This window comes from Podarcis tiliguerta (assembly GCF_965153285.1).
Source record: "Podarcis tiliguerta genome assembly, chromosome: 2".
NCBI lineage: Eukaryota > Metazoa > Chordata > Lepidosauria > Squamata > Lacertidae > Podarcis > Podarcis tiliguerta.
In genome coordinates this window covers 107,484,557-107,555,942 of record NC_139535.1, presented here as the reverse complement: position 1 = coordinate 107,555,942, position 71,386 = coordinate 107,484,557, and the positions used below count along the sequence as shown (strand labels likewise).

Below are 71,386 nucleotides of genomic sequence, written 5' to 3'. Positions count from 1 at the left end.
CTATAGTAAAATATGCAGGGATGTAATGATATGTAAAATGAACCATGGAAAGACAAGAAGGGAAGTCATTGGATATTTTAAAGTTTGTAAAATGTTTGTTTGAAATAGGAAAGCAGAAAAGATAATGAGAAATATTACAAAAAAGAATTTTTCTTCTCCCTGTGCTTGTTTTCTATGTGCCAGGTATTCAGCAGTGGCACATGAGTGGGTGTAACAGCAGCAGGGCCCTCCTGGAGGCGGTGTCCCCATCATGAATCATGGCAACATGGCCACAAGGCTGGGGCTGTGGTTGCGGCCCTGCAGGATGCTCACAGCCCAGCAGAGCCGCCACCAAGCCTAATGCTGCCTCAACTTTGTGCCTCAACACCTTACCTTGCCTCAGTCCATTCCCCCAGGCACTTTTCTCCATCCCCTGGCTCAAGTTTGAGAAGTACAGTGGTACCTCTGGTTGCGAACGGGATCCGTTCCGGAGGCCCATTTGCAACATGAAAAGCCCACAACCTGAAGCGCTGTATCTGCACAGGTGCACGGTGCGATTTGGCGCTTGTGCACATGCGCGAGCGGCGAAACCCGGAAGTAACCCTTTCCGGTACTTCCGGGGGGTTGCGGGACGCAACCTGAAAAAACGTATCATGAAGCAAACGTAATGACTGTACTGGGAGCCAGTGGCATAGCAAGATTAGGTGGTACCAGCTGCAGAAAATTTCTTGTCAGCCCCCCATTGAAATCTAGTTGGACTTCCAAGAGACTGCGATCTGCTCATAGTATAAAAAGACTGGCTGTGATTTATCCATTGTCATTGCCCAGAGTTGTGTTGAGCTTTTTTAGGGGAGGGTTGGCCAAAGTTGTTGAGCTTTTTATGGGGTTTCTGAGTTGAGGTCCTGAGTTGAGGGAGATTCTGCTATGGGCTACTTTTAAAATGATCTATGGGCTACTTTTAAAATGAGGCTGCATTTTAAATTGCATTTTAACCTGTATTTTAAATTGGTTCCACCCCCCCATTATGTTTTTACTGTAATTTTACTGGTGTTAGCCGCCCTGAGCCCGGCTCTGGCCAGGGTATAAATAAAATTATTATTATTATTATTATTATTATTATTATTATTATTATTATTATTACGGTCCAGAGACCCAACAAATCGTTACAAAGCAATACACAATTCATACAGCCTACCTCCAGGTTAAACAAGCATTTTGTTCAGAATATAGGGATCATTGGTGTCAGGGGTTCAGGAGCAGAGGCACAGGAGAGGGAGGAAATAGAGAGCGAGGGGGAGGAGTCCGAAGGAAATGTCAGCGATGACAGCAGTCCGAGGTCTCTGAGTCTTTCCAGTGAATCGGAAGATTCACAGAAAGAGGCCCCCATGGTCAGGGCAAGGGGGGTGCCGAGGGGGACACCCCAGGAAGAAGGGGCCAGGGGGGACTCAGAGAGCAGCAGTTGGAAATCCGGACCAGCGTCCACACCAGAGTGCAGTAGAGGGGAGGAGTCCCAGGCATCGGGATCAGGCAGCGCGCTGCCAGCGGGAGGACATGAGGCAGGAGTGGCCACGCCTCCATCGGAGAGCGAGGAAACGGTCGAGAGGAAGGTGGAAGGCTGCGCGCGCCAAGTTCAAATGTACAGGAGGGTGCAGCAGTTGGCAGCCCGGATAGGGAGCCAGGTCCTAAAGCCCGCCGAAGAGAGAGGGAGGAGTCAGGGGGGTCCACGTCTGCGTCGGAGGAATCCAGGAAGGAAGGGACCCCGGGGGGTAGCAGGACCCAGAGGAGAAAGGAGAGACGGAAGAGGTGGAGTAAGGCTAGAGTCTTAAACTGGTGTACAGGGGGCGGGGATTCAGACAGAGCTTCGCCGGTCTAGACCCTAGACGTAGAGCTGGGGCGCTGAGGCTTGGAAATGGAAACTATACTTCAATAAAGACTTTGATACATTACTACCGGCTAGCGTTGGTCCTCTGTGAGCTGGGACCAGGAGCCAGCTCTGACAGTAAGCTCCGTCTCAAGAAGTCTTGGCACCAAGAACCTCGCAACGTGAGTCGACGCAGCGAGGGCAGAGGAGTGGTGCTTCGAGAGCTCACACAAATCAGGCAAGATGACTGCAGAACAGCAACTGACAGAACTGCGAAATGCAGTGACTCAACTCAACGCAGAGGTACTGGCCTCTAAGAAAAGGGAAGAGGAAATGGATGCCGCCTGCAGAGATCTCCGAGCCAGGTTGGAAGTGCTTTCCTCACTGGGGCAAACGGGACCCAAGTCAGAGGGCATTGGACTGGGGAGAAGGGGAGGCAGTCTGGTATCTCATTTCGACGGGAGTTTACAGCAGTACCCCAACTTCAGAGCAGACCTGCTGTTTGCGCTGGATCTGCTAGAAAAAGACTTTAGAGATGAGAGAGAGAAAGTGGGGTTTATCTTGTCCCATTTGCATGGGGAGGCCAAAACGTGGCTGAGGAATTTATGGAGAGATAATGATCCGGCGCTCCAAGATGCGAAGGCTTTCATTAAAGCGATGGATTCGTGTTTTTTTATCAAAGATAGACATCGATATTGCCAGAAGAGACATACACGGGCTGAAACAAGGCAGAGCCAGTGTGAGGCAGTACCATGCACGCTTTTTTGGCTTAGTCCATGCGCTGGGATGGGAGAAAGATTCTGCTCCAGTGAGAGACCTCTTTTGGGAAGGCTTGAATGCAGATGTGAAAGCTGAGATTGCAAGGGGGGAGAGACCAAAGAACACTCAGCAAGTGGTCCAGAGGGCGCTGGAAATTGGAGTGCGTCTGGAAGAACGTCCTTGGTACAGAGAAGAAGGACGTTGGGGACGGGCGCCAGCCAGAGCACCTCCCCTCTCTCCCAAAGAACCGATGGAGATTGGAGGTGCTAGGGCTCAGTCAGCTACCAGAGCCCTAACACCGGGAGCAGTCAAAACGAAGCCTCCTAGAGGGAACAGGAAGTGCTACATCTGCGACAGTGCTCAGCACATGGCGAAAGAGTGTCCCCAGAGGCTCCATAAGCACACTGCAGCCTCTGCAACAGTCACAGACGCAAGTCAACAGAGAGCACCACAGCAGGGAAACGACGGAGTCTGGCTGGAGGAAGAGGCACTGGGGTCCAGCCAGACAAGTCAATGAAGCAATCCCCAGCAATTTTGCAGCCCACAGACCCCCTCCCACCCAAACCAGTGGTGCAGCTTACAGCGTCGCTCCAACTGCCCAATGGACTCACTATGGAAGTCCCAATTACCATTGACTCTGGTAGTAACGCCGACTTTATAGGACTGGATTTCATTCAACAGCACAACGTAGCACTACTGCCCGCCACGCTGCCTCTGCAGGTTGTCACGGTGGATGGCAGGGAATTGCTGGGGGGGCAAGTGGTGCACCAAACGCCTCCCATGGTGATGCAAATTGGGAATCACCAAGAAGTCATCAGCTTCAATGTCACCCACCTGTCGGACACGCCGGTAGTATTGGGCATGAGTTGGCTGCACAGGCACAGCCCAGCATTGGCGTGGTACCAGCGTCAACTGACCTTCGGCTCCTCCTACTGTGCGGAACATTGCATTCTGCCTAACCCGGAAGGGGAAGAGGATGACCCGCAGCTACAATTAGGCACGCTGCAAGCAGTGCCTCGCAAGTACGCAGCGTTTTTGGAGGTTTTCTGCGAGAAAGAAGCAGACAAGCTGCCTCCCCACAGGCCCTATGACTGCAAGATTGACTTCCTGCCAGGGGCGACGCTGCCAACCGGGAAACTGTACTCCATGTCTGAAGACGAGCTGCAGGAACTCAGGGAGTTCATAGACCTCAACTTGAAGCGCGGTTTCATCCGGGAGTCGAAGGCAGTGGGGGGCAGTCCTGTATTCTTTGTGAAGAAGAAGGACACGCCCCAAAAAAGACTTGTAGTGGATTTCAGGATCTTAAATTCCAAGACCAAGCCCACGGCCTTTCCCATGCCCAAAATAGACGACCTGCTCGCAACGGTGAGGAAAGGACGCATTTTCACAAAGTTGGATCTGCGAGGGGCGTACAACCTGATTCGCATACGGGAGGGCGACGAGTGGAAGACTGCCATGTTCACGCCCCTGGGCACCTATGAATACAGAGTTATGCCCTTTGGATTACAAAATGGCTCTCACTGTTTTCAAGCCTTCATGCATCACGTACTGGCGGGTCTCCTCTACAAGAAATGCGTCTGCTTCTTGGACGACATCCTGATATTCTCAGAATCAGAGGAAACCCACGAGGGAGACGTCAAGGAAGTTCTGCAGAGACTGCAGGAGCATAGGCTGTACGCCAAGCTGGAGAAGTGCCAGTTCGACAGGAAGGAGGTAGATTTCCTGGGCTACAGGTTGTCGGACAAGGGGCTCGCCATGGACAGCGCCAAGGTTCGCGCAGTGTTGGACTGGAAGAGCCCGCGCAACCGGAAGGAGGTCCAGCGGTTTGTGGGTTTCGCCAACTTTTACCGCAAGTTCATCAAGGGGTTCGCGATGCAGACAGCGGCCATTACCGACACGCTCAGCTCCAAGAAGAAGAAGTTCATCTGGACGGAGCAAGCGGAGCAGTCCTTTCAGAACCTCAAGCGTCTCTTCTCGTCCGAAGAGCAGCTACTGCATGTGAATCCCAGCAGACCGATGAGAGTTGAAACGGACGCCTCAGACAGAGCCGTGGGCGCCGTACTGTTGCAGCAGGACCCGCATGGGGACTGGAGACCGTGTGTCTTCTACTCCAGGAAGCTCAGCAAGTCAGAGCAGAACTACACCATCTGGGACAGGGAGTTGCTGGCCATTCATGCAGCATTCAAGGCGTGGCGGCACTTCCTCATCGGAGCCAAACACACAGTGCAGGTCCGCACGGACCATAAGAACCTGGAGTACTGGCGTACGGCAAGGTTCCTGAACCAGAGGCACATACGATGGGCGGAGTTCTTTGCGGATTTCGACTGCAGGATAGAGTACATCCCCGGCGACAACAACATAATGGCGGATGCACTGTCCAGAAAGCCGCAATACCTCGAAGAGGCGGCACCAGCAGCGGCCAAGCACATTTTCGCACCGAAAGCGTGGGCGTGCGCTTCAGCAACCGTGGACCTAGATGCGGTCCGTCGAGCGCTGCAGGAGGACCCCTTCGCACGAGCCAAGATGGAGGAGGTGCACAGGGGCACGGCGAAGGACGACGAGTTCCAGATACGCGACGGATTGCTCATCCGCAGAGGGGCCCTCTACGTACCGGGAGACGATCTCCGCGCGAAAGTACTGCAGCAGTTGCACGACGCACCCACCGCGGGGCACTTTGGCAAAGAGAAGACGGCAGAATTAGTAGCCAGAGATTTTTGGTGGCCCAGGATGCGGGGGGAAGTCGCGGATTACGTCGCGAGGTGTGACACCTGCCAAAGGGCCAAGTCAGTGCACAAACCTCCGGCGGGACTGCTCGAACTGCTGCAGACCCCGAGCGAACCGTGGGAGAGGGTGGCCCTGGACTTTGTCACGGATTTACCCAGCTCGAGAGGCAAAACGGCAGTGCTAGTGGTGGTGGACATGTTCACCAAAATGGCCCACTTCATTCCGTGCGCGAAGGTGGCCACGGCGGAACAGACCGCCAAACTGTTCATAGACCACGTCTTCAGGGTGCACGGTCTGCCACGGTCTATCTTGTCCGACAGGGGGCGACAGTTCATCTCGAACTTCTGGCAGAAGCTGATGGGTTTCCTGAACGTCAAGATCAACCTAGCGTCGGCGAGACACCCGCAGACCAACGGACAAGCGGAGCGCGTCAACGCCATCATGCAGCAGTACCTGAGATGCTATGCAAATCAGCAGCCGGCAACATGGGTGGACTACCTGCCGCTCGCTGAGTTCGCCTACAACAACACGAAGCACGTGTCCACGGGGGTGACACCGTTCTTCGCCAACAACGGGAGGCATCCCAGAACCTTCCCGGGTTTAGAGAGACTGGGGGAGGGGGAGCCACAGGCAGCGGAAGTCTTAGCGTCAGAATTGCAGGAAGTTCACGAACAACTTCGGAGGCAGTTAGAACTAGCAAAGCACGCATACAAACTGCAGGCTGACAAGCACAGAAGGGTTGGGGAGGACATACAGGTGGGAGACTGGGTTTGGTTAGCAGCCCAGGCAGTGCCGACCAGATCATTAGCGAAGAAGAAACTCGGACATAGGCAGCTAGGACCTTACCAAGTTGAGGCACAGATCAATCCAGTGGCCTTCCGGTTGACACTTCCGGAGGGATCCAGAATGCACCCAGTGTTCCATAGGTCAGTGCTCACGCCCTACAAGGCACCTCACCGATTTCAGGCGCAGGGCACGGCACCGGACCCGTATAGGGAGACGCCCACAAGGAGGGGGTCGCCAAGAGGGGAACCCATCAACCAGGTCACAGAGATTTTAGACTCGAGATGGGGGGAAGAGGGCGTAGAATATTTTCTAGCCAGCGAAGGTACCCCGGCCAGCGCCAACCGTTGGGTGCCGGACTACGCGTTGGACGAGCCTCTTCTCAAGGAAGAGTTTCATGCCTTGTTCCCGCAAAGGCCCATGCCAGCCGAGTATTTCGACGACTGGCTTTTCACACCCACGCTTTCAGCCAGCACGTTCCAGGGGTTCACCTCGGACGAAGAACCGGCACCAGACACACGTTCCCCGGAGGGATCGCCCTCGGGGTTTGCCTCAGACCGCTCTTTTTGGTGGGACGATCGACCAGAGGAGCGGTGGAGCAGGAAGTGGCTGGGGGGTCCTTGGCAGGCAACGGCCCCAGAGGTGACCGGGGGAGAGATGGACATGGACGTGCTGGGGGAGGACGTTGGGTTCGAGCACGGCGGCACAGAGATGGAAGCAGAGGAAATCGAGGTCGGCGAGAGCACGGAGGACGAGCCGGACTTATCCGGCTGGATGCACGCCACGGGGGACGAACTGTATCCGCCATTCACCCCCACAACGACGGAGCACCCAGCACCCACACCTGAAGGAGGGGAGGGGGGAAGGGGGGGCTTCGAGGGGGGGATGGATGTCAGGGGTTCAGGAGCAGAGGCACAGGAGAGGGAGGAAATAGAGAGCGAGGGGGAGGAGTCCGAAGGAAATGTCAGCGATGACAGCAGTCCGAGGTCTCTGAGTCTTTCCAGTGAATCGGAAGATTCACAGAAAGAGGCCCCCATGGTCAGGGCAAGGGGGGTGCCGAGGGGGACACCCCAGGAAGAAGGGGCCAGGGGGGACTCAGAGAGCAGCAGTTGGAAATCCGGACCAGCGTCCACACCAGAGTGCAGTAGAGGGGAGGAGTCCCAGGCATCGGGATCAGGCAGCGCGCTGCCAGCGGGAGGACATGAGGCAGGAGTGGCCACGCCTCCATCGGAGAGCGAGGAAACGGTCGAGAGGAAGGTGGAAGGCTGCGCGCGCCAAGTTCAAATGTACAGGAGGGTGCAGCAGTTGGCAGCCCGGATAGGGAGCCAGGTCCTAAAGCCCGCCGAAGAGAGAGGGAGGAGTCAGGGGGGTCCACGTCTGCGTCGGAGGAATCCAGGAAGGAAGGGACCCCGGGGGGTAGCAGGACCCAGAGGAGAAAGGAGAGACGGAAGAGGTGGAGTAAGGCTAGAGTCTTAAACTGGTGTACAGGGGGCGGGGATTCAGACGGAGCTTCGCCGGTCTAGACCCTAGATGTAGAGCTGGGGCGCTGAGGCTTGGAAATGGAAACTATACTTCAATAAAGACTTTGATACATTACTACCGGCTAGCGTTGGTCCTCTGTGAGCTGGGACCAGGAGCCAGCTCTGACAATTGGTTTTTGGAACCACCGATAAAAACTTTCCCACTGCTAATGTTCTAGCGTTTGTCTGGTCTTCCAATAGGAACTTGACATAGTGAGCCTCTGATTTTCCCGGGAAAGGTACCAGCAAGGGTAATATCAGTTCGGCCCTGGCTTGCTCATATTTTGCACAGTGCAACAAAATATGTTTTATGGAATCAATGTCTTGAGCACACGAGCAGAGTCAGTCCTGGTAGGGAACTCTTCTCAACCTGCCATCCAACACTGCAGAAGAAAAGATGTTTAGTCTGGCTTTGGTGAAAAGCCTTCGATAGTTTAGTACCGTCAGGTTCTTAATGTAAGATGTTAACTTAAAGACATGCCCATATTGTACTCATACTGCCAGCGGACTACAGACCGCATGTGATCGAGATCGCAAGTCACTATGTGCATTATCCCATAATCTTTGCTTTAACATCTTTAGGGCGCCTTCATAACTCAGGTAATACAATTGGGGGGGGGGGGGTGACAGACCAATAGAGGTGGCTTTTTTAGACATGGTTTTCTGCCATTTGCTGACAAATTCCTCATTGGTCAGGTGTTGGTACAATCCCTTCCCTAGATCAAACACGGAAATCCTGAGCCAATGTTTTAGGGCAGCCCACCACGCTTTAGTTGAAATTGGGCATTCACCAGCTTCTAACAGAAGTATGGAGTTGGGGACACAGCTGGGTACCTGCACCAGAGATCGTAGAAATTTTGCCTGAAAGCCATCTAGCTTTGGCAAGGTTATTATTATTATTATTATTATTATTCTCTCCTTCCCTCCACCCTCTGCTTGTTTGCTCGCCTGCCTCCTTCCCACCCTCTCCCTACCTGCTTGTATGCCTCATGCAGCAGCCCAGGAGCGCGGGGCTGTCAAAATGAAGGGGAAAGGCCGCCAGCAAAATGGCGCAGCTCCACCCCTTCCCCCGACGGATCGTGGTAGGCAGGAATCAAGGGTGCGTGGCGTGCTGCATGTCACCCCCCTCGGTAATGACACGCCGGGCAGACTGCCCCCACCACACCCACCTTGCTCCGCCCCTGCTGAGAGCAGCTATCCAAGGAGACCTGTGCTCTCTGAAATATACTCAGATTCAAGAGTGGATTTCATGCTCTTTCTTCAGCTCATAGTGGTGAGGAGGAATGCGAGTTCCCCCAGAATGTCTGCCTTATATACATTATTTACACAATGGGCCCCACGTGATTGGCTAATTCCGGGATTCTCCTGTAGGCCAATCAGGTTGCGGATTCCCTTCCACCTGGAGCTGGATGGGTGGCTCCTGTGGACCAATCAGACTGCTGCATTCTGAATCCTATTGTTCTAGGACCAATCAGACTGCTGCATTCTGAATCCTATTGTTCTAGGACCAATCAGACTGCTGCATTCTGAATCCTATTGTTCTAGGACCAGACTGCTGCATTCTGAATCCTATTGTTCTAGGACCAATCAGACTGCTGCATTCTGAATCCTATTGTTCTAGGACCAGACTGCTGCATTCTGAATCCTATTGTTCTAGGACCAATCAGACTGCTGCATTCTGGATCCTATTGTTCTAGGACCAATCAGACTGCTGCATTCTGAATCCTATTGTTCTAGGACCAATCAGACTGCTGCATTCTGAATCCTATTGTTCTAGGACCAGACTGCTGCATTCTGAATCCTATTGTTCTAGGACCAATCAGACTGCTGCATTCTGAATCCTATTGTTCTAGGACCAATCAGACTGCTGCATTCTGAATCCTATTGTTCTAGGACCAATCAGACTGCTGCCTTTTGGATCTTATTCAACTCAGTACATAATACTCTTTTTACTCTTTAAAAAACAAGACCACCCCCCCCCTTTATATATGAGAAAGAGACAGACACCTGCCTGTTGTGCTCACAACCTGCTTGCAAGTTTCCTGTAGGCATCCGGTTGGCCTCTATGAGGCTAGATGGGTCTCTGTCCTGATTTGGCGGCGCCCTTCTTATCCTTAGCTACCCCCTTTCTCCTTCCCCACCAGACGCTGAAGACAAACTAGGACAGTGTGTGCAGAGCAGCTATTTCCCACATCCGTGTGCCGCCCGCCCCCATCCCATATGCGTGCTGTGCTGGAGAAGTTAGATAAAGAAGAAAACAGGCACAGAGCATGGAGATGAAATTATAAATCTTCCCCCTGAAAGCACTTTTTTTTTTTTACACTGGATGGTTCTTCAGGTACTCAGGGTTGGGGGAATGGTTGGGAAGAAAGGGAACTTCTTCTGTGTCGCCAAGAATTGAATTTCTGTAATAATAATAAAAGGGGGGGGGCAGTCTTAAGAAAAAGCCACCAGAATTGCTACTTGCTAATAAAAATATTGACAAATACAGAAAGCTGAATCATAGAGTTGGAAGGGACCATGAAGATCCTTTTGAATAATTCTCAAATTGAGAGGAGGGCAGGTGTCCCAGGTGGCAGGTTGTGGGGACAGCTAACCCCATCCTGCTCTGATGAGGACATTTGGGAGAGAGAGAGAGAGTCCTGTGAACCAGGCCAGAGTGACATTTGAATGAAGAATTGGGCTATGCAGCTATACCTTTAAAGCACACCCGAAGCACATTTTTCCTTCTCAAAGAATTCCAAGCACTGTACAGTGGTGCCCCGCAAGACGAATGCCTTGCAAGACGGAAAACCCGCTAGACGAAAGGGTTTTCCGTTTTGGAGGTGCTTCGCAGGACGAATTTGCTATGGGCTTGCTTCGCAAGACGAAAATGTCTTGCGATTCCTGGGGTTTTTCCCCGCTCCCCACCCCCTTTTTCTAAGGCACTAAACTGCTAATAGACTTTTAGCAGCTAATCCGCTAATCCCTTAAGCCTTTAATAGCCGCTAATAGCTGCTAAACCGCTAATAGCGCTAATCCGCTAATCCGCTAATGGGCTTGCTTCGCAAGACGAAAAAACCGCTAGACGAAGAGACTCACGGAACGGATTCTTTTCGTCTTGCGAGGCACCACTGTAGTTTGTTAAGGTTGCTGGGAATTTTAACTCTGCAAAGGGGAACACTACAGTTCCCAGAATTCTTTGAGGAGATAAATGTGATTTGGGTGTGCTTTAAAGTGTGCCCAAAGCCTGTGTCTACTGCAGCCCCACCCTAAACCTTTTTTTAGACACATCCATACTGTTTTTTCTCATTCCGTTCGTCAGCGCTCTAACTTCATCCTTACCCCTTCGGGGTCCATAGTTTAAGGGGAGATTGGACCAGTCAGCTTCTTAATCTTGATGGGTCTCTAGGGCATGTCAGATGGGCATGCTTGGCCTCCCCCACACTGCTAGACCTCATTAATGCTGCCACCTGAGGCAACACTTCAATCAGTTGCAAGCAGAATTAAAAGATTGCATTCTCCGTAGCAATATTGCTCTGTCCAGCCCCACACAACAAAGAAACCTGAAGTACGCCGCTTCCATTTTTAGTGATATGTTGCAGTGATGTTATACATTATATTCTATCGTCTGTGTGTGTGTGTGTGTGTGTGTGTGTGTGTGTATACACACACACACAGTGGTACCTCAGGTTACAAACACTTCAGGTTACATACGCTTCAGGTGACAGACTCCGCTAACCCAGAAATATTACCTCAGGTTAATAAATTTGCTTCAGGATGAGAACAGAAATCGTGCTCCGGCGGCAGCAGCAGGAGGCCCCATTAGCTAAAGTGGTACCTCAGGTTAAGAACAGTTTCAGGTTAAGAACAGACCTTAGGAACGAATTAAGTACCTAACCCGAGGTACCACTGTATATATAAAATCTTTACTATACTTGGGCTCTGATTTTTGTGTGAACCACTTTGAGCACAGAACTGCTTGTGGCATAGCAATAAACTGACTGTGAAATTGACAGCTGACCGTTTTCACAGCAATGCATAGCTTGCTTGGGAGAAGACATCATCAGAACTCCAAGGAACTCATAACGCATATGACATGTGTTCTTCTTATGCACACTGTGCAACCCCAAATTGTGAATTAAATCTTCAAAAAATATTTAAGTACAGTGGTGCCTCGCAAGACAAAAAGAATCCGTTCCGTGAGTCTCTTCGTCTAGCGGTTTTTTCGTCTTGCGAAGCAAGCCCATTAGCGGATTAGCGCTATTAGCGGTTTAGCGGCTATTAGCGGCTATTAAAGGCTTAAGGGATTAGCGGATTAGCTGCTAAAAGGCTATTAGCAGCTTACTGCCTTAGAAAAAGGGGGTGGGGAGCGGAAACCCCCCCCCCAGGAATCGCAAGACATTTTTGTCTTGCGAAGCAAGCCCATAGCAAATTCGTTTTGCGAAGCACCTCCAAAACGGAAAACCCTTTCGTCTAGCGGGTTTTCCGTCTTGCGAGGCATTCGTCTTGAGGGGCACCACTGTAATCTTTCCAGTAAGTGGAGACTTTGGGTGCTCCCAGGGCTCAGTCACAGCTTGGGAAAGAACCCTGAGCTGTTGATTCAACTTCTTTCCCTTAGTGCTGGCTCCTTCCTCCCTTCCTCCCCTACTACAGTGGTACGTCGAGTTACAAACGCCTCAGGTTACAAACGCTTCAGGTTACAAACTCCACTAACCTGGAAGAGTTACCTCGAGTTGAGAACTTTGCCCCTGGATGAGAACAGAAATTGTGTGCCGCCGGCGTAGCGGCAGCAAGAGGCCCCATTAGCGAAAGCACGCCTCGAGTTAAGAACAGTTTCAGGTTAAGAATGGACCTCTGGAACGAATTAACTTCGCAACTAGAGGTACCACCGCTGGTCTTGGTGTAGCCTCTGCATGCAGAGATGTCCTCATTTAATTTTGTCTTGAATGACACACTTCTTTCCTTTGTTGCAGGATTATGTGATATATTGGGTCCTCCCTTAAAGAGGGCACGTATTGCGGTCAGACCTAGACAACCGACAGCCTGTGTTGTGGGTGGGTACATTGGTCAGGCACAACACCCAATTGGTAGGTCCCTCGAAGCTGGGAGCAATCTGGCCAATGGGACGCAGTCTAAACAGTTTGAGGGACCTATTTATGCCCATGCAAGTGACCCAGAGCTTCCTCTTTTGGCACGTGCATTCAGAACACCCGCTCACCTCTCCCTACTTTTAGGGCTTTGCGCTTGACCTTGCTATGCCGCTGTGTGTTGTCTGTCGTTTGCCCAGGGGCACGGCAGGAATTTCCCCCCTTTGGCTGATTGGCTGTTGCCATTTGGGTTTCGCCTGCCGCATAGCAAATCGTCACAACTTGTAAGGTTGTGGATAGGCTCTGGTTCAGGTGATAGGGATGGGAGAACGCTCTTGCCATCCCTATGTGAAGGGTATTCCATTAAAGGAATCCAGGGACTCAATGGTTTGGTCAACCCGTGAGAGGGGGTTGTGCCCGTGCCTGAGTCCAGGGGGACATTTGGGTGGCGGAGATAGCCTGTTCCCGGCTTTGCACTTATCCAGGTGTTCACCCTTGGCTGACCTATGCTGGAACCTTGGGTGCATGGCAGGGAGCTAGTCTGTTATGTACTGAGTTGAATAGGATCCAAACTGCAGCAGTCTGATTGGTCCTAGAACAATAGGATCCAAATTGCAGCAGTCTGATTGGTCCTAGAACAATAGGATTCAGAATGCAGCAGTCTGATTGGTCCTAGAACAATGCAGCAGTATGATTGGTTGGCAGGAACCACCCAATCATGCTCCAGATATAAGTGAATCCACAACCTGATTGGCTTACAGTAGAATTCCAGAATTAGCCAATCATGTGCAGCCCATTGTGTAAATAATGTATATAAAGCAGATACTTTGAGGGGACTTTCATTCATTCCTCCTCACCACTATGAGCTGAATAAAGAGCCTGAAATCACTTTGCGACTCTGAGTATATTTCATAGTCAAACCAGAGTCTATGCAACCAGACACTTTCTGTAATCAGTAAAGTTGTGGCCTAAATTCTGCCAAAAACCAAACCAAAAATTTGAGTCAAGTGTGAATTTATTTAGGGGGGAGGTTTCTGGGTCTGAACACACAAAATATTACACCTATGCAGTGGTGCATATGGGGTGAGATTCACCTCACCAGCCCCATCAGTGGAATCTCTGTGCAAGGACACAGGATATGTGCAGCCGGGTTTCTCCACTGGTTGCCACATGTCCTCTTTATCCAGGACACATCCTCTTTTTCATGGGGACAGTCGTCCTAGCGATCCATAGTTAAAAGCAAAAGTCGGCAAATATGTCCTGTCTTTTGCTCTTCAAAATATGGCAACCCTCTCTGTGTGCCCCCAGCAGGAAGAGAGCTGGGAATGCTTGGAAGTGGACACCACTGAATTCTAACCCTCGTCTTTTACATACACACCTGAGCAAAGTTGTATTGGAGCTAGGGATGGGCAGACCTGCAAATGTCATTTTCTAGTCATGCAATGTTTTAAGCATGCAAGATTAATTCCATTGACATTTGAACCTGTTTGCAATTTATAATTCCCAGTATCCTTAGAGGGAAGTCGTCATAATCATTCATCTGGTACAAAATGGATATAATTGGGTGGTTGTATATGCCATGCAGGTGGCGCTGTGGTTTAAATCACTGAGCCTCTTCGGCTTGCCGATCAGGAGGTCGGCGGTTTGAATCCCCGCAATGGGGTGAGCTCCCGTTGCTCGGTCCCAGCTCCGGCCAACCTAGCAGTTCGAAAGCACGCAAGTGCCAGTAGATAAATAGGTGGCAGGAAGGTAAATGGCGTTTCACTGCGCTGCTCTGGTTTCCAGAAGCGGCTTAGTCATGCTGGCCACATGACCTGGAAAAACAGTCTGTGGACAAACGCTGGCTCCCTTGGCCAGTAAAGCGAGATGAGCGCTGCAACCCCAGAGTCGTCTGCGACTGGACTTAACTGTCAGGGGTCCTTTACCTTTATATGCTCTGTAGGGGCTGCAGGTGGCGCTGTGGTCTAAACCACAGAGCCTAGGGCTTGCCAATCGGAAGGTTGGTGGTTCGAATCCCTGCGACAGGGTGAGCTCCCATTGCTCAGTCCCTGCTCCTGCCAACCTAGCAGTTCAAAAGCACATCAGAGTGCAAGTACAGCGGTACCTTGGGCTAAGTACTTAATTCATTCTGGAGGTCCGTTCTTAACCTGAAACTGTTCTTAACCTGAAGCACCGCTTTAGCTAATGGGGCCTCCTGCTGTCGCCGCACCGCCGGAGCACGATTTCAGTTCTCATCCTGAAGCAAAGTTCTTAAGCTGAAGTACTATTTCTGGGTTAATGGAGTCTGTAACCTGAAGCGTATGTAACCTGAAGTGTATGTAACCTGAGGTACCACTGTAGATAAATAGCTACTGCTCTGGCAGGAAGGTAAACGGTGTTTCCGTGCGCTGCTCTGGTTCGCCAGAAGCGGGTTAGTCATGCTGGCCACATGACCCGGAAGCTGTATGCGGACAAACGTAAACTCCCTCGGCCAGTAAAGCAAATGAGTGCCACAACCCCAGAGTCTGGACTTAACCGCCAGGGGTCTGTACCTTTTCTTTTAAATGCTCTGTACCTATTGTACAAATGTTTCAGCAGCTGGGTTACACACAGCTATTTTACTATCACATTTGCCTCTAAGGCAACAAAGAATTCTGCATGATTCTGAAATACTTGTGGGTGTCTTTTGCGGTTTTAACTGTTTATGATATACAGCACTAATGCTGCAGAATTCTGTACAGGTTCAAAAACATCTCAGGAGACTGACAATTGTTTCATTTGTCCCTTTGAGAGCTTTCCTGACTGCTTTCATAGCAATGTTAACAGTTGCTTGGAGATATTTTGGAAATGCTAGGTTAGAAAAAATGAAAATATAGAAGCTTGGCACATATAACAGGTTTGGGAATTTGTATTCATTTGCTATTTCAGCATATTGTGTAATGCCGCTACAGAACATTCCCACTGAGCCATGTTTCTGGGATTGGGAGGAGCAGAAAACATAATTTTTTTGGGTTATGGTTTGGTTGCCTCTAAAAAAATAATCTTAAAGTGGTTTATAACAGCATCTGTGGCAAGAGAGGTCTTGAACAGCATCATGGTACATGATGTAGTGTTTTGTTTTCTACCTGTGCTGCAGTCCAATAGAGACCGTCCCCCCAGCAGCTATTTGCCTCAGGCCTGGGAATAATAAAAATAATAAATTTTATATATACCCTGCCCTTCCCAGCCAAGACCGGGCTCAGGGCAGCTAACACCTGATATAAAAACAAATTGATTGAAATACAACTTAAAAACAAGATTAAAATACAACATTAAAACATTAAAATACAGCCTCATTTCAATGGAAGCTCAAATCAAAAACTTTTGGGGGGATGAAAACGTCAAGTCTTCACCAAGGCTAACTTTCCAGACTGGTCCTACGTGGGCCAGAAAAAAGCCAGGCAAGTCCCCAAATAGGAGTTCCATCACAGGAGGAGAAAGGAAAAAAGAAGAGGGGGAGGGAATCAAATTGTCTCCAAGCCAAAGGCCAGGCGGAACAACTCTGTCTTACAGGCCCTGCGGAAAGAAATCAGATCCTGCAGTGCTCTGGTCTCATGAGACAGATCGTTCCACCAGGCCGGAGCCAGTGTTGAAAAGGCCCTGGCTCTGGTTGAAGCTAATCTAACTTCCTTAGGGCCCGGGACCACTAGGGTGTTGCTATTTATGGACCTTAAGGTCCTCCGTGGGGCATACTGGGAAGCTGCCATTGGCTTCCTTGGTGGTGACTGCAGTTCTAAGGAGTCCCTGCCCTCCTATGAATATGATCAACTTGCTCATCTCTTCTCTGTCCAAGGAAAGTGACTTTAGTGGCCTCATGGATTTTTATTTTGTTCAGCACAGAACTATTTTGTAAGCTTCCTCTAATCTAATCCGGTCCTGTTGGCGGTGATGGGAACAGCAACAACCAAGCGGACACAGCTCTGAGGTTTTGTTTATTAATAAACACACATACAGCAATCACTTTCAGTTTTATTAAGGGTTTCCTAAAATCAAGAAGACGTGAAGGGCCCCTTCTCCTTTTGCCCTGGCCCACCCTACACACCCAGTAATATAGGGCGGGCGCTTAATCATTGCAAAAAGAAGAGGAGGAGGAGGAGAACATGTATCACCAACAAAAGAGGATAAACAAGGGCAGATTTGCATGGAATGTGCGTATCATATATACCAGGCATAGGCAAACTGGGCCCTCCAGATGTTTTGGGACTACAACTCCCATCATCCCTGACCACTGGTCCTGTTAGCTAGGGATGATGGGAGTTGTAGTCCCAAAACATCTGGAGGGTCAAGTTTGCCTATGCCTGATCTATACAGATGCAATTTTAGAAATAATTACTATAGTTCACATAGAAATACAGTACACCTCATCATAGCAGGGAGGACTGGAACCAGGTGACATCTCAGCCTGCTGCCCAGGTGCTAACTGTTGACGTTCACCTGTGCTATTTACCTCTTAAACTGGACTGGCACCAGAGAGCTCTTTGAATGGAGCAGGGACAGCCAACATAGTGCCTAATCATAGGCCATGGGAGTTGTAGCTCGCAGCATCTGGAGGGCCTCCTGTATTCTTGGAATAGAGCACTTTTGTAAAGTAGGAGGCAGAGCCACTCTAGCAGCAAAATAAGCTCTCTTTGGACAAGGCATCAGGAAGGGCAAGAACTGGGCTCCTGTTGCGCTGTGTGCAGCTGCCCCAAGTGAAGTATGTCTCTGGGAATTAAAGGATTCCCAGCTGCTGGGGTGACTCTGCTCACCAGGCTGTCCTTACTGAGAAGGTCTATAGAGGCCTCCTGGCTCCCTCTTGGGAGATCCCCTCAGGTCAGCCCGGACAACCTGTGTGCATAAAAGCAGAGCTAGGATGCCCTGCCCTGTGCAAATTATCCAAGATATGTCACCATCATGGGGTTTTGCGGCACCATTTTCTGAAGTGAACTTTAGGTGGTTCCTACTTGGTCCTAAAAGCACCATACCGCAAGCAGGAGAAGAAGTCCACTTGCAGATGTATCCCTGGGGTGGAAGAAGGAACCCATCGACATTTGCAAACTCCTCTCAGCATTCAATTTGCTGCTGGTTGTGTGGCTCCCGTTCCCCGGAGCTGTTTATTTCTGAAATTTGTGATCCTTTGTGCTTTTGCGGCCAGAGGGCTGAACCTTTTGGAGCCCTCATGGTAGTGGTGGGTGGGATCAAACCAAAAGTGGGTGTGGACACAGTGGGAGTGGCTAAAGCTGGCAGTGGGTAGGGCCACCTCACCCTCTCTCTAGTGCCCCAACACATGTGCATCCATGCATACACATGTACAGCACACGCCATACACACACACAAGCAAAACAAACATACTTTAGTCATCCAGTCAGTCATTCCTTCTCTATCTCTTTCTCTCTCACACACTGGTTTGGAGGGGATCCAAAATTTCTGCGGTTAAATAATGAACCTGCCCTCTCAGGCTCTCTCTCTCTCGCTCTCTCTCTCTCTCTCTCTCTCTCTCTCTCTCTGTGTGTGTGTCCCTTTCCTCTCCCTGCAAACAATAAGGCTTGGAAAAAAGCATTGCGGAGAAATTTTGACAAATCCCAACTTTACTGTAAGGCTTACGGTACAGAAGGGATTTGTCAGGAACTTTTTGCCAAGTCAGCAAAATGCAAAATGGTTGTGAGACAGGGGTATAGTTGACAGGGCTATGGCAAAATCTGAGTCTCTTTGCAGCTGTATGAGAACTGTGAATATTTTGAGAAGAGCACATTGGGGCCTTGCTAAGGGTGAAGACGGAAATAATATTTAAAGAGAAGTCGCTGGGGATTCTATACTTATAGAGACTGCGCTCATCTTCCTCCCAGCTGCACAGTTTTCAGGACAGGTGTTAAAAACGAGGACAAAACTGCTTTGGAGATATGGGAGGTGACATCACATGTGCTATTGTGCTATCTGGATGACATCACAAGTGCTAGCCACAGTCCACTTCTGCTGCCCACCATCCCAGAGCTTGAAATCTGGTGCAAGAGAATGGTAAAGGTAAAGGTAAAGGGACCCCTGACCATTAGGTCCAGTCGTGACTGACTCTGGGGTTGCGGCGCTCATCTCGCTTTACTGGCCGAGGGAGCCGGCGTACAGCTTCCGGGTCATGTGGCCAGCATGACTAAGCCACTTCTGGCGAACCAGAGCAGCACATGGAAACGCCGTTTACCTTCCTGCCAGAGTGGTACCTATTGATCTACTTGCACTTTGACGTGCTTTCAAACTGCTAGGTTGGTAGGAGCAGGGACCGAGCAACGGGAGCTCACCCCGTCGCAGGGATTCGAACCACCGACCTTCTGATTGGCAAGTCCTAGGCTCTGTGGTTTAACCCACAGCACCACCCGCGTCCCAAGAGAATGGTATATACCGGTAATTTGCACTAAAGGTGGAAAGGGCATTTCCAACCCTGCCCTGCTTATCTACCAATGTAACTTCCATCTTCACCTTAACGTAGAAAGAGTTTCCTTGGAAGCAACAAGGGCTTGGTGAGATTGAAGTCTTAGGGGTGAACTATATGTCACACCATCAGTGTGAAAAGGGGTGGATTTTGGTAATATGGTGCCCTGAGCAAGGATATAATTTTTTTTGCCCCCTTTCTAATAATTCCTTTTGCCTCCTTTCACAATAATTCCTTTTGGTACAGTTGCTTTTTTATGGAACATCTCAGTAGGTACCTGTATAAATATAAAGGTAAAGGTACCCCTGCCCGTACGGGCCAGTCTTGACAGACTCTAGGGTTGTGCACCCATCTCACTCAAAGAGGCCAAGGGCCAGCGCTGTCCGAAGACACTTCCGGGTCACGTGGCCAGCGTGACATCGCTGCTCTGGTGAGCCAGAGCCGCACACGGAAACGCCATTTACCTTCCCACTAGTAAGCGGTCCCTATTTATCTACTTGCCCCCGGGGGTGCTTTCGAACTGCTAGGTTGGCAGGCGCTGGGACCGAACAGCGGGAGCGCACCCCGCCGCGGGGATTCGAACCGCCGACCTTTCGATCGGCAAGCCCTAGGCACTGAGGCTTTAACCCACAGCGCCACCCGCGTCCCCCTGTATAAATATAGGTTGTTGTTATTTTGCACCCCTTCAGCTTGGTGCCCTGAGTGGGGGAACTCCCCACACCATCCTAAATCCAGCGCTGATGTGAATGTATGTGGCCGTTCCCTGATTCCTTTTTAAACAGAACTGCTTTGAGAGAAGGGAAATTAGAGCGGAGAAGTGTGTGTTTGTGTGCATTGGGGGTGTGTGTTCCAAATCCTCTCCAAATTCCCCTCTGCCCTAGAGCTCTGTACATAAGGGCAAACACACATCTGAAACCTGGGAGAATGGGAAATGGGGGTTGATGAGAATGGGTAATTTGGAGCTGAGAAATGGCAGGCAGGATGGGGATTAAACACTTTTCACTTCCGCTGCTCTACTCTGCGTTCCCTTCTGCAAGAAGCACCCAAGTCCTGTTCCACGTATCCCATTTGTTAGTCCCTTAGCCTGGCAAAAGCTGGTCAAGAATGATGAGTGGGCAATAATGTTATCTAAAACCACTGGAGTAGAGATGTCCGGGGAGAGGAAGATGGCGGACTAGTCATCTACTGTCTACACTCCATTGACAGAGATAATTATGTGGTGATTAATGACAGCCAAGCCATAAATCTTGGTCATTATCACATTCTCTCTTGGGAAACAGGGAGAACAGGGATTAAGTTCTGATGCTCAAGCTGCTTTCCACACTGGGAGATCGAGATGTTTTGGGGGATCTGGATAGGGGTGAGTGACTTAAAGCAAGGAACCTCGATTGTGCTCAAACACTACATAATAGTCCTTAGGGTCAGTCATCAGGGAATAAGGTAAACAAAACATCCCTTTTAAAAATTACTTTTGAGACTGATGAATTATGACGGAAGTGATCTATCTGCGAGTTGAAATTTACACTTGGAATGTGAGCTGACTGCAGTTTCTTTTCACAATCTGTCCAGCTCCCCTCCCTCAAGATGTTATGACTTTTTGCCTTTGCCTTTGCCTTTCCCCTTTCCCTTCCCTTTCTTCTTGGGTTTCCCTTCCTCCTCCTCTTTCTTCTTCTTCGCTTCTTTCAGCTCCTTATAGCGCCACTTTGGCAGCTCCAGCATGTGCTTGTCCTGAGAACGCGGCGGCACGTTCTCCTTGGGTGGCGACTGAGCAGGCGACTTGGTGAGTTCAATTTTCGGGACCGGGTAGATGCTGTTATGGCGCATGCGCAAGGGGAACGACAGCAGCTTGACGATGGTGCTGGGGGGCCGGTAGGGCACCAGAACCCGGGTGGGTGTCATGAGCTGGCCATTGCAGGCCGACGCACTAACCATGGATTTGGCATCAGGATCCGGCGTGTACTCCTTCAGGATCTCGGGCACCGAGAGTCTCTGCTTCCCCACTTCCGGCGGGCTGTCTGGGCAGACGGTTTGGCAAGCAGTGCCCACGAACGGACTGGCCAAGCAAGTGGTCATGCGCACCATGTGGTCCATCACGCCATCCGGCTCAGGGTCGTGCGGGAAATTGATGGTGAAGGTGGAGCATATCGTCTCCGACAGCCGCTTGGCTCTGGATTTTGTGGCCATTGCTTGCGCCACCAGCTCGGGCAGAGCGGGCCACTGCGGCATGTACTTGCTGCAAAACTGCTCGGCGCATGGGCGCTGCAGAAGGGTTCGGATCCGGACAATTGTTTCAAAGCGCCCCGTCAGGGCTGCCCATTCCCGCGCTGTCTTTCCTTTCACCGGGTCCACAGCTGCGAGGTCGGCTCCTAGGAGAAATCGCAAGGTTTTAGGGTGCCTGCCGTGGTCCATTCCCTTTCAGTACAGTGGTGCCCCGCAAGACGAATGCCTCGCAAGACGGAAAACCCGCTAGACAAAAGGGTTTTCCGTTTTTCAATGCGCTTCGCAGGACGAATTTCTCTATGGGCTTGCTTCGCAAGACGAAAATGTCTTGCGATTCTTGCGATCCCCACCCCCTTTTTCTAAGGCACTAAGCTGCTAATAGCCTTTTAGCAGCTAATCCGCTAATCCCTTAAGCCTTTAATAGCCGCTAATAGCCGCTAAACCGCTAATAGCGCTAATCCGCTAATCTGCTAATAGGGTTGCTTCGCAAGACGAAAAAACCGCTAGACGAAGAGACTCGCAGAACGAATTAATTTCGTCTTGTGAGGCACCACTGTATATACTGCAGAATGAATGGGGCAGGGGATGGGGGTAGTTCAGTACTGAGACTCCGTACCCCCCAGGGAGAGCTTGGACTGGCTAGATGAACAAGAGTGGCTCCCAAGAGCCCCCCAGGGATGACACCTTAGAACCCGGAGCCTGGTGGTGGGAAACAGAGGAGCAATCAATGGAAAGGATGATTTGGAAGCTGATAAAAACAGGGCACTTGAGCAATCAAGGGGCATCAGGAGAAGGAGGGCCCTCCAGGTCAGGATTAAAAGCTGAGAGCCAGTGGGTGTGCAGACAGTCCCAGTCCTGCTGACTTTCCACCCCTTGTGACTCCCTGCTTGTGGAGGATTCTGCATGTTGCTGAGCAATGCATCAGACTGGCCCTGAGTAGGAGCCATCCCCTTGAAGCAGCCTTCGTCTGCCAGGGAGGGATCCAAGATGAGCAGCTAGAGGGGAAGGGCATACCTAGGGCTTAGTTTCAGCAACGCCTTCATTGAGTTAAGACAAACCAGGGACATTGCTTTATGGCTGTTTTTCCCCCTGCTAATAAAAAGCTAATTGCATTCCGTGCCTTTTGCGTGTGTGCCTGCTCTGTGCCTGCCCTGGGTCGTTGACAGCACCTTGACACCTGAGCTCCTCCTCAGTATTTGACCATTCCTGCCATGACACCTCCATGGGGCTCATTGCACATGGTACTGGCCATATAACTTTTGCATGCCTTAATTGCACAAGTCCTTTGGGCAGGAAAAGATCTCCCTAGTTCTCCTGTGCTGGAACCAATGGGAAGAGTCCTTCTGTGGGGTGAGAGCAGCTATTTTTTTGGGAGGGGGGTGACTCTCATCTGGTTCATGGTGAGTAAGGAAGTGGTTACAAACCCCTAACTTGTAGTCTTGATCCTGAATCAGCACACACACACACACACACACACACACACACACCTCTTTCCTATTTGGACTAAATAGAAAAAAGGCACAAAACCTGCAAGCGTGTTTAATTTGGCCCACAGGTTGCCATTAGATGGCACTGGGGCACTCATGAACCGGTCACATGTTGTCCTTTGCAAGGGCCTGCAGGTGGCAGTAGGTACAAAGTGAAAAGGCATCTACAGAGTTAGATCGAGAATGTGAGCAGACAGAGCTTCTGGTTTCCATCACTGGCACAGGAGTGGAAATACTGGAGTACAGTACTAGGATTGCAAATACTAAGGGGGCTTATCAGAAGTCACGCCTAATGTGAGTTATTCAGTGTTGACAAGAGGTGAGTGAAGAGTCACTAGCTATCGAGAGACTCTTTGGGAATTCAGTCTTGAATGAAACCTCTGCTTTGTGTTTTTGAACAATTCAGCCTTTTTCAAACACAGTCGTACACTGGTTCTCAAGTGGAATCCATTCCAGAAGTCCGTCCAGCTTCCGAAAACGTTTGAAAACCAAGGCACGACTTCCGATTGGCTGCAGGAGCTTCCAGCACTCAATCAGAAGCCATGTCAGATGTTCGGCTTCCAAAAAAAGTTCGCAAACCGGAACACTCACTTCTGGGTTTGCGGTGTTTGGGAGCCAAAACGTTCAAGTCGCAAGGCATTCAAAAACCAAGGTACGACTGTGGATCAAACAGGAGAACTGTATTTGCTTTGGAGGCTGAATGGTAAGGGAAAAACATCCTTCCGTTGGATTTGTTTCCATAGGTAAGGCATGCCAGGGTGTTTGAGCCATATGCCCCTCCTCAAACTCAGGGCATTCTCAGACAGCTGGCAGGGCCCATTGCTGATGTGTTGATAATACCCTCCAACATTTCTCTGATGAAAATAGGGACGTCCTACTCAACAACAACAACATTTATACCCGGCCCATCTGACTGGGTTGCCCCAGCCACTCTGGGTGGCTTCCAACTAATAATAATAATAATAATAATAATAATAATAATAATAATAATAATATTTATTTATACCCCACCCTCCCCAGCCAAGGTCGGGCTCAGGGCAGCTAACAAGCAATAATAAAAGCAAGTTGAATGATTACAACTTAAAACAAAATTAAAATACAACATTAAATATTGAAACATCAAAATGCCTCATCGCAGGAGGAGAAAGGAAAAAGAAAGAGGGGGAGGGAGGGAATCAAATTGGCTCCAAGCCAAAGGCCAGGCGGAACAACTCTGTCTTACAGGCCCTGCGGAAAGAAATCAGATCCTGCAGGGCCCTGGTCTCATGAGACAGATCGTTCCACCAGGCCGGAGCCAGTGTTGAAAAGGCCCTGGCTCTGCTTGAGGCTAATCTAACTTCCTTAGGGCCCGGGACCACTAGGGTGTTGCTATTTATGGACCTTGAGGCTCTCCGTGTGGCATACCGGGAGAAGCGATCCCGTAGTACGAGGGTCCTAGGCCGTAATATAAAAGCATTAAACATTAAAAAACTTCCCTATACAGGACTGCCTTCAGATGTCTTCTAAAGGTTGTGCAGTTACTTATCTCCTTGGCTCAGGGGCCAGATAACTCCATACCCTCCAGCATTTCTCTGATGAAAACAGGGAGGTCCTAATGAAAAGCGGGACATTCCGGGATCCAATCAGAAACTGGGATGGCTTCTGTAAATCCAGGAGTGCTCCTGGAAAATAGGGACACTTGGAGGGCCAGACTGCTGGTTCTCTAAGCAGCACCAAGCGGCTGGGTCTAGCTGCCATCTTAATTTCCCACAATGCTACTGAAACAGCGTCATTACTGGGGCATTGTCGGAAATTGCAATGGCACTTAGATGCAGCAGCCACTGTTGGAGACTTGAAGGATGAGCAGCAGGTGTTAAAAAACGGATTTAAAAATCCTTTCCTCCTGAACTGGCTAATGAGGAGTGACATACCTGCCATGAGCAAAGCTGCAACACAGTCGTTTCTCCCCTGTACTGCAGCCTTCATGAGTGCAGTCAGACCCCGCAAGTCTCGCACCTCCAGCTCCAGTGTCGGATAGTAGTTCAGAAGATAGTTGAGAATAGTGATGTGTCCTTCATGGAGAGAGAGAGAGATTAAGGAAACGGTGTTAGGCATTGAAATGTTTCTCAGAGGTTTAGCATGCACTAAAGACCACAAAAAAAGACCACAAAAAAAGGTCCGTATAGTAAAAGCTATGGTTTTCCCAGTAGTGATGTATGGAAGTGAGAGCTGGACCATAAAGAAGGCTGATCGCCGAAGAATGGATGCTTTTGAATTATGGTGCTGTAGGAGACTCTTGAGAGTCACATGGACTGCAAGAAGATCAAACGTATCCATTCTGAAGGAAATCAGCCCTGAGTGCTCACTGGAAGGACAGATCGTGAAGCTGAGGCTCCAATACTTTGGCCACCTCATGAGAAGAGAAGAGAAGACTCCCTGGAAAAGACCCTGATGTTGGGAAAGATGGAGGGCACAAGGAGAAGGGGACGACAGAGGGTGAGATGGTTGGACAGTGTTCTCGAAGCTACCAGCATGAGTTTGACCAAACTGCAAAAGGCGGTGGAAGACAGGAGGGCCTGGCGTGCTCTGGTCCAGGGGGTCACGAAGAGTCGGACATGACTAAACGACTAAACAACAACAACAAAAGACCACAAGAGTTAACACACAATGAATTATTTTCCCGTCCATGTAGACTTTCCTTTCCTCTGGGAATTGAGTGGCTAGGGCTGTCTTAAGCATATGTGGTGCAAAGATCTGCCCAGTGCAGTTGCCCAGTCCCAGGTGCACAGGATGGCAGAGCCGGCCAGCCACCTCAGCGTCTCGCTGGCTCGGTCACCCCTGATCTCACGGCGCAGAGCCGCCCGCAGCAGAAGAGCCCACCGTGGCATGCTGACCGATGGATGGGCTCTTCCCCAGACTCAACTCTTGGGGCCCAGACTCTCGGCCTGGCACCCCTGAGAGCCTGGCGCCCGGGTCCCCGCACCCCTAGTGCCTATAGGTAAGACGGACCTGTGAGTGGCTGATGTCTACCAGCCTGACACAAGCCCAAATCACCATTGTGTCCACGTGAAGCCCTCCAAAAGACTAGGTTCATGGCTTGGGGGGTTGCTCCTTGATTCTAAATTATTGCCAGAGGCTCAAGTGTCTTTGGTGGCGAGTAATGCCCAGGCCCAGGTGTGACTGATCCATCCATCAGCTGTGGCCATTCCTGGACTAGGACAGCTTGGCCTCAGTTAACCAGTGTTAATAACTTCCAAAATAGATTACTACAATGGGGGTGGGGCTGCGCTTAAAGATGTTATAGAAGCTGCAGCTGATGCAGAATGCCAACGCCTGACTGTTATCTAGCGCATTGCGGGGGATCACATTACCCAGATCCTCAAAGCCCTACAATGATGGCCAGTAAAGCTCCACTGAGCTTCAGAATTTGAATGATAGATGTAAATACCAGCCAATCAAACACTGGTTCAGCTGTCAGTCTTGGCCTTCTCTCCATGCTGCAGAAAGACGGTTTATTCCCCCCCCCTATTTTTAAAAGTGCTTTCCATTAAAATAAAATAAGGAAAAAGGAACCCTAACCCTAACTCTAACCCTAACCCTAACCCTTATTTTAAAAGGTGTGTTTGGGAGAAGAACACTAGAGTTTGTGGTTAAGTCACAGGCACCAGCCAATCAGTGCTATGCACAGCTAACTGCTTCTGCAGAAAGCACTTCCATATTCTGCTTCTTTCTTGCAGAGTTCAATCCTGGAGAAAGAAAAATGCATTTGGATTGAACACAGTGGATACACTTCCAAACACACTCTTCTAGTTTAAATACTTATCAGCTGGATAGCTCAGCTGATTAGAGTTTCATGCTGATAACGCCAGGGTTACAAGTTTGATCCCCATAAGGGATTGCTGAATATTCCTGCATTGCAGCAGGTTAAAGTAGATCATCCTCAGGGTTCCTTCTAACTCTATGATGCTTGACTATTATTATTATATTATATCTATCTCCTCCATTGTTTCATATCCCCCCTCCCATTGCACCTTTGGTGAATTTAACCGTCTTGAGCTATTTTTTAATTGGGTCTGTTTTTTGTGGTTCAGCCATGTATCAATCACAGGCATTGGTCACACATAATACTCAGCCAAACCATGGCTAAGCAGGATGAGGGTTCAAGACCAAGAGTGGCTGCTTTGCAGAGTTAAGTCACGGTTTAGCTTAGCATTACGTCCAAACCTGAGAGCACGGTCTGCCTCTTCCAAACAAACCATGGCCAATAAGCCAAGAACACACTGCAGTAACAGCTTGTGGTTTGTTGGGAGCGAGACAAACCATTAGCCTGGATTTCCATAGAGCCAAACTATACCTTAGCTCCAGGTAGCATGTCGGCAGCAGGACCAGGGGAAGAAAGAACCGGCAACCTTTCTTGCTCTGGGCAACTGCACCCTTGCCTGTTCGCACTTAGCCATAGTTTGGCTTTGCGTTACATGCAGTCTGGGCTACAGTCTGCACAAACAAATCACAGGGTGCTAAACAGACAAATAAATTAGGAAGGGAAGGAAGTGTGAAACGGTAACTCCTCTGCAAATCTGGAATGCCAATAGAGGCCTGAATTCAAATGTGCACATCTTGCCTTCAGAATATTTATCAAATTTGATCTTTATGGAGATGATACAATTTGGCTCCAATTTTCACAGAGGAATGGCCATCTGCAACCTGAGCTCATCGTCACCTTTCAGTAAACCCCTTTTACTTCTCATTGCCAGAACGCTAATTCGAAATAATCACAAGATATCTATCTATCTATCTATCTATCTATCTATCTATCTATCATCTATCTATCATCATCTATCTATCTCTATCTATCAACTATCATCTATCTATCTATATCTATCTATCTATCTATCTATCTATCTATCTATCTATCTATCTATCTATCTTCTATCATCTATCTATCATCTATCTATCATCTATCTATCTATCTATCTATCTATCTATCTATCTATCTATCATCTATCTATCTATCTATCTATCATCTATCTATCTATCATCTATCTATCTATCATCTATCTATCTATCTATCTATCGTCTGCTCGCTCGTAATTAAGCATACAATTAAGCACCTTGCTAGATCAGGCCAGCAGCCCATCTAGTCTAGCATCCTGTTCCTAATGTGGCCAAAATGATGCCTATGGAAGCCCAAAAGCAGGATCTTTGTGCAAGAGTGCTTTCCCACCCTGAAGAAGAGTAGAATAGTTTGGATTTGATATCCCGCTTTATCACTACCCGAAGGAGTCTCAAAGCGGCTCACATTCTCCTTTCCCTTCCTCCCCCACAACAAACACTCTGTGAGGTGAGTGGGGCTGAGAGACTTCAGAGAAGTGTGACTGGCCCAAGGTCACCCAGCAGCTGCATGTGGAGGAGTGGAGACGCGAACCCGGTTCCCCAGATTACGACACTACCGCTCTTAACCACTACACACACTGGCCCTGCAGTTTCCAGCAACCGGTACCCAGAAGCGGAGGAAGAACGCAGCCTGTCATCAGGGTTAGTAGCCCCTGAAGTCATTATTGGAAGTAGAGCAATCCTGGCCAGATACCCAACCTTCCTTGTCTCTGTCTGCCATCCCTCCTCAACTGTATAAAAGCAAGACACTTCCTACCTGCCTGAGCTGCTATCATGAGTGCTGTGTTTCCATCATTATCCTGATGATTGATATCTATGTAGGGACATTTGCTGAGAATGGTGACAATGTCTACGAAGCCTTTGAAACATGACACCAATAGGCCGTTCTGTGGAGGAAAAGGGAACAGGTGTTAAGGTTCAGCCACTTAAGCAAGAGATGCTACCTCTGGTACATCTTTCCTGCCTATCTTGCCCGTTCCAGAAACACAGTCCTTTGGTCCCAACAAAATGGCACTTCCTGCCCCAGGGGTGACTCCGATGCTCTCCCAGCAGCTATACAAAGCCTGAGCTCCAGTCACTGATTGTTTCCAGCTCCTCAGCAATAACAGCAACTCCTATAGCATTCCTGCCACTGCTACCTATCCGTCAGGACATAGCACAAATGTTGTGGTTGTGATTTTTTTTATTTTAAAAAACCCCCTAAATTACTTTTTTCTAATGCTTTAAATACTTGTTTTTAATTGTTAATTTAATTGTCCATTCCTTTTGTAAACTGCTCTGGGGTTTTATTACAATCAAGCAGTATATAAATTGTTATGAAATACAGCGGCACCTCAGTTTTCAAACATAATCTGTTCTGGAAGACCGTTGGAGTTCTGAAACATTTGAAAACTGAGGCGCAAAGGGCGGCCTGCAGATTTAATAGAGAAAAATGAGAAAAATAACATATACACTCAGTGGAAGCCGTTCAACTTCCGAGGTGTGTTTGAAAATGGAAGCGTTTACTTCCGGGTTTACGGCGTTCGAAAACCAAAACGTTTGTCAATGGAGATGTTCGAAAACCGAGGTACCACTGTAAATACAAAATGGGGCTGATACTGTTCCTCTATTTACCGTGCATGGAAAGAAAGTACAGCTGAACACATGAGGATGGCTGGAACGCCATGATAACACATTTCATTTTTTTCCATTCTTTTGTGATATTTATAAACCACTCAGGAACAAAGTCCTTTGTTTGCGTTATCGATAGCAGGGCACCAATGCTGCTAATGCAGGGGAATAAGCATGATTTGCATGGAACAGTTGCCAGGATCAATCTCTGGCTTTTCTATATATGCAGATCTGGGAAAGACTCTTGGTTTGAAACCTGAAAAGGGCCACTGCCAGTCAGTGTGGACAGTAATGACCTAGATGAACTGATGGTCTAACTCGCTCCTAATTTCAATCCCGGGATAAAGGGCTGGGGAGAAGCCATGCATAAGCATGGGATTCTAGAACCTACATGTGGGATCTGCATAACTAAGCACCCCTCCCCTGGAAAGACACAGAGGAAGAGGGTTTCGAGCCGGGGGACTGGTGGTGGGACACCTGGCCACACCTCAGAGGAGGGGATGGGCTGGGAAGTGTTAGAATCAGGGCTCTTGAGGGATAGCGAAGAGACAGAACAGGCTGAGGAGGTTTCCAGTTTGGATACAGGCGCCGACGGACAGCCAGGACACAGGGGAGATAGACCGTGCAGTTCTCCCTCAGAGCTACTCTGACAGCTTCGCTGATGATAGCTTTCCAGCCCCCAACCCATGCCTAGAACGATTGTTGTGTGTTGCCAAGAAGCGAGCCAGGCAGACACAGAGGGTGTCCCTTGCAGCTTGCCGTAGCAGAAGATCACAGAGGGGACGGGAATGAAGGAGGGGCTACAAGCCGGTTCGAACAACTGGCTTTCCCTTTAGATATATCTCTCTGTGTTTTGTTTTGCTTTCCTTAATAAAGAAACTAACTGCAACTTTGCCAAGCGTCTTTCTCTCACACACACACACCTGTGAATGACCTGCTCTGCTTGTTGGCTACCTGACATTACCAGATTGGTTGTAGTGTGGACAAATGTCCTTCCTAAGGTAACTGTCTAATTCATTCATGCCTTTGACTGCTTTTTGTTTTGCACACCCCACTTGGTGCCACTCCGCCAAACATGTAGTCAGTGAAAATTGATGGAGCTAGCCACCAACACACAGTGGAGCTGTACAGTGACCACTTTGCTGTGTTGTCGCCATCCCACAAGGCATGTCGAATTCACTGCATGGCTGGGATGGTTTACCATAGCTTCCTGTTAGGGACAGCGATGCTAGGGATGGTTTCTTGGACTAGAAAACGGCCATGATTGGGCTATGGCTCTGTTCTAAGGAATGGCTAAGAGTCATGGCCTTCTATTCACCCCTAGGCCATTTTATTGCTAGCTTTTAGGTGCTGCTGTGAGAAGTCCAGTTACCCGTCCGTTGATGTCCAGCTCCATGACTTCCTCCCTGGTCACCCCTCTGTCAAGTTTCTCCTGCAATAGCTTCGCATCGTTCTTGAGACAGATCTGGTAGAACGTGAGCGTCGTGCCATCACCATCGGCAGACGGAGCAGATTCATAGACGGGGTACACAGAGTCATCAGAAAGGATGCTGCAGGTGTCTGATTCTCCCCTCTCACCCTCCCTCCCTTCGTCCTCCTCATCTTCTTCATAGTCTAGATTGGGGTCTGACTCATCTAGGGCGGGCGATGTGTCTGGCTCTCCTTTCCTGCTGGCATCGGTCATCCAGCCCACTCAACGCAAGCGGGGTTTGTTGTCGTTTTGGTTGCCCATGCTTGTTTCAGTCTCGATGACCTTTTCTCTTGTGCCTGACTGCCCTCCTCAGTTACACGCTGGGGATCTGTGAAGCAAAGATGATGCAGAGACAAAGATTAGCTGCTCTCAATGAACAAATACAACTCCCCGAACATTTCATGGGTTTGAGAGATCATTTGATAACCCCTTAAACAATTAAGCTACTGAAATAGTCGTTTTCAAACTCTGTTCCTGGAAACACCAAGGTTCCATAGGAGATTATAATTGGGGGATAATCAGCGAGATGATCAGTAATGGCGGCAAGTTTTCTCAAGGATGCCTCTAAACTCTCAGTATTTGGTGAGAAGGATTCCAACACATAGCAGATCTTTAGGTTTTTGCACAATTAAAGTGGGTTAAGGGGCTCCAACAACAACAGCAGCAGCAGCAACAATAACAACAACAATTTTATCATTTATATGCCACCCATCTGACTGATGGTACCACTGTACTGCCTTCCCGTAGAATTTTGCTGCTCATTTGGCTCCTGCTGTGTCTTGTTTGACTTCTGAATAGGGTCCAGCCCCACCGTATCTCAGCACTGCCACAAAATCCTCCGACGCAAAATGTCTTTTGCTTTGGGTGAATCTACCAAAGGGCCTGGTGAAGTATATAGAACCAAATAGGGAGACAGGCGGGGTGGGGTGTGGGGTGTGGCATCTATATATGATTACAGTGGTACCTCAGGTTAAGAACTTAATTCGTTCCGGAGGTCCGTTCTTAACCTGAAGCACCACTTTAGCTAATGGGGCCTCCCACTGCCGCCGCACGATTTCTGTTCTTATCCTGAAGCAAAGTTCTTAACCCGAGGTACTATTTCTGGGTTAGCGGAGTCTGTAACCTGAAGCGTCTGTAACCAGAAGCGTCTGTAACCCAAGGTACCACTGTATATGCACTCCTTTTTGGCTCATTGAGCCTCACCTGTTTAACATTGTTGTCATTTTAATTATTTGCAAATCAATAAAATATGGTTCGTTTAAAAAAAATGTAAATTCTCTCCTTAATTCCCCTGGAAAACAAGTCACATTAAGCCTTTCCAAACTCCCTTTCCCCCTCCTGACCAATGCCTGTGATCAGATATTTCTGTAGAATTAGCAGCAACCACAATCTTCTTTTGCATGATTCTATAGCTTCCTTGGGGGCTTTTAAGCAGAGATTGCATGGCTACCTGTCATGTATTATCTAGCTGAGATTCCTGCATTGCAGGGGGTTGGACTAGATGACCCTCAGGATCCCATCCAACTCTACAATTCTATGATTATATAGCATAGCAAAGCATGACAATACGAGTCTTGCAAAACCTTTCTGTCTGGCCTGTGAGCTCCTTTTCCACTCTTGAGAATTCCCGCATAGCGTGGGGAGTGCAGGGGGGCCGGCCGCACCGGGCGCAACATCTGGGGGGGGCACGCTCGCACTCGCAGCTCTCTCCCTACCTGGCTCACTCACTCTCTCTCACTGCAGTGCTGGCTGTGCGAATCCGATCCGAGCCGCCGGGTCGCCACCCACTGTGGAGGGGAGGGTGCCAGGTGTGCGGTGCGGTGCGGAGAGAGAGCGAGGGACTATCTGGGGGAGGGACAGTGCAGCGGGGGGGGGGCGCAAATTACTTGCCTTGCCCCGGGTGCTGACAACCCACGCTATGCCACTGGTTCTCAAGACTCATTCTTTCCAATAGAGTGTCAAGATTTTTCAGAGACTGTACCAAGGTTTTCGAACTGAGGGCAAAGAATTATTGGAATCAAAGATGCACCCAGCATCTATAATATGTTTGGCATCTACAATATCAATACATTTGTTTGGAACTTGGGGGAAATGATTACATCTGCTAAATTTATCCCTTTGTGGTTAATAGCAGCTTTGCAGGGAAGGAACTGAATTAGTAGCATGGTGCTGGGGCAAACTGTTAGACGCTTTCCCACACACCACGGACCCTATCCAAATCTCCCAATGGATACTGTCCCTAATAGAATCAGGCACTGAGAGTTAAAATCATGGCGCTTCCATAACATCCTGTATTTTTCTGTCTATAAGACGCCCCTATGTATAAGAGTCCTATTTTTGGGGACTCAGATTTAAGAAAACGGGGGGAGATGTAGCTGTGTATAAGACGCCCCCTAATTTTTGATATTATTTTTTTTTGGGGGAAAAACCTAGTCTTATACACGGAAAAATACGGTATGTAGTCGGACATTGTCAAAATGTACTTCTGATGTGATCCTTAGGCATTGAATATGCCTGCTCTAGAAGAAAAATAAAGCTTCTCTCCTTCTGACAAAATTAACTAGTAATTGCCAACTATGGTTAGAATTCAACTAAATTTTACACTGGTGATAATAAGATCATGTATCCATAGCAGTAATCAGAGGAGGGAAGATTGCTGTGAAGAGCACAGAGGGAAGAATTGCCATGGTGCATCTGCAAAAGCACAAACAGACAGCTTTGTCTGCCCCAGCTGCAACAAAACAGGTGTCTCCTGTATAATAATCATGATGACGATGATAATTTTGTTATTTATACTCTTCCCATCTGGCTGGGTTTCCCCAGTGACTCTGTGTGGCTTACAGCACATAAAAATGGCAAAACATTAAAAATTTCCCTATACAGGACTGCCTTCAGATGTCTTCTAAAAGTCAGATAGCTGTTTATTTCCTTGACATCTAACAGGAGGGCTTTCCACAGGGTGGGTGCCACTACCGAAAAGGCCCTCTGCCTGGTTCCCTGTAACCTTGCAGTGAGGGAACTGCCAGAAGGCCCTCGGCGCTGGACCTCAGTGTACAGGCTGAGCGATGGGGGGTAGAGACGCTCCTTCATATATACTGGGCTGAGGCTGTTTAGGGCTTTAAAGGTCAGCACCAACACTTTGAATTGTGGTCGGAAACGTACTGGGAACCAATATAGGCTTTTCAGGACCGGTGTTATATGGTCTCAGCGGCCACTTCCAGTCACTAGTGTAGCTGCCGCATTCTGGATTAGTTGTAGTTTCCGGGTCACCTTTAGAGGTGGCCCCATGTAGAGTGCATTGCAGTAGTCCAAGCGGGAAATAACCAGAGCATGCACCACTCTGGCGAGACAAATTGTGGGCAGGTAGGGTCTCAGCCTGCGTACCAGGTGGAGCTGGTAGACAGCTGCCCTGGACACAGAATTGATCTGTGCCTCCATGGACAGCTATAAGTCCATAATGACTCCCAGGCTGCGCACCTGGTCCTTCAGGCGCACAGTTACCCCCAGCCCTGTCTTTAGCATATGTGCTGCCAGGGTGCAAAGATCCACCCAGCACCCCCAAATTTAGGTTAGCCCCCAAATTAACATAATTTATGCTTATGTCAGACACCACGCTTACGCCTTATCTCTTGTTGTGAATGACAAGCGCCATCGCTGAGTCTGACAAGCGCCGCCATTGTGAATGACAAGCACGGCGTGTCTTTGGTAAATGAGCGCAAGTCGAAAGTTCTTTAGTGAAACAGTAGGTATATATTTCAGCAATACCTAGGTATATATGTATTTTGTTTTTCTAGCTTGATCAACATTATTTATGATTTCATAACGGGTAGATAGTTAAGAGCTTAGGCGGCTTCAGCGGCGGGGTCCAGGCGCCCCCCCAAAATTCAGTGCCCGGGTGCCCCACACCTAGAATCACAGAATCATAGAGTTGGAAGAGACCACAAGGGCCATCGAGTCCAACCCCCTGCCAAGCAGGAAACACCATCAGAGCACTCCTGACATATGGTTGTCAAGCCTCTGCTTAAAGACCTCCAAAGAAGGAGACTCCACCACACTCCTTGGCAGCAAATTCCACTGTCGAACAGCTCTTACTGTCAGGAAGTTCTTCCTCATGTTTAGGTGGAATCTTCTTTCTTGTAGTTTGGATCCATTGCTCCGTGTCCGCTTCTCTGGAGCAGCAGAAAACAACCTTTCTCCCTCCTCTATGTGACAACCTTTTCCACCCTTGGATAAAGACGGTCCTGGTTACCTCATTCAGGACTACACCTGCCTGCCCGCGGTCTCCCAAGAACAGTACTTCTGTCTTGTCAGGATTCAACCTCAATCTGTTAGCCGCCATCCATCCTCCAGCCACCACCAGACACAGGATCGGTTTCTAGAGCCACAACGGGCGCAGGAACTCTCCAATGGTTTGACTTCTTTTTCTCTCTCTCTCTTTTTTGTGTGCTTTAAACAAGTACATATAAATATAGACCACCAAAATTACAAAGGAAAATTCCTTAATAGTAATGAAAAAAACTAAAAAAACTACAAAAAATATCAAAGTACATGACACAGAACATAAGCAACTATGGGAAAGATAAAAGAAAAGAAAAATAGAAAAAAAAGAAAAAGGAAGATGAGCCGAAGCAGGAAAGCTCATCTATTGTACACTTCCGTCAAGCTCACAACAGATCATTATTCTTATAAATTCTCTCTATCTGCATTCCAAAGGAATCTCTCATCTTGGTATCAGGGAGCATTCAAGGGTCAGCAGCAAGGGTTATAGTGGCAAAACACTGGAAAGATAAAAATACACCAACTAAAGAGGAATGGGTAGTCAAATTGTGCAAGTACTTGGAGCTCGCAAAGCTGACAGATGCAATAAGAGATAAACCTAAAAAAATGGCGAAAGAAGAATGGGAATGTTTAAATAATTATTTAGGGGACAAGGGCTCCAATGGTTTGACTTTACCCCCAAAGGCACACCCTTCGATTGTCTTCCGGGACAGACAGATGCCAACTAATCATTACTCAGAGTAGAACTGTTGAAATTAATGGAACTAACTTAGTCTGGATAGCTCGGTTGGTTAAAGCGTGGTGTTGATCATGCCAAGGTTGCAGGCTCAAACTGCACATTCCTGCAGGGCCTCTTCCAACTATGATTCTACAATTCTAGTCATTTTTCATTAATTTCAACAGGTTTCCTCTGAGTAAAGCTTAGTTGAATATCACCCAATATAAATTGTTAATGGAAGGTGAAGAGAATTAACATGAAAATCTTAAGATAAAATTAAAGAGGGAAAGGATTTGCTGAATTAACCAATTGAACTGGAATGCAAGAAGGGGAGGTGTGGGGAGGTCGGTGAAACAAGTAAATGAAAAATATGAAATGGAAAGACTGATTTGTTTTTAACTGTTTTTATTTTGTATTTCCTTCTTCTTTTTACTCTTTTTAATTTCCCCCCCTAATTTTTGTAATATATTGAAAACCTTAATAAATATCTTTTTAAAAAGAGAATTAACATGAAAATCAGGGTGAATGCCTTGATTTTCCTCCAGTCGATAACTGTGAGAAATAAATGATGTTGGCGAAACTCAACTCAGCACTTCCCCATAGTTTTTCATGGAAGAATTACATGTGAGACCTTGGAGAGCGTAGTACTGTACTATATTATGTTCTACGCTAAGTGGATCAAGGATTTGACTTGGCATAAGGCAGATTTAAATGCAGGGGTCAAGACATCCATTCCTTCACACTTTTCAAGGCATGAATTTGTTTCCTGATGTTCCGGCAGATTGTCAGTTCTTTAACATTGGTAGGCTGCAAACGATTCAACAATTGGCACGGGATGTGGTAGGGGCCCTGAAAACGCCCCTGAGCTCTGGGTCGAGAACGCAAAGTTGAAAGGCTTACTTAACACTCCCAGGAGAAAGAACTACCTACTAATAGCACGGACCTTATTGAACCGGCCAAGCAATCTCTGCAAATTTCAGTCAATGAAACCCTTTCATTAGTCTCAAAATGCATTTAGGGTTTAAAACCCTATTTCCTGATTGTCGGCTCTTCCTTGCATCGTTTTACTGTAGCTAAATCCAGTGCTTTATTTTTTCTAAAAAAAATTTTTTGGGGGTACTCTCATTTTGACTCAAGAAAGCCACCATTTTATAGTTCAAATTGGGAAAAACAAATACAGTGGTACCTCGGGTTACAGACGCTTCAGATTACAGACTCCGCTAACCCAGAAATAGTACTTTGGGTTAAGAACTTTGCTTCAGGATGAGAACAGAAATCGCACGGCGGCAGCGGGAGGCCCCATTAGCTAAAGTGGTGCTTCAGGTTAAGAACAGTTTCAGGTTAAGAACGGACCTCCGGAACAAATTAAGTTCTTAACCCGAGGTACCACTGGACAAAAGTACAAAGATTCACAAAATGTTTAGGGGTATGCGTACCCCTGCACCCCACCAAAAAAGCACTGGCTAAATCTACACACTTTCAGAACGAAATGCAACATCAAACAATTGAGGCCTCACAGATAAGGCAGAAATTCTGGTCGTGGTAATAGAGTGGTTGGGGCAACCCAGTTGGATGAGTGGGGTATAAGCAAATAATAGTAATAATAGTAATAATAATAATAATAATAATAGTAATAATGGCAGCAAAAGGAATGAACCATCGGAAAACCATACCTGAGGTCGATGTGGATTCTCCATTGCTTGTGGTCTTTAGAGAAAGCTGGAATCTGTTCTCAGAGTTTGCCAGAAAGCTCAGTTTGATTCATTAACAGCGATCTCTGGGGAATATACACTGATTCAGCTTTGAGACCTAGTCCTTCAGAAGGTGGTCTTTGCACCGCCGCTCCCTATCTCCTTGCCAAGACTTACCCTGAAGTACTCCAATCTTCAGCCCTTGTTCCTCCCTTTGGTTTTCACTGCCACATTCACTGGGTGGAGCATCACCCCGAGATGCGAAGACATGTGGAGGTTTTCGGACACAGCCTCGTACCGCCCCCAGGGATGAAAGGAGCTTCGGCCTTGGGCCCAAGATGGGGATTTAGACTCCGGAGCTGTGACAGCTTGCACGTTGCCGTAAGCTTAGCTAGGGAAGACATCTTAATTTGCAATGTTGCTTAAAACGGCTCTGAGCAGGATTTGGAAAGTATTTAAGTCAAGGGTTAAATTTAGCCTCCCGACTCTCCTTTGCTTATTTATACATGGGGTTGCTGGACCTAACAAGTGGGAATGAAGCAGCTCGGAAGAAGGAAGCCCTTGGATCCAAGAGATGGAGAGCACTTCATGCTTTCTGATCTCCTACAGTTGGCGTTGACTTTGCACATGTGGTGTGTGTTTTCTGGCAGCCGGGAAAGCAACGCTCAGCTGAGCTGCAGAACTTGCCAGTTGATAAGGGCACATCAGCAGCGCATAATAGGCTGCTGGTTGGTAAGTCAGTTGTCGGAACAGACATGGAGGTAGATAAAAGCAGCAGGTTTCTGGAAATCCTGACCCCAGGCCTCCGTATTCAGTGTTGGATTTACGTATCAGCTAAACAAGCTATAGCTTAGGGCTCCGCTTTCTTGGGGTCCCCCAAAACATTTAAAGGAAAAAACCCCTGGATGTACATTTCCAAAATATAAGATAAAAAACAAATAAAATAAAACCTACATACAGAAACAGTGTTTTGTGTTGTGTAGGCTTCTATGATGTAATAATAATAATAATAATTTTTATTTATACCCCACCCTCCCCAGACAAGGCCGGGCTCAGGGCGGCTAACAAGCAATAATAAAAACAAGTTGAATGAATACAACTTAAAACCAAGATTAAAACACAACATTAAAATATTGAAACATTAAAATATTAAAATGCAGCCTCATCACAGGAGGAGAAAGGAAAAAGGAAAAAGAAAGAGGGGGAGGGAATCAAACTGTCTCCAAGCCAAAGGCCAGGTGGAACAACTCTGTCTTACAGGCCCTGCGGAAAGAAATCAGATCCTGCAGGGCCCTGGTCTCATGAGGCAGAGCGTTCCGCCAGGCCGGAGCCAGTGTTGAAAAGGCCCTGCCTCTGGTTGAGGCTAATCTAACTTCCTTAGGGCCCGGGACCTCTAGGGTGTCACTATTTATGGACCTTAAGGTCCTCCGTGGGGCATACCGGGAGAGGCAGTCCCGTAGGTACGAGGGTCCTAGGCCGTGAAGGGCTTTAAAGGTCAAAACCAGCACCTTAAATCTGTCCCTGTACTCCACCGGGAGCCAGCGCAGCTGGAAAAGCACTGGGTGAATATGCTTCCATGGCAGGGACCAGTGAGGAGCCTCGCTGCTGCATTCTGCACCCGCTGGAGTTTCTGGGACAGCTTCAAGGGCAGCCCCGCATAGAGCGAATTACAGTAGTCAAGCCTGGAGGTGACCGTCGCATGGATCACTGTGGCCAGGTTGGGGTGGGAAAGGTAAGCGACCAACTGCTTGATGCGGCGAAGGTGGAAAAATGTCGCCTTGGCTGTTGCTGTAACCTGCACCTCCATGGAAAGGGAGGCATCAAGGATTACACCCAAACTCTTAACGGAAGGCAATGGCAAGCAATAAGTAATTACTGATGTAAGTAATGGGCCCTGCCTGCTAGTGTGCCTCCAACAATTTTAAAAGGGTTTTGGCTCTTGTTTGGCTTGATGCTCCCCATCACAACCAACAAGCCACATGTTTCTTGGTGGGAGAGCAAGCAAGATCTTTTAACAAACTTTGCATAACATCCAGGTAAAGAGCAACCTGCAGTGTCAATTGCCATCCCATCTTCTTTTTATCATATGTGGTGGTCTTGTAGTAAGGTTAAAGCTTACTGGGAAATTATATATAATGAAATGAAAAGGATGCTTAAAATACTGTATTTTTTGCTCTATAAGACTCACTTTTTCCCTCCTAAAAAGTAAGGGGAAATGTGTGTTCGTCTTATGGAGCGATTGCAGGCTGCGCAGCTATCCCAGAAGCCAGAACAGCAAGAGGGATTGCTGCTTTCGCTGCGCAGCGATCCCTCTTGCTATTCTGGCTTCTGAGATGCAGAATATTTTTTTTCTTGTTTTCCTCCTCCCAAAACTAGGTGCATCTTGTGGTCTGGTGCGTCTTATAGAGCGAAAAATACGGTAACCTTTGTAAAAAGAAAAGAAAAGAAAAGAAAACCAAACCAAACCAAACCAAACCATAAAACAAAACAAAACAAAACAAAACAAAACAAAACAAAACAAAACAAAACAAAACAAAACAAAACAAAACAAACAAAACCAGAAGCTTTTCTTTTGGGAATTATAGGGACAGAACTACCTAAAATGTATAGAAACTTATTCATGTAAGCTACCACAGCGGCAAGAATGTTACTCGCCCCAAAATGGAAAGAAGCAGATGTCCCAGCAAAGGAAGAATGGATACAAAAACTCATGGAATATGCAGAAATGGCGAAACTTACCGGAAGAATAAGGAATCGAGATAACAAATCTTTTATAAAAGAATGGAAATGGTTTGCTGAACATTTACAGATGAATTGCAAACAGATAAAAACATTGGCAGGATTATTGTGGCAACCTGCAGTTTTGTAAGAGTATATATTTAAAGATGAATAAATGAGCAAATGAAGTTAATTTGGAGATGGAGAAGATATTGGAAACAAGTTTAAGGAAGCGCAGAAAGACCGGGTAGGAAGTCAAGTGCTGAAATGCCAAAACGATTGTAAAATCAGTGAGATGTATAAACTTGAAAAGAATAAAAATAAAAAAATAAAGTCAATTTCTATCCCTTGCTCATCAAGCCAATCCCTTTCTGGGAGCTGTGGATGAAAGCAAAATGCGGAGGTGATATCCGCCCTTGTGACTCTGACATGCAGTCCACGTGCTTCTGAGATAGACAATTAGCTAACCTTCTCCTCCTGCCTTAATGCAAGGAAAGGACCTGGAGCGGCTTAAGGGCTCACGGAGGTTATCTTAGGGAGCCGTGCATTATAATCCCCTCCCTATGAGCTCAGCAAGTTCTGAGCGGGTTATGTCACTTCTGAAACCTTAGCAGGCTGGAGGTTAGGCGTACTGTTTGCTCTTTTTCTCTTCCTGCGCTTGCAAGTGTGCTTCCTGCAACATCTCTGCACCATGTATATTTAGCATTGAGAGCTGCAATAAAGTGTTGCAACGTGGAGTGTTCCTGCTGAGCATTCCTTAGGGAATACGCCCAATCCACATTGAGCTGTTTTAGGGTCATTTCCCCTTGGGGTTTATTTTCGAAAGGTTGTGTGTGTGTATAATTTTGCAAATCGCAAGAGTCCCCCCTCCCTCCCCCCCAGGCTGCTGAAAATAAGTTTGCTCTTGGTATACAGGATGTTGGTTAACATCTTGGGAGAACATTTGCATCGTGTTATTTAAATACAGTGGTACCTTGGTTTATAACCACAATCCATTCTGAAGGTCCGTTTGGAAACCAAAACAGGTTGTAACCCAAGGCGCGCTTTCGCCAATGGGGCCTCCCCCCCAAAATTGTTCATAATCCATTGGGAAATGGTGGGATGAAATTATATGACTTTAGTAGAAATATGATAAGGATTTAAGTATAGATAAATTTTAAGATTTTGATGGTAAGATAAGGTTAAAATAAATTAAGATAATTAAACGATAGAAAGCAGTGAAAGATGGAAAGGATTTGCTGATTTAATTATTAACTGGAATACAAAAATGGGAGGTGGGAGGAGGTCGAGGAAATAAGTCATTGAAAGATAAAGATATGAAAAATGGATGTGTTTTTAAATGTTTTTGCTTTTTCTTGTTGTGTGGATGTATTTTTTTTTCCTATTATTTTTGATGTCTTCTCTCTTAATTTTTTTTTATTTTCCTTTTTTTTCATATACTGTCTTTTTCTTTTCTTCTGTAACTATAAAACCTTTAATAAATATCATTAAAAAACAACAACACAAAATTGTTCATAATCCAAAAATAAAAATAAAAATGGGTTGTAATCCAAAAAAAGGTTGCAAACCGGGACATGCACTTCTGGGTTTGACGTGTTTGTAATCCAAGACGTATGCAAACCAAGACATATGCAAACCAAGGTACCACTGTACAGTTATTAGACTATGGCAGCCAGGCATTACCCTAAATCTGAAAAACACGTCTTAAACAGCTCAGTTTCAGATTCTGGTAGGTATTGGTCCGACGCAATTGAAATAAATAAACAAATTTTAAAAATTGTCCAGTAGCACCTTAGAGACCAACAAAGTTTGTTCTGAGTATAAGCTTTCGTGTGCATTTTTTATTTAGCTCATTTCCCTAGTCTGTTCTGATCTGCTTTCTGCTTCTCCAACGGCGCCCCCTTCTGGTCCCTCCTTCAACAACAACAACACCCTCCCTCAGAGGAGAGGAACCAGGGGATGTTAGGATAATTACATACCCTCCAACATTTCTTTGATGAAAATAGGGATGTCCTATTCCATAAAAATAATTGAAAAAAATATTATTTATACCTGGGCTATCTGATTGGGTTGCCGCAGCCACTCTGGGAGGCTTCCAACATATATAACAACATAATAAAACATTAATTTTTTTTTTAAAAAAAGCTTTCCCTATACAGGGCTACCTTCAGATGTTTTCTAAAGGTTGCATAGTTACTTATCTCCTTGGCACAGAGGCGTCACAAAACTCCATTCCCCTCCAACATTTCTTCAATGAAAATAGGGCCGTTCTAAGAAAATCTGACATTTCGGGATCAGGAATGGCTTTTGTAAGTCCAGGACTGTCATTGGAAAATATGGACACTTGGAGGGTCTGCAATTACTGGTGGCATCACACGCTGAGGTTAGCCTGCATAAAGGTAAAGAGACCCCTGACCATTAGGTCCAGTCGTGGCTGACTCTGGGGTTGCAGCAATCATCTCGCTTTACTGGCCGAGGGAGCCGGCGTACAGCTTCCGGGTCATGTGGCCAGCATGACTGAGCCACTTCTGACGAACCGGAGCAGCACACGGAAACACCGTTTACCTTTCCGCGGTACCTATTTATCTACTTGCACTTTGACATTCGAACCGCCGACCTTCTGATCGGCAAGTCCTAGGCTCTGTGGTTTAACCCACAGCCCCACCCATGTCCCGTTAGCCTGCATACTGATGTCGAAATACACATCAGAGTTACTAGAGATCAAGGAGCCTAACACAAAACTGGCCAGACCTGCATAAAGACCATCAAGAAACTGGCAAATCGGGTCCTCCCTTAAAGAGGGCACATATTGTGGTGAGACCTGGAAAACCGACACCCTGTGTTGTGGGTGGGTACAATTGGTCAGCCACAACACCCGATTGGTAGGTCCCTCTTAGCTGGGAGCAATCCGGCCAATGGGATGCAGTCTAAACTGTTAAGTTGTGGGTGAACATATCAGACGGCACAGCGATTCTTCAAACAGCTCTTGTTTATTCACAGACCCAGAACAGAACTGAACTGAAGGGTTCAGCCAACCTGCTTATATAGAGCTCCACTACAACGCAACAGTAACCACTTTCTGTAACTATCCAATCACTGAACGTCACTTTCAATTCCTTATTTGCATATGTGGACCTGGGTGAAAACTATCTACGTTTTCCCTTATGGCCCAGGGTGAGAACTTCAGTACATACCATAAACGGTTTGAGGGACCTATTTATGCCCATGCACATGACCCAGAGCTTCCTCTTTTGGCGCATGCATTCGGAACACCCGCCCACCTCTCCCTACTTTTAGGGCTTTGCACTTGACCTTGCTATGCTGTTGTGTGTCGTCTGTCGTTTGCACAGGGGCACGGCAGGAATTCCCCCTACTTGGCTGGTTGGCTGTTGCCATTTGGGTTTCGCCTGCCGCGTAGGAAATCGTCACAACTTGTAAGGTTGTGGATAGGCTCTGGTTCAGGTGATAGGGATGGGAGAACACTCTCGCCATCCCTATGTGAAGGGTATTCTGTTAAAGGAATCCAGGGACTCAATGGTTTGGTCAACCCGTGAGAGGGGGTTGTGCCCGTGCCTGAATCCAGGGGGACATTTGGGTGGCGGAGATAGCCCGTTCCCGGCTTTCCGCTTATCCAGGTGTTCACCCTTGGCTGACCCTGGGTCAGCGCTCCCTGCATGGCAGGAGCTAGTTGAATCAGAGCCTATGCAGCCAGTCACTTGCTGTAATCAATAAAGATGTGTCCTAAATTCTGCCAAAAACCAAAACCAAAATTTGAGTCGTGTGAATTTATTTAGGGGGGGAGGTTTCTGGGTCTGAACACGCAAAAAAGGGATTAGTGGCAAGAGTAGCTATGGGTTAGATCTCCCTCTCCATTCTGTTGGGTTGATTGTTTGATTCTTTTTCATACCACCGTCGGTCATATTCTTGTAGGGTTTTGCAAGAAAAACAATTAGAACGACTGGCAGGTTTTCAGACAGAAGGGATTCTCAGCCGTACCTAGAGACGCCAGGGACTAACCCTTGAATCCACAACCCCTCTTCAGATGTGTTTAATACATCTGTTTAGTTAATATGTATTTGGGGGATTTATATACGGCTTCAATCCTTCAAAAAAGTCTCTCAGCGGTTTACCACAAATTTCCACAAATAAGTACAAAAAAATAAAAAAACCATTCTGAATTTTAAAGCAGCACAGAACAAAATATCACAAGTGCAAGCAGTACAGTTAAAATCCCACATTTTAGAGCAGGGCAGAGCAATGAGAAACATCAATATATAAACATCATCACACTAGCAGTACCCAGAATTTGAATTGTCAGTGCAGCTCTCAAGCAGGTTATGTACAGCTTCCAGGAAAATGCTTAATGTGAACCACTGTCTGTGCCCGGCAAATACTAAGTGGATCTTGCTTCTGGGCAGATGAACTCAAAACTACGTCTTGGCAGCTCCTGCCTATTCAGTGGGATGCTTTTGTCTGTCACGGCCTACCATTCCCTCACTTCTGGCATCAGTTGCAGCAAAAGTCCAGAAGCACCACAAGGTGGAGTTGGTGGACTGCAAATCAGAAGGCAGCCCTATGCCGTGGAGAGTACAAAGCAGCATTTAGGACACACATGAAGTCCAATAGCAGGAGAAGCATGGCTGAAGGAGTGACAACAGAAACACTGTGATTGGTTGCTGCTGGTACCATTTCCTTCCATTTTCCAGCCAGCAACTCAATGCAAAATCCTAAATATAAGAGGCAGTTATGCGACTCCCCCGAGCCAAGGAAACATCTGAAGGCCGTCCTGTACAGGGAAGTTTTTTAAAAAAAAATGTTTAATGTTATTATTATTATTATTATTATTATTATTATTATTAATGTTGGAAGCTGCCCTGAGTGGCTGGAGTAGACCAGTCAGATGGGCGGGGTATGAATAATTAAATTATTATTATTATTATTATTATTATTATTATTATTATTATTATTATTATAGAATAAAACGGTAAAGGGACCCCTGACCATTAGGTCCAGTCGCGGATGACTGGGGTTGCGGCGCTCATCTCGTTTTACTGGCCGAGGGAGCCGGCGTACAGCTTCCGGGTCATGTGGCCAGCATGACTAAGCTGCTTCTGAACCATAGCAGTACATGGAAATGCCGTTTACCTTCCCGCCGGAGCGGTACCTATTTATCTACTTGCACTTTGACGCGCTTTCGAACTGCTAGGTTGGCAGGAGCAGGGACCGAGCAACGGGAGCTCACCCCATTGCTGGGATTCGAACCGCCGACCTTCTGATCAGCAAGCCCTAGGGTCTGTTGTTTAACCCACAGCGCCACCCGCATCCCTATTATAGAATAGGGCGTCCCTATTTTCATTGGAGAAATGTTGGAGGGTATGTTCTTCTACCAATGTGAAGGGTTAGTTATTATTATATTATCAAATGATTTTTATTGATTTTACAAATTCATTCACACCCCGAATCACAAATAATAAAAAAATTACACAAGATTCTTCCAAATCTCAAGACTTCCCTCCGTGGGTTCTTTAACTAACTTTTTCAGCTGCATACTATACGTCCTTCTAATTTTCAATCTTCCATTGTCTCCAAAATCTATGTAACATTACAAGAGTTTTGGAAAACCTGCCAAAGAGTTCAAGTGTTTACAGCGGTCCGTCAAATATAATATAAATTTCTCCCTTTCTTTTCTGACGTTTTGATGTTCCTGGTTTCTGATTTTCCCGGTCATTCTTGCCATCTCTGCATAATCCAATAGTTTAATCTCCCAGTCCACCCTGGTAGTGAAGGGTTTAGCTAACCTTGGAGTCAAAGCGAGCCTAGCCCTGGCTCTAGCTACTGCTACTCAGGCCTCTCATTACATCTGAGCAGCGACAGGAACTGGTGCTGGGCTGAGTTAAAAATCGTTGTGGACCTTTAAAGGCTCTCTCTCTCTCTCTGTATCAGCTGACAGCCTTCATCCAATATCACATCTCTCTTATCTCTGCCACGTGTGCTTAATGTTTGGATGCGCTTTACTGTGTTAGGCTGCCATCACAGGATCCATGAGAATAGGGCAAGGTAAAGGTAAAGAACCCCTGGAGGGTTAAGTCCAGTCAAAGGCGACTATGGGGTTGTGGCGCTCATCTCGCTTTCAGGCCAAGGGAGCTGGCGTTTGTCCACAGACAGCTTTCCGGGTCATGTGGCCTGCATGACTAAAACGCTTCTGGCACAATGGGACACCGTGACGGAAACCAGAGTGCACAGAAACACTGTTTACCTTCCCGCTGCAGTGGTACCTATTTGTCTACTTGCCCTGGTGTGCTTTCAAACTGCTAGGTTGGCAGGAGCTGGGTTTCAGTACCACTCTATCTAGCCCTAAACCTCTCAGAAGTTTGCCATCTACCATCTTAAATGAGCACGCTTCGCTATTCCACAGACTGAAAAGAAAACATAGCAGCATAATTAAACATTTTAATAACCTTCATTCCGTTAGATCATTCTCAATGGGCCAAGGGCATATCTCCTCCCACTTTTTGCCCTGTGACATTCCCTCACCTACTGTCACCGCACAACAGGAGATTGTACTGTGCGCCCTGAGTGGGCGAGGTGTTCAACTGAGTCAAGCCTGAGGTAGGTAACGGGCTCTAAACGAAAGATCCGCAAGTGAATTTATTAAATGAGATCAACTTCCCTGCAGAATTCACCGGGAGCTGCCAGGGTCACTGTTCATCCTCTGTAGCATCCTCTTCTGAGGAACTGTCCGGGTCCTCCTCGTCATCTATAGAGTCTTCAACGGCTTGGTTGTTCCAAATCACCGTCAAGTTCATGTTCTGCCGAGCCGGGGTCGCACCGTAGCGAAGGCCGCTGGCAAAGAGGCATTGCCCCAGATTCCAGCAAATGACATAATACACGGAAATCAGCCAGAGGACCAGCCCCACCAGGAAGCTCACAACAAGCAGCCGGGCGGCCGGTACGATGCACTGCTGCAGGGTCAGGTTCTGCAAAGCGACTGGGAACAACTGGAGGAGGAAAGCCTTGAGATCCCAGCTGCCCTCCTTCACAAAGGTCTTGCTGTGTTTATGGATGGGCCCGTAACGGCTCCTGCGGGTGGGTGCCTTGTTTTCAACGAGGAGGGCCGACGGCTGAGCGCCCATCACCACCGTCCGATTTCCCTCTGCGTCCCACTTGGGTTCCAAGCTCCTGTTCTTATTGAGGCTCTTCTTCAGCTCCCTGGAGACGTCGGGGCGCCCGATCTGCCGCAGGGCTCGCGCCAGACGGTCCCAGTCGATGGCGCCTCTCTGCATCTGCAGCCACGTCTTTAGGCCTTCTTTGCACTGGTCCATGTCGGATATGCCTTCCCATTGGCCGGCAGGGAAGAGGTCCCCGTCTTCTGACGGCTGCTGGGCATCCTTCTGAGGGGTGGCAAGCCGGATGTAGAGCTCGTGGCATTCTTCCGGGTTCAAGAGCTCTGAGATACAGCCTAGCACAGTGGCCTCGGGGTCATTAGCTGCCATCTTAATGTAGGTCATCTGTGATGCCAGCAAGAAGAGAGGGAGTCCAGTTAATGCCAACATGGTAGAGGAGATGGGAGTTATAGCCTAGGGTCAGCTCTGATCTCCTACATTTAGCACGGGGTGTGTGTGGCTGCTGGACTTGTCATGTTGTCCAGCTCCCTGTGTCTCTGTGCCTTGCACACCCCTGTTCCTGCAGCCTCTCTGGGCCCCTATGAGGTCAGTGAAACCTCATAACCTGAGCTCACAGCTCCTGCTCAGAGATTACTGAAGCTTTTGCTAGGTGGGCTGCTGAGGATTGTATAGACTCCAAAGGGTAACCTCTGTTAAGTTGTGGGTGAGCATATCAGGCGATACAGCAATTCTTCAAACAGCTTTTGTTTATTCACAGGCCAGAACAGAACAGAACTGAAGGGTTCAGCCAGCCTGCTTATATAGAGCTCCACTACAACGCAACAGTAACCACTTTCTGTAACTATCCAATCACTGAATGTCACTTTCAATCCCTTATTTGCATATGTGGACCTGAGTGAGAACGATCTACAGTATCCCTCTGCTGGCCCAGGGTGAGAACTTCAGTACATAACAACATCTGCCCGGATGTTTATGATTAGGAGCTGTGTTTACCTTGGTCAAACACCCACGGGTGATACTCATACTGACTGAGCTGTGATGCCTGGCACGCAATTCTCACAGGACCACCAGGAATAACTTTGTGGCGAGGTATGTTTAGTGGGTGGGTGGGTTCTAACAGCAGGGGGAGCCAACATGGTGCCCTTTGGATGTTGTTGGACTACCACTCCCATCAGCCCCAGTGAAGGACGCCAATGGTCAGGGATGATGGGGGTTATGGTCCAATATCGCCCGGAGGGTGTCCCATTGGCTACCCCTGTTGCAAAGCACACACAGTAGGAAATTGTTCTGGGGAATGGAAAAGACGGAATCTGGCAGTTTAAAACAAGCAGGGGACTCGGCTACATCAGTGAAGAAACAGTGATTTGAATGCAACACCAGATGGCGCCAGAGAGCAGGAAATTTTAAAACACGATTTTCCATATAGATTCCCCCCCCCCCTTGTTATAATGATCTAATTTCTGACTTCTTTATAGTGGGGGTTTTCCTGTGTCTAGATCCACCCCAGGACTGTGTGGCTGATGGAAAAGATATGATGTGTATAAGGCCATTCTAGAGATCATGGGAAGGGTCTCTTGAAGCCACTACCCTGCCAGGAACCTGGCTGCTCCCTCTTCATTTTCTCCTTCCTTTGTTCACATTCCATTCTTCAAGCTAAATGCCATGCTACGGCTGGCACTGCCATTATCTACATTTCTAACACTTTATCGCTCTTCCTTGGATTCTGTTTGGTTTGTTGACTGCCTCTCTCTCTCTCTCTCTCTCTCTCTCTCTCTCTCCATCAGTATTAAACAACAGGAGTCCTGATCACAGATCCCGTATAGCGTGGCCCTAAATTGCATACGTTTCTTTGTCATTGCACTTTTATTACGGACAGGCAAAATACGTCAATTTCAGTTTCTATTTTTTTCTGTCTTAAGTTCACTTGTTCACACTCAGTTTGCTTCTTCTTCTTCTTTTAAAAAAAGTCCCTGTGAAAATTCCTCAGCACCGTAGTGCGAATTACTTCTAAAACACATCTCTTTGTCTGCAATTTCCCCTAACGTACACATTTTCGCAAAGCCACTTTCCTTTCTGTAATGCATTCTTGAATGTTGTTTTCACCAACGTGCATTTGCGATCACATTTCTAATCACTGCCGGTGTTCCACGCTTGGGTTTCTATGCACTGTAGAGCAAAGTTGCGCGTGCTACACTAAGAAGAGTTTGGATTTGATATCCCGCCTTTCACTCCCTTTAAGGAGTCTCAAAGCGGCTAACATTCTCCTTTCCCTTCCTCCCCCACAACAAACACTCTGTGAGGTGAGTGGGGCTGAGAGAAGTGTGACTGGCCCAAGGTCACCCAGCAGCTGCATGTGGAGGAGCGGAGACACGAACCCGGTTACCCAGATTACGTGACTACCACTCTTAACCACTACACCACACTGGCTAAGAAAGGGACGGATCTTTAGCGCAGAAGGAACAAAAGTCATCAGAGGGTTGTGTGAATGACCACGGATGGTGTGTGTGTGTGTGTGTGTGTGTGTGTGTGTGTGTGTGTGTTTGGGACCTTTCTAGGTCCCAAATTCCACCCTACCCCCCCACTTGCAAGATGAAGCCATTCTTTGGATATGGGAGCATAGGACTCGGGCACTAAATCATAGCCAAGCTTCTGCAGGAATTAAAGACCTGATCTTTCACCTTTCTGATCAGGGTGTGGTGGAAACAGTGAATCTGGTGGTCTGATTTGAGGTCAGCTGCCCTTCAGTGCTTGGTCATCACCATCACAAAAAGGGCACTATAATTTAGCCTGGAAGGGAAGTTGGCCGATTGATTTAGATCCCTGGAGGTGTCTCCTCTAACCTCACCCCTCTCAGAAGCGGGTCAGGGCTGGGTTATGGGCAAAGTGCAGCAAGCTGGAAGGGGGTCTGATATCCACCTTCCCGCAGCTGGTGTATGAACACCATAGCTCCTGTGTCTTGTCTGTGGACAAGTAACCAAGCCTCCTCCGAACAGAATTATTTGACCTACTCAGTGGCCATTGGAACAAGTTTGGAAGGGATTAGCAGGGAATTGTCCTCCTTGGTATCATTCCCGCCCCCCTTTTGATTACTCCTATATTTATTACCTCTGCCCTTTGCCTTTTGGTACCCAAAGGCAGTTTGCATATTGCATTAGGAGCTTGAACTGAAAAGATATTTGAGTACCGGGGTAAGTGTAATGCAACAAGAAATTAAAATGTGGTTCAGGTAAACAGCAGAGGGGCTTGATTTGTGCTGGAGAGTCGTGTTGCTCTGGAAAATTCATTTTATCAGATGTTATTCCATCGGTTCTACACCCCAGTCAAGAGGAAGCTTAGAGGTGGAGATGTAATAAAAGCACTTTAAGCATATTTGGAAGTGGGGTTTTTTTGAAATAAAAACAATCAAATGCTTGACGAACTTAAAGAGGTGAGCGATGGGAATAAATAGTATTGATGCAAGGTGATTAGTGCAATGATTTGGGTTGCTACAAGCCACTGGGAACAACGAGGTCTTCTTTCAAACTAAGAAATGCCCAAGAAAATTGTGACGGGCAGCACTGATGTATAAGCAAATTGACATATTATAAAACAATGTGGGTTGGTTAAGAAACAATAAAAGAACCTTTCAGCGATTGGCGGCCTTTTCTTAGATATTGTAACATAGCAAATCTATTGGAAAATGCGAGGCCAGAAGTGTTGAATGTGATATAGAAGTATTATTGAACATGCCGAACAGAATATAGATTTTTGTGTTAATTTTTATGAGCTCCCCTTTAATTTACTAAATTGGATCCCTTATTTTATTGCTTTTTTCCTCTAGTGGTCCTTCGCTAGAAAGAATAATTTGTAGAATGTGTACTCATTGTATGGATGTCCTAAATGTTTTTGTGGCATAATACAAATGTAAATAAAAATCTAGGAGTTAAAGGAGCTACTTAGGGTGTTTCCATACAGGGCCTCAATATTACAAATGGGTCATTGAGATATCGCAAATGTTGGGAGCAGGTTTTTTATTTAGGTATCAGATTTTCCCCAGAAAGGGAAAATCCAGAGTAAATAGGGGGTGGCAGGTGTTAAGTTGTGGGTGAACATATCAGACAACACAGCGATTCTTCAAACAGCTCTTGTTTATTCACAGGCTCAGAACAGAACTGGGCTGAAGGGTTCAGCCAGCCTGCTTATATAGAGCTCTGCTACAACACAACAGTAACCACTTTCTGTAACTATCCAATCACTGAACGTCACTTTCAATTCCTTATTTGCATATGTGGACCTGAGTGAAAACTATCTATAGTATCCCCCTGCTGGCCCAGGATGAGAACTTCAGTACATAACAGCGGGGGTTGGGAGAGGGCTGGCCTTTTGATGCCAACAACATTGTGCTGGAGTTGCAAAATAAATGATTCCGCATCAAATACTCATCTGGAAGTACCTTGACAAAAGCACCCTTGTGTTAGGGGACCAGCCAGCAATAAATCACACCGTGTATGTGAAGTTAACTCTATATGAGCAGAAACAAGGCCTGCTCAGGGGAGTCATGCCTAATGAGCACAGCAACTCTTCTCAGTAGCTCTTGACCCAATGAGTCCCCTGGGTCCTTCCCAAGAAATCTGAGACTCCATTGATGAGTCTATCTTTGCCACTCCCTCTCCATCCTATTTCTTGTCCTGGAACACCAGGAAGGAGGGAAGCTTGTCGCAGCATGACACCCAACTTGGGATGAATAGGCACAAATGCAGCTACACATACAAGTCGGGCGCAAACTAATGTGGAAATGAATTAGACCTTATAGAATCATAGAATCATAGAGTTGGAAGAGACCACAAGGGCCATCGAGTCCAACCCCCTGCCAAGCAGGAAACACCATCAGAGCACTCCTGACATATGGTTGTCAAGCCTCTGCTTAAAGACCTCCAAAGAAGAAGACTCCACCACACTCCTTGGCAGCAAATTCCACTGTCGAACAGCTCTTACTGTCAGGAAGTTCTTCCTAATGTTTAGGTGGAATCTTCTTTCTTGTAGTTTGGATCCATTGCTCCGTGTCCGCTTCTCTGGAGCAGCAGAAAACAACCTTTCTCCCTCCTCTATGTGACATCCTTTTATATATTTGAACATGGCTATCATATCGCCCCTTAACCTCCTCTTCTCCAGGCTAAACATGCCCAGCTCCCTTAGCCGTTCCTCATAAGGCATCTTTTCCAGGCCTTTGACCATTTTGGTTGCCCTCCTCTGGACACGTTCCAGTTTGTCAGTGTCCTCACTTTTTTTCGGTCACATCCCAGCAAAGTCAGGCTGCTCCCCACTTTGCTTAGTCGCCCATGGAGGGTAATGGGAACAATGATGGGTTTTGGAATCCCATCTTTCTTTCCTATAAAGATTTCTTCTTCTTTTTTGGCCCCTTAACCTCCTCTTCTCCAGGCTAAACATGCCCAGCTCCCTTAGCCGTTCCTCATAAAGCATCGCTTCCATCTTTATGTGCTGGAGAAGCTGTTTATTGGTTGGGAATGTGCTTCCAAATTGAAGACATAGTAGAATCATGTCCCAGATGACTTCAGAAATAAAACCCTGAAACAGCTGGTGGTGCGTCATGAAATTCCGAAAAGACATTTGGCAGAAACAGGGCACAGTTTTGAAGGAATCTTGGTTACCATTCCAGACGAATGGACGTATGTTTTCTTGAGGACATCGCAAGTAAATCAGTAATCAAACATTCCATGTCTCTGTTGACAAGGCATAGTAGACCACAAGCAATCAGAAGTGGCTACACACTTGGATTTTGATCCAGAATTTTTCAGCATATTTGCCAATCATAAGAGGAGGACGTCCGTTATTTTCAGTCCAGACCAGGCCTTCTCAGGGTCCTGGAGAGTCCACTTCCAGCTTTCAAGGCCCCGAATCAGTGGGGGCTGGTACCCTCTGGAGCCAGAGGGATTTCTAGGAGGTCAAGGGGCCACTGCCAATGAGGTCACAGGGCTTCCGGTTTTCTCCCCTTCCTCTTCCCTTGTAAAGATACTTAAGCAGTGCAATTTTACAAACATTTAGGACCTAACGCAAGTTTGGTTCAGACACGCTCTCTGCTGACAAAGCTGCTTCTGCAGTAAGAGGAAAATTATGTGGTCTCCATTCTGTTCACTGAATCGTAGATGTAGAGTTTTGCTGCCTAGGTGCAGATGGGTCTAACAATACTTTTGGATTGAGATTGACTGAGTGGCGCAGAAAACTCGTTGATCAGAGAACGAGAGAGTTCCATAAATTTATCCAGGGAGAGCATCTCTTAAGTACAAATGGATTACAGAAGGATGTGTTAAACAGGAAGAATGTAAAATGGCATAATTTCTAATGTGGCTATTATGATAAAATGATTTTTTATTTTATTTTAAGGAGGGTGCCAATACCATTGCCAAGGACAATGATTTTTATTTATTTTAAGGAGGGTGCCAATACCATTGCCAAGGGTGCAAGGGACCCTCTGGCATCAGAACTCCCAACAGTGCCAGGCAATTGGTCCTACACATCATTTTAATTTTCTACAATGGAAAATTAAAATGGAAGCTAGACCTTGTTCAAACCCAGACGTGTCCTGGCAAGACACCACTGCCTGAAATCCCAGGCGGCCACTTCCACTCACTGTAGACAGGTGTAGCCAACCTAGTGCACTCCAGATGTTGTTGAACTACAACTCCCATAATCCCTGGCCATTGGCCATGCTGGCTAGGGCCATTGGGAATTGTAGTTGAACACCCCTCGAGCACACCAGGTTAGCTACCCATGGTGTTTCCCAAACTTGGGCCTCCAGCTGTTCTTAGACTACAGTTCCCATCATCCCTGACCACTGGTCCTGCTAGCTAGGGATGATGGGAGTTGTAGTCCCAAAACATCTGGAGACCCAAGTTTAGGAAATACTGGTAGGCAACACTGAACTAAATGCACCAATGGCCTGAGTCCTCAATGTCCTCACGATTAGATAGAGGAGATGCCAGCTTCGGAAGAGCCAAGAAGCCAGTGAATATACCGTAACACGTGTTTATTTATTAGAAATATGTATAAATATTTAGGAACAGCATCGCAGCATACAGTTTATTATAGGTGTTCTGTTAAAATGTTTGTTCAATAGGACGCATCAAGCCACGCCCAAACGGTATTGTAACATTATGAATCTCTCTTGTGTGCCCCCACAGGGTGTTTCCTGACAGAGGGTTTAATTTTGCAAATATTGATCCATTGCAAGCAGGTCATGGGCAACATTTTTTAAACAAACTCATTGGATATCCCTCAAAAAGGGTAAATCTGAAATAACAGGTGGCAGGGCTGGAAGGGGGCAAATACGGGTTGGCATTTTGATGATGATGAAGCCATGCAGCTGCTGCAAAAAACTATCTGGGCTAAAAATCATAGAATCGTCTCATCCAACCTCCTCCAATGCAGCAATCTTTGGCCCAACATTGGGCGAAATCAGGAATCTCATGCTCTACCAACTGAGCTATCCCACAGGCTATGGAAGATTTCCCTTTCCCCCGTCAGCCGCTGTTCGATGTGTCTGTTTCATAGAATCATAGAGTTGGAAGAGACCACAAGGGCCATCGAGTTCAACCCCCTGCCAAGCAGGAAACACCACCAGAGCACTCCTGACATATGGTTGTCAAGCCTCTGCTTAAAGACCTCCAAAGAAGGAGACTCCACCACACTCCTTGGCAGCAAATTCCACTGTCGAACAGCTCTTACTGTCAGGAAGTTCTTCCTAATGTTTAGGTGGAATCGTCTTTCTTGTAGTTTGGATCCATTGCTCCGGGTCTGCTTCTCTGGAGCAGCAGAAAACAACCTTTCTCCCTCCTCTATGTGACATCCTTTTATATATTTGAACATGGCTATCATATCACCCCTTAACCTCCTCTTCTCCAGGCTAAACATGCCCAGCTCCCTTAGCCGTTCCTCATAAGGCATCGTTTCCAGGCCTTTGACCATTTTGGTTGCCCTCCTCTGGACACGTTCCAGTTTGTCAGTGTCCTTCTTGAACTGTGGTGCCCAGAACTGGACACAGTACTCCAGGTGAGGTCTGACCAGAGCAGAATACAGTGGCATTATTACTTCCCTTGACCTAGATGCTATACTCCTATTGATGCAGCCCAGAATTGCATTGGCTTTTTTAGCTGCCGCGTCACACTGTTGGCTCATGTCAAGTTTGTGGTCAACCAAGACTCCTAGATCCTTTTCACATGTACTGCTCTCAAGCCAGGTGTCACCCATCTTGTATTTGTGCCTCTCATTTTTTTTGCCCAAGTGCAATACTTTACATTTCTCCCTGTTAAAGTTCATCTTGTTTGTTTTGGCCCAGTTTGTAGGTAGCAAATAAATCCCAACTTCAGGGCTGAGCCTCTCTCTCTGAATCGCCCCTCATGCCCCTCAAAGCCAGGAGAGCGAAGGCTGGAAGGGGCGCCACTCTCTCTCTGTCTGTCTCTCTCATCCCCAAAAACACATGCACACGCATAAATGCTCTGGTGGGATCTCTGAGCCTCATGAATAAGCAAACAAAAGTGGCCGACTCTGGCCTCCCTCTGTTACGATGAATCAAAGCCCCACGGCCCAGAGTCGCTTCGAGAGGAGGGAAGGGGTGTGACGCCGCGAGCGACCCAGGGGCTGCAGGCATTTAGCGTGACTAACAGATTTACGAGGGGGAGGGAGCCCAGTGGCCGCATCGCATTGCCTTTTTAATGAGCTCTCCAGCCCATACAGTAGCCTCTTTGTAGCCGACAACGTAGCAGACATAAATTTTTGAGGGATGAAGGGGGTGGGTTGGGGGGCGCTTCTGAAAGATTGCTAGGCCAATCTCTGAGCCTACATTGTCCACCCGAGAGCACCCTCGGTCGGGCCGCCAGGAGGGCGAGATCAAGGCCTTGCCCCCCATCAATATCCCCCCATTTTCCTTCGGGGAAGTTGTGTGGGATGCTGTGTCAGGTCTTCCTGGATGGAGCCACACGCTTACAGGTGTTGCCGCGCCTGATTTGTGGCCTCTGATGGAGCGGCCTCTGGGGAAGAAGGGCGACGCTGTTGTTGAAGGGGCATTTCCTAGTCAGAGATCATGGTGGAGAGGGAAAGGCCACGGGCCCAAGGGACAGGACAGCGCGGGGCAGTCCAAGGGCAGAGGGAGATTAAAGGTTATGGGGCTGGCGCTTGTTGGAGACAAAAGGCAAGGCTCGGTGGATCACAGGGCTAATCAGATCTGGAAGTGTTTTATATCCTCGCACACATGCATGCACAGACATAAGAGGCAGCAACCTCAGGACAACCCTGCCGAATTTGGCATGGGAGTCCACTCCCTCCGGCGTCCTATTTCCAGTGGTAGCCAGCCCGCCCGATGCTTCAGGGAAACCTACAAGCTGGGAGCGACGACAACGGACGTCCTCCATGGTTTGTTCCCCCAGCAACTGGTCTTTGCAGATAAAAAGGTAAAGGGACCCCTGACCACTAGGTCCAGTCGTTTTATTGGCTGAGGGGGCCGGTGTACAGCTTCTGGGTCATGTGGCCTGCATGACTAAGCCGCTTCTGGCGAACCAGAGCAGTGCACAGAAACACCGCTGGAGCGGTACCTATTTATCTACTTGCACTTTGATGTGCTTTCGAACTGCTAGGTCGGCAGGAGCAGGGACCGAGCAACGGGAGCTCACCCCATCGTGGGGATTCGAACCGCCGACCTTCTGATCAGCAAGTCCTAGGCTCTGTGGTTTAACCCACAGCGCCACCCACATCCCTGTCTTTGCCTGTGAAGGTGGAGGTTCCATTTGGCAGCTGTAGCCGTAGCAGCTCTGGACAAGTGGCAGAAGTGGCTCACTGCCACAGACGGGCTCCCTGGCCATGGCATCGCCGCCATGCACTTGGTACAATGCAGGGGAGAGGTGGAATGGTGAGGTCAAGGCAGGGCAGGTGCCCTGGCAGAGCCAAACTGGTGCCCCCTCCAGTTGTGACCTCAGAGTCCAGCAGCACTCAAGACTTGGAACCTGAGGCTGCAGAGTCTCCAGCTGAGGAGCTGAATTCGGAGCCCGGACTGGTCCAAGACCTCGAGCCTGCTGCTTTTATGAATTAAAAAAACAAGCTTTAATGAAAACTGAGCGCACAGCACAAAACTCTTAATCTCAGGGTTGTGGGTTTGAGCCCCACACTGGGCGAAAGATTTCTGCATTGCATAGATGACCCTTGTGGTCTCTCCCAGTTCTAAGATTCTTCTATGGAAGCATGGGTGTGCATACAAATTTGAACATGCACATAAAAAATACAGTGTGTGTGTTCCCTGGTACAGTGGTACCTCAGGTTAAGTACTTAATTCATTCCGGAGGTCCGTTCTTAACCTGAAACTGTTCTTAACCTGAAGCACCACTTTAGCTAATGGGGCCTCCTGCTGCTGCCGCGCCGCCAGAGCACAATTTCTGTTCTCATCCTGAAGCAAAGTTCTTAACCCGAGGTAATATTTCTGGGTTAGCGGAGTCTGTAACCTGAAGCGTATGTAACCTGAAGCGTATGCAACCCAAGGTACCACTGTATTTGTATTACCTGTATACTGGAGTGGGGGACGTGTTGCTCTCTAGATGTTGTGGAACTCCAATCAGTCAACATAGCCAATGAACAGAGATGATGGGAGTTGTAGCAGCATCTGCAAGTTCACCAGTTTCCCATCCCTGTTGTATATAGTCATACACACATAGGCTCATATCTTCCCTTCCTTCCTGGGCGCTGAATCAAATTTCTCCCCATCCCTACCTAACCTTAAACTGTCAAGCATATATCTGTGTGTGTCTGTTTCGGGAAACTGGGATGGGCAGATGTGGACGAGTTGGGTCAGAGAGAAATTACGTGCAAAAAAGAACCAACAGTGATGGTTACCTGGAAGCTTAGATGAGAGGGGCAATTTTGCAGTCCTGCCAAAAAAGAAGAAGAAATCTTTATGGGAAAGAAAGATGGGATTCCAAAACCCATCATTGTTCCCATTACCCTCCATGGGCGACTAAGCAAAGTGGGGAGCAGCCTGACTTTGCTGGGATGTGACCGAAAAAAAGTGAGGACACTGACAAACTGGAACGTGTCCAGAGGAGGGCAACCAAAATGGTCAAAGGCCTGGAAACGATGCCTTATGAGGAACGGCTAAGGGAGCTGGGCATGTTTAGCCTGGAGAAGAGGAGGTTAAGGGGTGATATGATAGCCATGTTCAAATATATAAAAGGATGTCACATAGAGGAGGGAGAAAGGTTGCTTTCTGCTGCTCCAGAGAAGCGGACACGGAGCAATGGATCCAAACTACAAGAAAGAAGATTCCACCTAAGCATTAGGAAGAACTTCCTGACAGTAAGAGCCGTTCGACAGTGGAATTTGCTGCCAAGGAGTGCGGTGGAGTCTTCTTCTTTGGAGGTCTTTAAGCAGAGGCTTGACAACCATATGTCAGGAGTGCTCTGATGGTGTTTCCTGCTTGGCAGGGGGTTGGACTTGATGGCCCTTGTGGTCTCTTCCAACTCTATGATTCTATGAGTTTCGGAGTGTCCCTAGAATATGGTAGCCGTTCTCTTGGCAAACCCCAAATCACTGCCTTTGTCTAAATCTGCAGATCTGACTTTTCTTCCTGTCTCCCGAAAACCTATTTGAATTTCTGGCACGAAGTGATTGTGGGATGTGATCCATGAGAGGCAGCCAAGTACAACATTCCTTGTAATTGCTAGAGAAGACATGCGAGGGAATGTTTGGTCCAGCCAGTCGAAACTTCCTGTTCCTCCTGGCTGGAGCATCCTTCCTTTTGCATGTGATAGAAGGTGGGCGTGACCTAACCTGTCCAGGTAACAAAAGGATGAGTCATGCAGCACACCTCCCTCTTTTTGACTTCCTTCTTCGTTTGACCAGCTTCTAGCTAGGACTGCTCTGCTAGCTCTCAGCTAGCAGAAGCACTGGGATTATTCCCCCATATGGGGTAGATCCGCATGTACATATTTGTAACTAAGTCTGCCTTCAGGGATCCAACTGTGAACTGATGTAAGTAACGTTCTTTTATTGACTTTGAAAAAGATTGTCACATCTCTTTATTCTTTTAGGAGGGATTCAAGGGAACTTACCAGGAACGTACAATTCAATATGAGACAGTTTGGATTGTATACTACAGTGGAAACTCTACTTACAACCATAATCCGTTCTGGAGGTCTGGTCATAACTAGAAATGTACATAAGTAGAGGTGCACTCTTCCATAGAAAGTAATGGAAAAGTGAATTGATCCATTCTAGATGATGAAAAACAGCAATTTAACACGGATTTTACTGTCTAACGAGCCCCTAGATCCATAAAATAAAGGCAATAATCAATGTACTGTACTATAAAATAAATAAGACAGTATTGTAGATGAAAAAAGTTAACTTTTTTCCCCTTACATGCACTGAGGGTGGGTGGGCTTACCTGGCTACAAGCTGGGGATGGGGCAAGGGTCAGTAAAGTGCTGCTTCACTTCAGCCAGGGTCACTTTTTCCCCCTTGCCAGGCCAGGTTCCTCTCTGGACTTCCTCAGGTTAGTTCCTCGGTGGGGTTTGGGGCTGCAGTGCGCCCTGCTGTGCCTCTTGTAGGCGGCACCTCTTCCACAGCTTCGGGGGTGGGATGGGGGCCCTCTCCCCGGCAGCAGAGGCCTCAGTGCTGCTCCGCAGTCGGCGGGGTGAGCTCCGGCAAACCGAAGGCCTCTCCTTCATGGCAGAGGCCCCAGTGCTGCCCCGCAGCCAGCCAGGCGAGCTCCGGGCTGCTGGCAAGGCCTAGAGGAAAGTTCATAAGTCGAAGCACCTACTCTGGGTCGTAACTGGAATCGTACATAAGTAGAGCTGTACGTAAGTCGAGGTTCCACTGTTGTGAGAGGCTCACACGAGTCTGCAACCAGCTATCTGCTGTGCATATAAGAAGGGGGGAAATGTAACTCTGCTGCCTAAAGGAACTTGCTAGTGCAAGTTAGTAAAGGTAAAGGGACCCCTGACCATTAGGTCCAGTCGTGACCGACTCTGGGATTGTGGCACTCATCTCGCTTTATTGGCCGAGGGAGCCGGCGTACAGCTTCCAGGTCATGTGGCCAGCATGACTAAGTCGCTTCTGGTGAACCAGAGCAGCGCATGGAAACACCGTTTACCTTCCCACCGGAGTGGTGCCTTTTTATCTACTTGCACTTTGACGTGCTTTCGAACTGCTAGGTTGGCAGGAGCAGGGACCGAGCAACGGGAGCTCACCCCGTCGCGGGAATTCGAACCGCCGACCTTCTGATCGGCAAGTCCTAGGTTCTGTGGTTTAACCCACAGTGCCACCTGAACATTCCCAGACCCAAGTGGCTGAGGGATGGTCTTTTCCCCCACAAAACCCTACAGAGCTGAGTGGTTGATGGCGAAAAGTTCCCTAAGACAGAGGCAGGCAACTCTGCCTGTCAGGAGGGGGAGAGTCCCACAATGGAGCCCAAATATCTGTCACACTTGGATGACCACCTTCCAGCGACAATGGGACCGGGGAGCAGAGACTCTGCCTTGCTGGAGGATTTGGGGAGGAAGGAACAATAATCCCTTTTGTCCCATCCCACAAGGTAGCGTCATGCTGGCTTAGCTCCCTCGACCAGCGCCCCACTCCCTTTATAAATGGTGACTGACAATTTCACCCCACAGTACCTTTTGCCATAACCTTCAGTACAGATGTGAGCTATCTCGATGCCGCGATGCAACTCATAGCCACTTGTCAGCCAGTAAAACGCAGCAGTGAGGAGATACGTCATTTACCATCCTCGACAGCCTATCTCGGCATTTTGTTGTGCTTTAACAAAGAGTTACCTGTGACAGCTGCGACAAAGAAGTAAACATCGGAGAGCTTCCAAGTCCCTGGAAAGTTATTAGATTGCCAACTCTAGGATCTAAATTGGATCACTAAAATGGTTCAGTTTTTACAACTCTTTAAATATAGGAAATAAACTTTGTTGAAAGCGAATTCTAGTGGGCCAGTTCAGCTCAGAAAGAAAACAAGTGTTGTTGTTGTTGTTGTTGTGTGTGTGTGTGTGTGAGAGAGAGAGAGAGAGAGAGAGAGAGAGATGGCCAAGCTGTTGGCCATGGGGCTGATGGGAGTTGGAGTTTAGCAACATCTGGAGGTGATTCTCAGCCCCGATTTAAATGAACGAACATCACAATCCTATAAATATTTGCTCAGCCTCTACGATCCTTTATACACTTAACTGGGATTAAGTCCCATTGACCTCTGTGGGGATAGGCATGCATAAGATTGCGTTGGAACCATCCAATTCAAAACAGGGTGGTTGATGTCCCTTAGGGATGGTCAGGTGGAAGGTTTCATGGACCGGATGGATGTAGAGGAATAATGGGAGGCACCCCCTCGGCTTGATGCCCTATGTGGGGGAAGTGGCCTAAATCTGGCGCTGTGGGAGTTGTTGGTACCCCTCCATTCCCCTCACAGGGTTACACATCTCAGGGCACTTTTACAGTCAAGCTCTCGTCCCAGGGAACTCTGGGAAATGTGGCCCTGCTCCCTTCTGAAGCCATATACCCCTCCCCAGGCCCTCCCTGACTCTGCCCCAGATCCAACTTGAGTGCTTTTGGCTGACTGAAATGGTAATATTTTCAGCTTCATAAGCTAGAACTCGAGTTAACGGAAGGAGCGGAGAAAGATTGGGGAAACTGAGATGACGTGAGAGGAAGTGGAAGACAGTGGAGGCCTTGCAATGTGTGCTGCCTCCATCTGTACGTGCCATTTCTGTTAAGTTTTGGGTGAACATATCAGACGACACAGCGATTCTTCAAACAGCTCTTGTTTATTCAGAGGCCAGAACTGAACTGAACTGAAGGGTTCAGTCAGCCTGCTTATATAGAGCTCCAGTACAACATAACTGTAACAATTTTTTAAAACTATCCAATCACTGAACGTCACTTTCGATCCCTTATTTGCATAACTATCTACAGTATCCCCCTGCTGGCCCAGGGTGAGAACTTCAGTACATAACAATCTCTATTAATTTTTAGGAATTGTCGTGGATTAACAAAGACACCCTGTGACAAACTGAGGTAGCAAATGGCTGTATGGGAGAGAAAAAAAAACCCTTCCCTACCCTCGTTCAATACAGCCTCATCTGTCTTCTTCTCTTCCTCATATACAATTCCATCACTGACTTGCCAAGGCATTCCTCCTGCCCAGCCTTTAATTAGGACTTTCTGAAACAATCTCCCAGAAAACAAACATGAACAGGGATTTATTTATTTTCAGAGGGGAGGGGGACCACAACGCGTCAACAGCACTGCCTTGTAAAACCCTCTTTGGAAATTCCAATTTATATGCACTAACTCTCTGCTCCCGCCTTTCCCACTCATGTACTCTAAAGGCTATAAATGCCTGTAATATAAAATGGATCTCTACTCAGTCTCCCAAGGGAGAACGAGAGCTCAGTCCGTCTGTTGTGTCCTTCCTAGGCTACAGAGGGCATTTGCTGTGTGGCAGTAGAGGGCCCCGCCAAACTGGTGGTTGTTTACAGCTGTGTTCTGCAACATGTCACTGATGCAATGATGGGACATTAGTTGTGTATTAGTACAGAACTATTAAGGGACGTGGGTGGCGCTGTGGGTTAAACCACAGAGCCTAGGACTTGCCGATCAGAAGGTCGGCGGTTCGAAACCCCGCGACGTGGTGAAATCCCATTGCTCGGTCCCTGCTCCTGCCAACCTAGCAGTTCGAAAGCACCTCAAAGTGCAAGTAGATAAATAGGTACCGCTCCAGTGGGAAGCTAAACAGTGTTTCTGCTGCTCTGGTTCACCAGAAGCGGCTTAGTCATGCTGGCCACATGACCCGGAAACTGTATGCCGGCTCCCTCAGCCAATAAAGGAGATGAGCGCCGCAACCCCAGAGTCGGCCACGACTGGACCTAATGGTCAGGGGTCCCTTTACCTTTACCTATCCACATATTATTCCACTTTATTTGGCGTTCTAGGGTCTTCCTCAATGTTACCACATTATTGCCTTTGGGAGGGGCACACCTGCACTGCAAGGCAATGAGTGTGGGACAAGAAAACCCCAAACCCAGAGCATTTGTGGGAGGAAAAGTGTTGGGATTTTTTTTTAACAGGAAGTTACAGGACATACACCAGTTGGAATTGCAGGAGTAATTTCTGCAGGAACAAACAGCACTGAAAGCAGAATTACCGTATTTTTCGCTCTATAAGATGCACCAGACTACAAGACGCACCTAGTTTTTGGAGGAGGAAAACAAGAAAACAAATATTCTGAATCTCAGAAGCCAGAACAGCAAGAGGGATCGCTGCGAAGGGAAAGCAGCAATCCCTCTTGATCTTCTGGCTTCTGGGATAGCTGCGCAGCCTGCATTCGCTCCGTAAGACGCACACACATTTCGCCTTACTTTTAGGAGGGAAAAAGTGAGTCTTATAGAGCAAAAAATACGGTACATATAATCACCCCGATCCTACCATGAGCACAAATTAAAGCACAACAAAAAGGATGTATTGAGGGTCCCATAGGAAATGTGAGGTTGGATTATTGTTGAATTACAATTCCCATCATTCCTGGTCATCAGTTATGTGAGCTGCGGTTGATGGGAGCTAGAGTCTAGCAATATTGCGGGTGGGGGGTGTTTATAGGTTCCCCTTCCTAGGGCGATATATTTATTCACACAAACATCTCAGAGTAGTGAGATATAGAATCATAGAATCATAGAGTTGGAAGAGACCACAAGGGTTGCAAAGATAGGTTTCAAATTCTCCAGAACTCCTCTTCAGGATGGGATAATAATTTTTGGAAAACAATTTTCCCTGATGTAATGCATTCTAATACATTCTCAAACTTAATCCATTCTGGAATTCCGTTCCAAAACCAAAGCGTTCCAAAACTAAGGTGCGCTTTCCCATAGAAAGTAATGCAAAACGGATTAATCCATTCCAGACTTTTAAAAACAGCCCCTAAAACAGCAATTTAACATGAATTTTACTATCTAATGAGACCACTGATCCATAAAATGAAAGCAGTAAACAATGTATTGCAGTCACACAATAAATCAATCAGTAGCTGAACTGGGTTCCACACAGTCACAAAAACAAAACAAAAAGAGCCGCAAAAACAAAAAAGCAAAATAAATAGCAAAAACAGGCAGACTTCAGCGTAATACTCAAAATGGAAGTGTGGCACTCAAAACGGAGCATGTTCGGCTTCTGAAAAAAACTCCTAGAGACTAGTGGAAGGGAGAGGATACGGGCATAAATCTCAGCAAAAAAATGCAAAAGGCATATTCCAAAGTTATTTCCCACATGCGAAGATCACAGAGGGGTTTGAAGCGTGAGAAAATAGCAGAATATATTAAGAAATGTGTTAGAGAGGATGTAATCAGATAAGACAGAACCTTAAAACGCAATTGTATGTAAACTGAGTTATAAACATCGGCGTTGGGTGAGTGGGAAGTCACTTGTTTTGTTTTTGTTTTTGTTTTGCATATAAACGTGTTTATTGGGAGAAATTCACATTAAAACGCTTATGAATTTTCATCAGGATTTTTTTTTAAACCCTCAAATTGCTGTCACTTGTTTTGTTGAATTGGAATATGATTGTTGAGTAACAAATGTAACTTTCTATATAGAAAAAAGAATAAAATATTATTATCATTCTATAAAAGGCAAAATGAATACAGTATACTGATTTTTCAGGTATTAATCAATTGGGGCCATAGAAACAGGCAGGCCTGTTTTAGGGGTGTTCACCTGGTGTCCGGCATCACACCTGTACCGAAGGTTATGGCAAAACGTATCTTGGGGCTAAGACTGGTAAAGCTGCTTGGCTATTTGCAACGGGGTGATTTGCTACACTGCAACATGGCAAATGGGTGGTATTATTGCTTTTGGTTCCTGAAGCCATCAGAAAGGCAGCGTTTCTGCCCCCCCCCCCATATGGGGAATATGATTGAATGGCAGCCCAAAGATGCCTGGAATATAATGCCTATAATAAAATGATAGCCCCCGCATTCCTCCCTCCCTCCTCCCCTTCCCCTTATGCATGGAATTTCATATGTTTTCCTGATTAAATTCCAACTGCCTAGTCAACAAAGGCGAATGATCAATTTCAATTTCTCTCCCTTCTGGGGTGGGCGAGAGGGGTGGTGGGTGCCGAATTACACTTGCTAATTCCAAAGCTGTGATTATACTAGGAGGGGCCGGATAGCTTCGCAGGCCCTGTGTGTGTGTGTGTGTGTGTGTGTGTGTGGTGTCGGAGGAGGGGGGGGAGGGCAAGCAATTTAGCAGAGCGGCATAAAAGCTGCGGCGAAATTTAGCAAAGGAAAGGGGACTCTGGCTACAATAATTGTATTTTTGATGTCGCAGATGGGGCCAGCTGCGGATAGTCCCTATAAAGAAGATGGATCGCCTTTCTCGGAGAGAGGCAATCACAGATCAGTGGCTTGCCAGCAATCGGGTGGGTTGGGAGTGGTGGCGGTGGGGACGGTGTTCCCCTGCTTTTATTACGACCTGTGTTCATCAGGATCTTTATAAGGTAACAGGATATGAATCGGAGATGATTTGTCAAGTAAAAACATTAGAGTGTGTTCCCTTTAGAATTCATCTCTGGTGTTGGCTATATTTTTCTAAACCTTACATGCATCTGATCTATCATCTATCTATCTATCATCTATCTATCTATCATCTATCTATCTATCTATCTATCTATCTATCTATCTATCTATCTATCATCTATATCTGTCTATCTATCATCTATATCTATCTATCTATATCTATCTATCTATCTATCTATCTATCTATCATGTATCTATCTATCTCTATCTATATCTATCTATCTATCTATCTATATCTATCATCTATCTATCTATCTATCATCTATCTATCTATCTATCTATCTATCATCATCTATATCATCTATCTATCTATCTAATCTATCTATCATCTATCTATCTATCTATCTATCTATCTATCATCTATCATCTATCTATCTATCTATCTATCTATCATCTATCTAATCTATATCTATCTATCTATCTATCTATCTATCTATCTATCATCTATCTATCTATCTATCTATCTATCATCTATCTATCTATCTATCTATCTATCTATCTATCTATCATCTATATCTATCTATCATCTATCCAATAATAATTATAATTTTATTATTTATACCCTGCCCATCTGGTTGAGTTTCCCCAGACACTCTGGGTGGCTTCCAGCAAAATATAAAAACACAATAAAAGGTCATACGTTTAAAAACTTCCCAATACAGGGCTGGCCATCCTTCAAGGCACCCCAGGGCACCGCAGCACACTGGTGGAAAACCACTGGTTTAAGGTACACCATTCTTTGTGAGATTCTGTCACTGCCGGGTTCCCTCCCTGTATTTGGGGAACGGGACCAAATCAAAACAACTGGCCGTGAATATGAGCTATTCTCTGTTCAGTGTGCCTTGTCGTTAGGTAATAAAAACAAGAAATCAGTGGCGGCACTTCAGAAGTGTCATCTGTCTCCTGGCTTTTATCAAATTGGTAAAACTTGGGTGAAATGGATATAGATAGCGATGGACAGATTTGTCAATTTGTGTTTCTCTCGCTTTCTCATTTCCCCCCAATCTGAAGTCTGGTTCAACCTGTTTCTGCAGATGTTTGCAATTAAAAAAAACCCGAACCCCCCCCCCCCAAGACATTTGCTTGATAATTTATATGCCTTTCATTCTCCCAGTATATGTAATCCCCGCCCTCCACAATACAATGCATTTCGTATGTTGTTATCACTAGTTCAGTCAAGTGTAGATTTTGAAGAAGAGAGCTGTGTTTTGGTTTGCATATTGGCTCCGGAAGTGTGAATTTGAAATGTCTGCATTAAAAAGTTTTTAATGTTCCTTCCTGTCAGACCTTCCTGCAAGTAAAATAATCTAGCACAACAAGGGATGGCAGGGTGTGTGTGTGTGGGGAAGCCCAGTGGTGTAGCGTGGGGGGTGCAGGGGGGGCCGGCCGCACCGGCCGCAGCATCTGAGGGGGGGGGGGGCGCTCGCACTCGCAGCTCTCTGCCCCTACCTGGCTCACTCACTCTCTCTCACTGCAGTGCTGGCTGTGTGAATCCGATCCGAGCCGCCGGGTCGCCGCCCACTGTGGAGGGGAGGGTGCCAAGCGTGCGGTGCGGTGCGGAGAGAGAGCAAGGGACTATCTGGGGGAGGGACAGTGCAGTGGGGGGGGGGGCAAATTACTTGCCTTGCCCCGGGTTAGGGGGCGCAAATTACTTGCCTTGCCCCGGGTGCTGACAACCCACGCTACGCCACTGGGGAAGCCCCCTAGTTTAGCCTTCTGGTTGCAAGAACATTAAAAAATAAAATTAAGGAAGAATTCATGGAGGTGATTGTACACCTGCATTAGAAAGGGGTAAAGTCCATTCCTGTACCAACTCACACGACTCTTCCAGCTCATTCCTGCTGTATATGTAAAGTGTGTGTGAGGCAATTGAATTAGGGCTGCCACACATGGGTGGCGCTGTGGTCTAAACCTCTGAGCCTCTTGGGCTTGCTGATCAGAAGGTCGGCGGTTTGAATCCCCGCGACGGGGTGAGCTCCCGTTGTTCAGTCCCTGCTCCTGCCAACCTAGCAGTTCGAAAGCACACCAGTGCAAGTAGATAAATAGGTACCGTTGTGGCAGGAAGGTAAATGGCATTTCCGTGCACTCTGGTTTCCGTTATGGTGTCCCGTTGTGCCAGAAGCGGTTTAGTCATGCTGGTCACATGACTTGGAAAGCTGTCTGTGGACAAATGTCGGCTCCCTCAGTCTGAAAGAGAGATGAGCGCTACAACGCCATAGTCACCTTTGACTGGACTTAACCATCTAGGGGTCCTTTACCTTTACCTTTTTATCTATGTGTAAAGTGTGCCTTAAGCACTTGAGGTAGGGCTGCCATATGTCTGCAATTCCTGGACATAGCCGGGATTCATCCATCGAAAATGGCGGCCAGGTGGAATTTTCGAAAATTGATAAAAATGGGAAAACCTGAGCGTATGACAGCCCATATCAGAAGTGTTACGAATTTCCTTTAAAAATAGCATTAACCCCCCCTTTTCTTCCTTTATTTGGAGATTTTGCAAAAAAAGGCCTTCGTGTCCAGATTTTCACTTTTTGAAATATGGCAACCCTACTTGAGCACAGTAGCCCTAATTCGAGGATTAGGGTTATTTCTGCTTCAGAGATGGTTCCTGCCTCTCACTTTCTGTTTCTTATCCATTCCATGGACTTTCCATGAAGCTGCAGACTCCTTTTCCATTAATTTAAGGTTCAGGGTTTTCCGTGGGGTTTAATGTGATGTTTCTGTGGCCTGGGTCGATTATCAGATGGTCCCTCGTGAAATCTCCCCCTTTTGTCCCCTCTCCCTCATATTCCATTCTCTATTCCTCATTCGTGTTCAGCACCTAAAACAATAAAGCATATTGGGTCAACCTCTTTGGGGGTTTTCCAATTGGGGACCAGAGCTCGTTGGGAGACTAAAAAATTAATTACCACTCACCCTTGAAGAGGGTGGCCTTTGCAGGTCGGGAGGTCATCCTTGTATCATGCCACTGAAGATTTTGTTTTAGCCGGGCGAGAGCGGACTGTGCATGGTCTATGGCTAATGAATTTGTGATGTCAGGTTCCCAGGCTGTGTTAATTAACCTTCCAAACACAGGCATGATATTTTGCCAAATCTAATAATGGACTATTTACATGGGAGCTAGGAAAATATTTTACACAGGAATGGGCCGGCAGGCAGTTTTGGCTAGTTGATGTAATGCAGCTAGAAAGAGATATATTTTGCAACTTATTTTGCACAGCGGCGCTGTGAGCGAATTTTAGACTCTGGGTTTCGTGTTCTTACGGGGGGGGGGGGGGGCTATTTAAATGGTAATGTGTATTACTTTGCTGGCTTCAAAACAACACAAGTGTATAGGGGGGAGACTGAGAGTGCATATGAAAATTATATATATATATATATATATATATATATATAATTTTCATTTTGGAAAAACAAATAAACACAAATATAGAACAAATTATTATATATATATCGTGTTTCGATTTCTTTCCCCCTCTTTCTGCAGTTCCTTCTGGTTATAACACTTTTAGTGCACTTACAATCTGAACCCAATTATTATTTATTCCATATAATCAGTATGCATTAGAGCACAAAATATGGTCTGAAGCTCAACAAAGATCATGGCCACTGGGCCCATCACCTCCTGGCAAATAGAAGGGGGAGAAATGGAGGCAATGAGAGATTTTACTTTCTTGGGCTCCATGATCACTGCAGATGGTGACAGCAGTCACGAAATTAAAAGACGCCTGCTTCTTGGGAGAAAAGCAATGACAAACCTAGACGGCATCTTAAAAAGCAGAGACATCACCTTGCCGACAAAGGTCTGTATAGTTAAAGCTATGGTTTTCCCAGTAGTGATGTATGGAAGTGAGAGCTGGACCATAAAACAAATGGTCATCACAGCATACTTTTGTTGCCAAGCTTCTTTAGTCAGGACTTTGTCTTCTTTCCATCTTTGGGGAACAGGTTCTCCAGAGAGGGGTTGGAACTGCAAGTGTGAAGAAACAAGTAAAGACCAAGGCTCTTTTTTTCCAGCTGGAACTCTCCGGAACTCAGTTCTAGGAGAATGAGGGAGGTGTTCATTGTGAGTTTTGGCACCTATTTTCCTCTAAAAACGGCACTGGGGAGAGACCATTGTTAAGGACTATGGACACCTAACAAGGAATGCAGTGGATTCTGCTAAAAATAATGGTCGGCATGTTCCGGGGTTAGGGCTGCAGTATGTCCAAATTTTCCTGGACACAGCCAAGAAACAGGCTTGAAAATGGCGGCCGGGTGGATTTTCATTGAACTGGCAAAACCCGGACGTATGACAAGTAGGGTGTGTTTTTTAAATCCTGGGCCCACCTCTGAAGATGATTCCTGAGCCAAATCAGCATATGACCAAGGCGACATCAGAATCTGGTGGCCATTCAGGGTGGTGGGGTTTGGTGAAGCACCCTCCCCAACGGCCATTTCAGAAGATCCATTTCTAGTGATTCCGGTGACGGGCAGAGATCCCACCAAAACGTTTCCAGAGCCAAACCCCACGCCTCTGCCCAGCATCTCTGCTAACAGAGTAGCCCTTCGATTTGTGGGTCACACCTTTTTGAACAGAGCTTAACATTTGGACTGGAGCTGCTCACCGGCTCCTAGTATGTTTCCAAGCACAATTCAAAGTGTTGGTGCTGACCTTTAAAGCCCTAAATGGCCTCGGCCCAATATACCTGAAGGAGCGTCTCCACCCCCATCGTTCTGCCCGGACACTGAGATCCAGCTCCAGGGGCTTGCTGGCAGTTGCCTCACTGCGAGAACTGAGGTTACAGGGAACCAGGCAGAGGACCTTCTCGGTATTGGCACCCGCCCTGTGGAACACCCTCCCGGCAGATGTCAAGGAAATAAACAATTATCTGATTTTTAGAAGACATTTGAAAGCAGCCCTGTTTAGGGAAGATTCTAATGTTTGTTGTATTTATCGTGTTTTTAATGTTCTGTTGGGAGCCACACAGAGTGACAGGTATAAATAATAATAATATATTACTATTACTATTGCTATTGCTATTACTATTACAGTGGTACCTTGGGTTAAGAACTTAATTCGTTCTGGAGGTCCGTTCTTAACCTGAAACTGTTCTTAACCTGAGGTACCACTTTAGCTAATGGGGCCTCCCGCTGCTGCTGCGCCGCCGCCGCCGCACAATTTCTGTTCTCATCCTGAGGTAAAGTTCTTAACCTGAGGTACTATTTCTGGGTCAGTGGAGTCTGTAACCTGAAGCGTCTGCACCCTGAGGTACCGCTGTACTATTTATTTATTTATTTAGAGCATCTTCTGGTTGGCACCAGCCTCCCGCTCTTTGTCGCTTCTTCCCAATTCTCCATGCCTTCTGTTTGTTGTTTTGCTCCTGATGCCTCCTGCCCTTTGTCTGTCCAATTCTCTATCCTCCTCCTCCTCCTCATCTCTCCTTCATCCCCATCTCTTATGTAATGCCTCTCCTGGATGCTCACGGCCGCCCCCCTC

General features: G+C 47.3%; 2 protein-coding genes and 1 long non-coding RNA gene across 4 annotated transcripts; all 3 read right to left on the bottom strand.

Annotated features, from left to right (window-relative positions):
• Positions 1-19,767: 19,767 nt before the first annotated feature.
• On the bottom strand, positions 19,768-37,500 carry ANKRD33 (ankyrin repeat domain 33). 2 transcript variants are annotated; one of them, XM_083427776.1, is made up of 5 exons: positions 37,444-37,500; positions 30,676-31,102; positions 28,450-28,579; positions 24,731-24,871; positions 19,768-21,479 (listed from the first exon to the last, which is right to left on the bottom strand). In XM_083427776.1, exons 2-5 carry the CDS (start codon positions 30,985-30,987, stop codon positions 20,701-20,703), a joined length of 1,362 nt encoding a protein of 453 aa, XP_083283902.1. In that variant the 5' UTR covers positions 30,988-31,102; positions 37,444-37,500; the 3' UTR covers positions 19,768-20,700. The 2 variants fall into 2 exon arrangements, with proteins under 2 accessions (XP_083283902.1, XP_083283903.1); XM_083427777.1 differs by lacking the exon at positions 37,444-37,500 and having other exon boundaries at positions 30,676-31,125.
• Positions 37,501-46,609: 9,109 nt separating this feature from the next.
• Positions 46,610-47,870, bottom strand: LOC310670021 (uncharacterized protein). Its single transcript, XM_083424464.1, has one exon. The coding sequence runs from the start codon at positions 47,730-47,732 to the stop codon at positions 46,878-46,880; it is 855 nt and encodes a 284-aa protein (XP_083280590.1). The 5' UTR covers positions 47,733-47,870; the 3' UTR covers positions 46,610-46,877.
• Positions 47,871-48,031: 161 nt separating this feature from the next.
• On the bottom strand, positions 48,032-50,049 carry LOC310671850. The gene is made up of 2 exons (XR_014508258.1): positions 49,725-50,049; positions 48,032-49,491 (listed from the first exon to the last, which is right to left on the bottom strand). It is a non-coding gene; the product is annotated as an uncharacterized lncRNA (long non-coding RNA).
• Between the last annotated feature and the right edge of the window lie 21,337 nt (positions 50,050-71,386).

Bases quoted from the DNA above. Each gene is read 5' to 3' on its own strand.
- LOC310670021 (XM_083424464.1), bottom strand. From the start codon at position 47,732: ATGTTGGCATTAACTGGACTCCCTCTCTTCTTGCTGGCATCACAGATG.
- ANKRD33 (XM_083427776.1), bottom strand. From the start codon at position 30,987: ATGACCGATGCCAGCAGGAAAGGAGAGCCAGACACATCGCCCGCCCTA. The intron at 24,872-28,449 runs GTAGGAAGTGTC...CTCTCCATGAAG, and splicing joins CATGATAGCAGCTCAGGCAG to GACACATCACTATTCTCAAC. The intron at 21,480-24,730 runs GTATGTCACTCC...GATTTCTCCTAG, and splicing joins TGCAGCTTTGCTCATGGCAG to GAGCCGACCTCGCAGCTGTG.